The 65,000-nt window shown below is 40.4% G+C and overlaps 1 protein-coding gene across 1 annotated transcript; it reads right to left on the bottom strand.

Annotated features, from left to right (window-relative positions):
- Nucleotides 1-8,612: 8,612 nt before the first annotated feature.
- LOC138981339 (uncharacterized) lies at nt 8,613-55,773 on the bottom strand. The gene is made up of 9 exons (XM_070354226.1): nt 55,651-55,773; nt 37,370-37,431; nt 35,925-36,071; nt 34,895-35,098; nt 34,480-34,536; nt 32,420-32,525; nt 31,411-31,474; nt 29,117-29,170; nt 8,613-10,673 (listed from the first exon to the last, which is right to left on the bottom strand). Exons 2-9 carry the CDS (start codon nt 37,425-37,427, stop codon nt 10,653-10,655), a joined length of 711 nt encoding a protein of 236 aa, XP_070210327.1. The 5' UTR covers nt 37,428-37,431; nt 55,651-55,773; the 3' UTR covers nt 8,613-10,652.
- Nucleotides 55,774-65,000: the final 9,227 nt, after the last annotated feature.

Raw genomic sequence — 65,000 nt, 5'->3', positions numbered from 1 at the left:
TGGAATTTTTTTTTTTTACTTTATTCCAAGTCCCACGGGTATTTGATGGACATTTTTATCTATGCCTATACAATTTTGCCAGGAAAGACCCTTTTGTCAATCGTGGGATCTTTAACGTGCACACCCCAATGTAGTGTACACGAAGGGACCTCGGTTTTTCGTCTCATCCGAAAGACTAGCACTTGAACCCACCATCTAGGTTAGGAAAGGGGGGAGAAAATTGCGGCCTGACCCAGGCCTGAACACGCAACCTCTCGCTTCCGAGCGCAAGTGCGTTACCACTCGGCCACCCAGTCCCTTGGCGGAACCGGATGTGGAGTACCGGATACTGGGTTTGCCAAGACAGTGGAGAATCAACAGCGCTCTCTCGGATCCACGGAAACACGTGGAAAAAAACAACAAGAGAAAAAACGGCTTCGCGATGCGCTAAACAATGAATTGTTTACGGTATATAATATTTTATTTACGGTATATAATGTATTATTTACCAAATCATGAATTATATAGCGGAAACCTATTATATAGCTATATAAAGCATTATTTAGCGTAATAATACTATTTCAAGGCAAAAACAGTAAATAATAAATTATTTATCTAAATAATAAATTATTTATCTAAATAATAAATTATTTATCTAAATAATATTTTATTTAGATAAATAATATTTTATTTACATATAATATTTTATTTATCTAAATAATATTTTATTTATCTAAATAATATTTTATTTATCTAAATAATATTTTATTTATCTAAATAACACTTTATTTACATATAATATATTGTTTAGAGAAAACGCGTAATTATTTATAAATAATGAGTTATTTACAAACACAATCTCTTATTTATGCTAAACAATGCATTATTTAGTGCTTTGGGCTCTCTTTTTTCTGTATCTGTAAATAATGCATTGTTTAATTTAAACAATGCATTATTTAGCTAAATAATGCATGATATAGCTAAATAAAGCATTGTTTAGCTAAATAACGCGTTATTTAGCTAAATAATGTGTTATTTAGACATCAAGAGCTAAAAGGGACATTTGCACCATTCGGATTGCCATACACGAAGTCACCGCAGATCTAGTTGGTTTTGTATTTGCGTCACAGCAAAGAAACGAAGCAAATTGTATTGCACACTGAAAAATCGTTCATGAGGCCAATTTTCCGGAAATATATCATTGAGGTTTTAAATCAATGGTATTGTTGGTGTGTACTGCTTCAAACACACGCCAAAGGTTAGAAATGTATCCCATTTTAGCGCTTTTTACGGCGAAAATAGTGTGTCCTTTCCTACGGGTTTGTTGAACAATCACTTCGGGGGCAGTTCTTAAACATTATGCACTGTGCCAAATTATACATCGTTGAAAAGAGCATTGCCTGCTCTTTATTCTGACCGAGGGTATACTGCATTCATTTGATACGCTCTAATCTACACTTGAATGAACAAGGGCAATGTTTGAGTCTTTCTTGCATGTATATCCTTTTGTAACATTGTAATACCCCGAACAAGCTTACAGTCCATCCTCTTACCTTTCGTTCCATGCATTTTGTTTGTCTGTACGTATCGATTAAAGGGTGCCCCCGAAGTTATTTGTAAACACAACATGTGCAGGCTTCAAAACCGCTATTCAAAAGCTTAACCACGCGTTTTAGATCTATTTCCTTGGTTGACTAAAACTGTCAGATCTGCCCAAGGCCGCATCGCAGATAAAAAAATAATACCACTGACAGTCGGAAGGCTCAGGGATTGTTTTACAAGATATGTAGATTTTGTTCTTCTAATCCTAGTGGATTTGAAGAAATGGCGAGTTGGAAATGCCCATTTTTTCGCTAAAAACGCGATTGTTTTGATGTCGCAAAGAAAGAGTGGTCCTACCTACTTTCACATACGAGAAGAAACAAAAATGATTTTTCTATCCAGAACAGGTTGTTTTGTTTTGCTATCTTGTGTATTTCTTGTGTTATGTCATTTCTACTAATGCAGGTGTGGAGCGCATGAACAGTAGAAAACGAGATGATTTTGCGTCCATTTTGAGGGGTACCATGACAAAAAGCGCTGTAGTTCAGCAATTTTTGAATGAATTGCTTTGAAACTTTGAGGATCTCAAGTATGCATACGAGACTAACCTTGGATAGCATTTTGGATCACTGCAGGTTTGTACTCAGATGTTATGCAATCTTCCAGAAAATGTTTTTAAACCCGTCACAGATTTGATCATTTACATCCGAACAATTCATGACTTTGCATGCATTCAGACACATGATTGTTACAAGAACTGCCAAACTCTCATTGGAGTAAGACTACTGACGGATATTTGCTGGCCATGTAAACACAGGAGAAGAAATGGAACGTTCAGGTTGTTTGCTATTGACAGCGGTTATCGGCTGAGTGCCTCTCTGAACATGGTGCAGTCACGGATGACTGAACATCGCTCTCACACTGCAATGCTCTAAAAAAAAATTTGATCATGTTTACATGACCAGCAAACATAAACTGGTGATTTTGCTTAAATGAAACTTTGGCAGTATTTGTAATAATCATGTGTCTGTATTCATGCAAAGTCATTAATTTTTCTTTAAACCTATGGCACGTTTTAAAACATTTTCCGAAAGATTGCATATCGTCTTAACAAATAACTGTAACGATGCGAAATGTTACCACGGGTAAGTCCCATATACAATGTAAAGTCTTGCGATCCGCAAAGTTTCGAAGTAAAGGGCCTTTAATGGCATTTCAAGTTTGCATGAATTGACACGGGAATGAATGATTTAGTTGGGTACGACATTGGTTGCAATAATATTTTTGCTCAGTTTATATATTTTTGGAAGAGTATAATTTGTTTGAGTTGCATAGTAAAGCTAATACAATTTTGGGCGTCATTTGTTATGTTAAATTTCACGAACGAATTTTAAAGGTTAGAGGACAATAAATCAAAATAAATCTATTAAAAAAACAATGAAGAAAAACACAATCAAAAAAAATCACCAAGCATTGATTAGTTTTCATATTTCCAATCAAATACAACAAGACTATATGCACTACCCGTCATAACATAGTAAACAACAAAACAAATGCGTTTGAGTGCATATCTTTGTGATAGGGCCGTTTACTCTACAGCCATATATGTCTAACTGGAAGGGCAATTTATTCAACTAATATATACAGCAAACGCTTTCATATTACATAAGGTAAAGTCTATACAGTAGAACCTACAACACACACACCCAAAAGCCAAATTCAAAAAAGCAAAGTTTCCGTGGTCAACTTGTTTGTACTAGTTAAAAAAAGAAGGCCCTGCTCTGACGGTACCACAAAAGAAAAGCAACAACAACAGGGTCAAAGATACACGAAAATTAAGGGAGAGTCTCTCTGTTCAGATAATATGGCCCAAATTGAGCGTTTACCGTGCTCAAGACACTTCCTCCTTGACAAACGACAAAGTTAGACTTTTTCTTTTCTCTAACGCGTTACTCACATTCCTTTTCTGCATCGACATGGGTACACGACACTAGTAGACAGAGCCATGACATCAGCAAGAACATGTTGGGAAGAACACGCCAATTGTGTTGCTGACAAAATAGTTAACTGGTAGTTTCAGTGAAATTCAATTCACAGGCACATAATCCATGTGTTCCTCATATATAGATGAAGAACACTGTGTACTGAAACCGTCTCTTGTCGGTTGGTAAAGAGAATCTTCTTCCTACCGATCAACTTCTTTAGGGTTAACATGTGCAACTATGTTTCATCACGAAACACAGTCCACTAGTTGGCTTTTCTGTCGGTTTGAATGATTGACACACGCGCAGCTAGCTTTATGATTACCTTCCTGCCTCAACCAACACTGGGTCTTCATTCGCGACGAGCATTTTGTCTCTTGACTAGTTAATAATAATAATCAGAAGCCACAGTTACCAGCATTGGACTTTGTTAAGCGCTTGTATGACTTAACCGCTGTAAATGGAGTGTATATATAAATGTAAGATTCACTATGTTTTGTTCTGTTTTTGTTTGTTTGTGTGTTTGCTTAACGCACAGCCGACGACGAAGGGCCATATCAGGGCGGTGCTGCTTTGACATATAACGTGCTCCACACACAAGACAGAAGTCGCAGCACAGGCTTCGTGTCTCACCCAGTCACATTATTCTGACACCGGACCAACCAGTCCTAGCACTAACCCCATAATGCCAGACGCCAGGCGGAGCAGCCACTAGATTGCCAATTTTAAAGTCTTAGGTATGACCCGGCCAGTGTTTGAACCCACGACCTTCCGATCACGGGGCGGACGCCTTACCACTAGGCCAACCGTGCCGGTTTCTGTTTTTGTTCTTTTTACGAAACGAGGGTCGTGGTGTATGTGTGTGTGTGTGTGTGTGTGTGTGTGTGTGTGTGTGTCTGTGTCTGTGTCTGTGTGTGTGTGTATGTGTAGGGCGATTCAGACTAAACTGAGGGCCCCAAAGGGTTTAAAATCGTGATCGTGATTGGCGTTTGTTGACCTTTCTGTGACCGTGATTGCCGACATTTCCATTTCTGTGATCGTGATAGGACTTTGCCCGTGATCCGTGATGACAAAAAAATCAAGTCTCGTGATCGTGATCGTCATTTGTTTTCGTGATCGTGATGGGCATTATTGCAAAGCATTTTATTTTCAACGTACATTTTTCACAGCTGTATCACTCTATGATCCTCTATTCGTCAAGGTGTTTGTGATCGTGAAAACAAAAATCAAGGTAACTGTGATCGTGAAAGCTACAATTTCCCTTCCCGTGATCGTGATGATACCCCCCCCCCCCCCCCCCCGGCCCCCCCTTTGGGGCCCTCTAAACTACTAGACCGATCTTTATGAAATTTGACATGAGACTTCCAGAAAAAGATATCCCCGGGCGTTTTTTTCTCTCCATTTTTTTTAGATAAATGTCTTTGATGACGTCATATCCGGCTTTTTGTAAAAGTTGAGGCGGCACTGTCACACCCTCATTTTTTAATCAAATTGATTGACATTTTGGCCAAGCAATCTTCGACGAAGGCCGGACGTCGGTATTGCATTTCAGTTTAGTGGCTTAAAATTTAATTAATGACTTTGGTCATTAAAAATCTGAAAATTGTAAAAAAAATGTATAAAACGATCCAAATTTACGTTCATCTTATTCTTCATTATTTTCTGATTCCAAAAACATATAAATATGTTATATTTAGATTAAAAACAAGCTCTGAAAATTAAAAATATAAAAATTGTGATCAAAATTAAATTTCCGAAATCGTTTTTAAAACTATTTCATCTTATTCCTTGTCGGTTCCTGATTCCAAAAACATATACATATGATATGTTTGGATTAAAAACACGCTTAGAACGTTAAAACGAAGAGACGTAGGGTAAAGCGTGCTATGAAGCACAGCGCAACCGCTACCGCGCCAAACAGGCTCGTCACTTTCCCTGCCTTTTGCACTAGCGGCGGACTACGTTCAGTTTCATTCTGTGAGTTCCACAGCTTGACTAAATGTAGTAATTTCGCCTTACGCGACTTGTTTTCTTCTTGAGACAGTGTGTGTTTGTTAGTATGTGTGTGTGTGTGTGTCTGTGTATGTTCGTGTGTGTGCGCACGTGAGTGTGTGTGTGTGTGTGTGTGTGTGTGTGTGTGTGTGTGTGTGTGTGTGTGTGTGTGTGGCTGTGTGAGTTTGTCTGATGTCAATTGGTTTACGCATATTGATGAATTAATCGATTTTGTCTAGCGCGGTTTCGGAGGAACACTGACTGTCTCGATCCGTATAAAATGTCATATTTTGGTCAAAAATACAAATACATGTAATGTTTAAGGTTTCTAGTTTTCGTGCATGAGGGAATAGGATACGCCGAGAAACGCCAAGAACTCGCACACACACCCACTCTCTCTCTCTCTCTCTCTCTCTCTCTGTCTCTCTCTCTCTCGGTGCACCCTCTCTCTCTCTCTCTCTCTCTCTCTCTCTCTCTCTCTCTCTCTCTCTCTCTCTCTTCAGATACATACAGACCCAATGCAAAGAAAACAACACACAACTCTGTTTGCTAACAAAATCTGTTTACTGACAAAAGCTACTGCAACGAAATACGTCACGATTAAAAGAACAATCATCTATAAGTGTAAGTGCCCCTAAATAAGGTAGTAATGTCACAGAAACAGTTATTTTTATTTTATTTTCTGGTCTACGTTTCACAGGGTATTTGAACAGTATAGGTATAAAAGAAAGATTGAGAGAATGGTGGAAGTGTGTGTGTGGAAGGGCGGTGTGTGTGTTTTGGAAAATGAAAGTGAGAGAGAGAGAGTGTACGCAAAGTGAATGTGTGTGTGTGTGTGTGTGTGTGTGTGTGTGTGTGTGTGTGTGTGTGTGTGTGTGCATTCTGCTTTCCACACGATTGGCGACCTAAGGCCTATTTAGGTGGCCATCCACATGTGGATGGCAACTTAACTGGTGGATTGTGTCCTATCACAGTGGATGGTTCCTTCACTCCAGATCTGGATTGCTACCTTATTTGTGGATTGTTACCCACAATGGAATGTAACCTAAAGAATATTGTGGATTGTTACTCGCATTTGTGGAAATGTTACTTGCACTTGTGGAAATGTTACTAATGTTTTAGTGGGGTTTTTTTCTATTGAGAACAGAAAGTGTAAAGTAAAAGCTCCTGCTGAATTTATTTTCAAAACTTTACCAGAAATTGAGTAGACCTATCAAGCCCCCAAACCAAACGTTCGATGTAAGGACCAATGACACTGACAGATCCTCTATTTTTTTTTATATAAAGACAAGGGACTGGGTGGCCGAGTGGTAACGCACTTGCGCGGAAGCGAGAGGTTGCGAGTTCGACTCTGGGTCAGGGCGTTAGCAATTTTCTCCTGTTCAAGTGTTAGTCTTTCGGATGAGACGAAAAACCGAGGTCCCTTCGTGTACACTACATTGGGGTGTGCACGTTAAAGATCCCACGATTGACAAAAGGGTCTTTCCTGGCAAAATTGTATAGGCATAGATAAAAATGTCCACCAAAATACCCGTGTGACTTGGAATAATAGGCCGTGAAAAGTAGGATATGCGCCGAAATGGCTGCGATCTGCTGGCCGATGTGAATGCGTGATGTATTGTGTAAAAAAAATTCCATCTCACACGGCATAAATAAATCCATGCGCCTTGAATATGTGCGCGATATAAATTGCATAAAAAAAATTAATTAAAAAAAATAAAAACATAAATCCCTGCGCTTAGAACTGTACCCACGGAATACGCGCGATATAAGCCTCATATTGATTGATTGATTGATTGAAAAATGAACAAAATAAATACGGAAACACCCCACAAGACTAAACTACAGAAACTCATAAGTAAAAATGCTTTTGATCGTCAAACAGCGTGCTATGACATGTGTTTAAAAAAATAAGTTTCGTCTAGAGCTCGTACTGAGTCTTACTGTGGTATGGCATTCAGTGTCAGTGCCAGTAGGTGTGTGTCAGTGTCATTAGTCACTGTTTGTGTGTGTGTGTGTGTGTGTGCTTCGTTTGTTTGTTTGTTTGTTTGTTTTTAATGGTTGTTATTGTGGTGTTTTTCGTTTTTGTTGTCAAAATTAATCAGTTCATTTCAATGTCATATGATATGTTTTGTAAACTGACAATGAACCGCTAAATATGATTTCAAAGCATCAAATTCATTATTTAAAAAAAAAAAGTTTAAATATTTACCAATAAATTTGTTCAAGTGAAGAGTTCAAAGGTGCCTGCTGCCAAATTGTTCGCACAATTGCAGATTAACTGGAAATTATACGAGTGCATGGGAAGAAATATTTTCCAACATGATACCGGGCAGAACTGAAACCGTCACAGTCATCATTTTGCACAAGACAAGTCAGTTTCTGTCAAGCCCCAAGATATATCAAATCGGCAGACAAGGTTTAATGACCGAACAAATTGTAACTTCTAACCGACTTGGTCTTCGGGTCACAGCGGAGGACGACAATAGCTTAATGGTTTCATTTGTGCTGAATTACAGCTTTTTACTTTTTTACTTTAAAAAAACCCGTTTTTACAAATTTGTTTCTAAAATCATAATTAAATATTTTCCGGGCCATTCACGTCTATGTTTAACATTGCAACTGTCGGTAAAACCGTACTCTATGGATATTGTGTGCAGTTGGTATGAGGTCAAAGACTACAGACGAAAAAAACCCAGAAAAAACTGACATAAATATTGCTCAACTGTCGACGAGCAGTTTTACTGCCCGGTATTGTAATAGATAAGTGCATTGCGTAAACATGACATTTGAAGAAAAAAAAATCACCCTAACCCTAACCCTAACCCTAACCCTAATCCATGACAACGGCTACCTAGAGACGTAAAATATTTTCACAGTAAAAAAACCAAACGCACATCATCAAAAAAGATGATTGATATTTAATCTAAAATAGACTAGAATAAGAGTAAAAACAACATGGGTGGAAGTTGGTGGCCATTCAACGTGTTTTTGTAAAACATGAACTCGTGGTAGTAAAGTTGGTTGGATTTGGTTGCGTATGAAAACGACCAGTGGCATTACAGGAACAAATTGATTCCCATCACAAAAAAAGTCAATGGAGATCGCTTCATCATAGTTATCTCTAAACGTCCAAGGCATAATGGTTGGGTGAAAATGAAACATAAAAAAGTTGTTTCAGTATTTCTTAGGCAACCGTCCAGACTTACTACCACCGATTTTAGAGACAAAGAAAAATATCTTCAAAAATGCACTTTTTACGTGTTTTGGCAGAAATCTTTTTTGGGGATCTTAGAAAAGGTTCTAAAGAATGTTTTGACAAAGAAGCTTTCATCAATGTTTTACCAAAGAGTAGTTACAACAATTTTTCCAACGAATTTCATTCTTGCTTTTTTTAAGTGCAAGGCCAGAATACCCGGAGAGAAGGTTTTTAATTACCACCAAAATTCCGTGGTAATGAAACCAAATCTTTAAATTGGCAATATTCCTGACTTCTGACAAACATTTTGCGACCCATTTGCCCATCTTTTCTTTTTGTTAATTGGCCAAATCGATTGATTAAAGTTTGAATTTTAGGTAACCAAATTTGGAATAGTAGTGCTGTCGAGTGAGTTCACTAAAAGTTGATGAGTCTGGGTTTTTGTCGCCCATATGACTGTAGAAAACAGAGCATTTCTCCAAAAAACTGTTTTGATTAATAATCTTAGGTGGGTGGTAATGCCCCTTTTCTTAGGTAGCAAAATCCAAGAAATAGGTATGTGTGTGTGTGTGTGTGTGCGTGTGTGTTTGAAATGGGAAAGAATTAGCACATCGACAATAAGATAAAGATACATGAAAACGAGAGGGTTGAAACACATTTTAAATCAGACTAAATTGGCTTCCCGCATTACTCAACTGTATAACAGATCCGGCCGTACAATCCTGCATTCAAAAAGGTTTGTTGAGAAGAAGAAGAAAACAAACTCATCTGCTTAAATTCACAAAACCTTCGGTTCGCCCGAGGGGAGGACTGGAGCTTGGCTAAACTTGCACTGGCTGCTGCTAATGACAAAAAAACTTGCTGTTAGACTCCTTCTCAGGGACCATTCAAACTTTCCAGACGCTTTCCCTCTTCTCAACATTATATCCTCACCCTCTCACTCCCCTATTTCCCGCTACCGTTCTCACGGCACCCACTCCCACCTTCATAACATCTACCCGCACCCTCCCGCTGAATATCTGTATAAATAGAGTTGATGGACGCTCTAAACTTACACAACAATTGGAACTCTTTCTGGCATGTCGCATAACAGCGTTTCTTATATATATCTCAAATGACTTAAATTGTGTGTGTATTTTACGGCATGTGTTAGCACAAAGCTCCTTAAAAGAATGCAATGCGTGGAGGAGAATGCGTGGAGGAGTTTCTGATAGTCTTAGATATTCCGTTTTTTGTCTCATTCTACCAGCTTGAGTTTATTGTCTATCATCCAGTCCTTGACTGGCTCATGCAATGTTCGGTGTTGTGACGTACTTTCGGAAGATCACCGGGGGGAGCAGAATCCTCTATCAGGTTGTCGTCAGCACTACTTGTGGTGTTTACATCCATGCCGGCAAATGACGTCAGAGAGTCCCTGCTTGTAGAGTGTATACACACCTGGGCAATTTGGCAGTCAGACAGCAAACCACTTTAAGTATGACACAGGAGGCACTGTAAGCTGATAACCACACAGTCATAATGTTATCAGACCTGGGGACCCCTGTTTTGCACTCAGTTGCAGTATTCTCAAACAAACAATGAGCGTACTCCACACAGCATTTAAGCCATGCTTCAAACATGCTTCACACGCATCTGGTTGATTAAGTTTACCAATACATTTATTTAAAAAAAAAAGCTTCTTTCAATGTCAACTGACAAAAACTGTGTACATGTGTCAAAATACTGGATCGGCTTCTCTGGATGCGCTTGCGAAGAAAAGTAGTACAGGAATGTTTCTCGTCGTATTTTTTTTTCCACTGACCGTACTGATCGTATTCTAGACAATCATGCGTAGAAAATACGGCGAAACCGTATGGGTTCCCAGGTCTGTCAGTTAGATAGCGTTATAACTTATGAGTGTTTGGATTCTGATTGCCAGATTGTTCATCACCAGCAGGGTCAGGTCCAGTAATCCTGTATTATTTTCCGTTGGACGCCCTCTGAAACAAAAGAGTGTATTACATGACATTCAATAGCTGCAGTTTCTAAGAGAAAAAAACACAAACCTATCTATTAAACAGATTTCCAATTTACATCTAATCTAGTCAAACCTATTTATTTCACAGATTTCCAATTTGCATCTAATCTAGTATATATACAAGAATGGATGTGTATGTATGCATGTATGTATGTATGTGTGTATGTATGTGTGCGTGTGTGCGTGTATGTGTGTGTGTGTGTGTGTGTGTGTGTGTGTGTGTGTGTCACAGATGTGCACATGGGTTTAAGTATCTCGATTCATTGTTTCCTTTCACAAATAATAAACCACCTCATTATTGAATACAGCCACAAGTGAATGAAATATAAGTTATCATCCCTGTTCATTGGCTCTATCGACGCCTGTTTTTAACCGCTTGCTTCCCTTTATATAATACACCGTCCACAGATCGTCGTTCTCCCGAACTAACTCCTTAGTATGTCAAAGTAAGAGTAATACCTAATATACTGGACTCGCAACGAAATATACAAACAAATGACAATGAACAACGTTTCGACCTAAAGGTCTTCAACAGGTTAAAAAAAAAAAATGAAAACACAATACAAATATCAAAACGACTTATCAGAGATGATGTCCTCCAAGCGCAAAAGAAAGGGGAAAGGGAGATAAATCAAAAAGAAAAATGAGCAATGAAAAAGGAAACCAAAACGAAACAAATCAGAATAATAACGCTGGAAGGGCCTGAAGTTGAAAGAGAGAGAGAGAGAGAGAGAGAGAGAGAGAGAGAGAGAACTCAGAACTCAGAACTTTATTACATAAGGATAAAGGTTTTAGGCTTAGCCTAATCTTCCAACCTGTCCTTGGAACATATACAGAGAATAATTGTAAACGAAAGCAAAGACTGCGCACATACACACACACACATCCACGTATACACACACACATGCACACATAAACTCACACACACACACACATGCACACACACACACACACATGCACACACACACACATGCACACACACACACACACACATATACACACACACATGCTCGCGCGCGCGAGCGTGCGCTCGCATATCTACACACAAGCACATGCTATCATTTCATACCTAAAAGGAACAGTATCTAATCAAAGTATTAAACTAGTAAAACATCAAAATAATGGTCGAGTATAAACATAAAAAACAAAACACTTAAGAGCATTGCATACATTATCCGAGTACACAATGGAAACTAGACAGCAGGGGCAGTTTATAGTGTGCTCAAATGTGTGTGCAACTGCCTTTTAAAGGCCTTTAATGATGCGGATCGTTTGATTTCTATTGGCAAAGAATTCCACAGAGATGATCCTGAAAAAGCTAAGCTGGATTTATAAAGATCTATACGAGGAATTGGAGGAAGTAAATTTTGAGACCCATACCTCTTCGTAACATGTGTAAAATAGGATTGCACATAACTGGGCACATCACCATGAACTACTTTATACATAAAGACAGCCTTATTGTATGCAAGGTGGGTTTTTAGGGGAAGGAAATTAAGGATGTTTAACTTCATTTCTGTAGACATGTGCGATTCATACAGGATAAGTTTTGCAGCACGACGGTACAAAGAATTGAGTTTTAATAAGTGAACATCGCTGCAGCCATCCCACAATGTCGAAGCAAAATTAATATGAGGCATTATATGAGCATGAACGAACATTTTTAATGTTTCAGACTTCGCATAATGTTTGAGTTTTGACAGCAAATACAAATTCCTTGATAACACTTTGCAGAGGTTGCTTATGTGTGTTTGCCATTTCATTTCTTCATCAACAGTTACACAAGTCAAGTCAAGTCAAGTCAAGTTTTATTCCGATAAAACCCCGTGAGGGTACATGGAAAATTAAAAAACACAATAAAAACACATTTCATTCAACACCAAATAAAAGGAACTAAAACAAAAAGAAATCAGACTATGTACAGAAAAGGGAGTTGAGGGGTGAGGGAGAGCAAAAACAATACAAGAAACAATTCAACAATAATAATAATAATAAATAATAATAATAATAATAATAATAATAATAATAATAATTGTCAGTAAGTACTGGTGTCACATGACTGATGTGAACCAGTTGATTGGCTAATGGCGATGTGCTAAAACTGTTAGCGCACTCTTGGAGTGCGCTAACTTTTCCACAGAGCGTATTATTATGCCCTTTGCCTAAGCAAGACTGTGCTCTCATCCTCAGAATTAATTATTGACATGTAGCTTATATTCTCCACAATACCAAATGACCATAAATTCCCTGCTTCTCAATTAAAGCAGAAGTGGGGTTTTTTTCTGACAGATTGCATGTGCCTGTGCCAGTGCCAGTGATCTAAAAAATAGAAGCCGCTGTGTTTCATCTAATTTTCGCCGACTTGCATAGATTCTTCTCATATGCCGTGTTAGTGGCATGTAGCTTATCATCCACATTACCAAATGATGAGTTAGTATACAATTCCCAGCGGCGAACAGAAAACACAAGTGTTATTCCGATAACGCACCAGCTAGACAAGTTTGGAAGACTGACTCGATCGACTCTGTAGCAGACAACACAGAAATACGACTACATCAGTTCAGTAAATGAATAGTTTCAGAATTATTATTTCAAAGCAAGAACAATCGTAATCGAAAACGTGTAAGGTTCAGAACGTTCTTAACATATATAAGATTTATTAGCAGCCTGCCTCATGCGTACAGACTCAGTGCAGACTGCAGTCGTTCCATTGCCCAGGTTGGCAGGTAGCCTAGCAGACGACATTAACCCCGCTCAGCAAATTAACATGTTGGGCAAATGTGAACGAAAAAACGATGGGGATATAATACGTGTAGGGTTCAGAGCATTCTTACCGTTCATATTTAGTACCAGACTCCCCGATGATTGAAGATACAACACGAGAAATATGCCACATTTGTTTTGAAAATGTGCGAACAGTCGAGTCCCGCTTTGAGTCAATTCAAGGGGAGTCACTTCGCACAGTCAATCCGTCGAAGCTCGACTGGAGGTTTCGAATCGCAAATAATGAAGAGCCTTTCTCCGAGTTCAAATGAGGTCTCTCTGAAAGATCATCACTGTTCAGATTAACGCTACACTGGAATTTACCAACAGAAATTAAAATGCGTGTGACGAAAGCACGACACACTTGAGACACCCCACACAAAAGTAGATCTTTACTGTGCACGACCTGACCACACAGTTATGCCTATTCAAATGCGCGTTGCAAAATGTGCATTTGGAATCTTCTTTTTTCTATGGCGGTACTGACAATATCGTTATTGAAACAATCCCAGTGCACTAAGGGATTTATAGAGCAAATCTCGAAAATAATTATTGAACTCAGCGCTATGCGCTTCGTTCAATAATGAATTTTCTCGATTTGCTCTATAAATCCCTTAGTGCACTGGGATGTCTCAATAACTAATATAATAATAATAATAATAATAATAATAATAATAATAATAAAACACACAAAGTAATTACATACATTTCTTTACTATGGGAAATGGGGGGAAGGGGGAGGGGGGGGGGTGATGGGTGAGTTAACATAAGGACAAAGATACTATTACAAACAACACAAAACAGATAACGGAGTATAAAGCTAAAAGAGAATTAAATTTTACTCGCTTCTCAAACAGTCCATGACAAGTGTCATGAACTTTGCGAGTTTTAGCAATAAACTCTTTTTTGTAGTGGAAAAAAGCTCTCTGAATTTAACTGAATTGGGGCGGGCATAATAATAGCACCGTAACAACTGTTTTCTATAATTGGTAAAAAAAGGACATACAAAAATATAATGGAACTCGTCCCCAAGGTCACCTGATGAACATTTGTGACAGATTCTGTCTTGTCTGGGAATACTAAGAGTCCTACCTTTTTGTATAGGCAATTTATGATTCAGTGTTCTAAATTTTAAAACAGCGTTTGCTAAATTAACCGGCAGGATGGACAAGTACTTTTCAAACTCAAAATTCTCTTTATACATTCTATAATTATAATAAAACTCATTGTTATTTATTTCTGAATGCCAGGTTTGGACAAATTGGTCTTGTAGCCTATTTTTCATCAGTGCTTTGAAAGTATTAAAATAACCACCATCCGTTACATTATCGATAGTTTGATTGTGCCAAAAATCACTAAAGCCTAACTCATTTAGAACACCATGGACAGAAAGCAAAAATTTTGACTTGTATACACCAGATTCATACATTTTAAACAAAAAACGATATGTCACACAAGAAAGTTTGTCAGAACCATTTGAAAATGCAAGTTTGTACCAAAAATTCAACATACGACATTTCGCTTGAATACTTACAGGGAACTGACCTAATTCACCCAAAACCATGTTTGTTGGTGTTGATTTGCCAACTTTCAAAATCATCTTAAAAAATCGTATCTGTAATTTGTTAGCTAGATCAGACATGTAAGGGCACCATACTTCAGAACCGTAAAGTAAAATAGGGACCACAGTTTTTTTAAAGAGGTCAATTTGGACATCAAGAGGCAAAAACAGTTTTCTAGTTTTACGTAATAAAGCAAACATGGCCTTGGAGGCACGGTCATACAAATTCTTCTGTGCAACAGTAAATTTACCATTGTAGCTAAATTTAATACCCAGGTATTGAAAATCATACACAATATCAAGTTTCCGACCATTGAATGTATGCGGTGTTCTTTAACTTGCTGTATTTGAGTTGTACCTAAGGTCAGTTGTAATTTAAGAGGACTTAGCTGATGCTTTTGTCTTGTGGTAATAACAATGCTTTTAGTTTTTTCTGGGTGCAGTATCATGGCATTTGATGTGCACCATTTCGCAACTTCGTCCAAAGTGTTCTTCAGGGAAGAATTTACTGATTCCAACGAGGTGTTACTGGTATGGATAGACGAATCATCTGCAAAAAACTCGCATTTGACTTTATCATCCGATACATGTAAAGGCAAATCATTAACGTAAATACAAAAGAGAATAGGTCCTAATATAGACCCTTGAGGGACGCCATGTCTTACTAGTGCAGTAGACGAATTCTGGCATTGTAGAGTGACATACTGTGTCCGGTCAGCAAGATACGATTTAAAGAAGTCACAGACCGAATCGTTTCTCAAATAATAGTGTAATTTTTTCAGCAATATGGAATGATCGACTAAGTCAAATGCTTTCTTAAAGTCCAAAAACAATGCTCCTGTAACTTCAGACTTGTTCATTGCTGACAGCCAAGCTTCGCAGAGAGACGTAAGAGCTGTGTGGCAAGAATGCTTGGACCGAAAACCGGATTGAAACTGATGGAACAAATTTTGTTCTTCCATGTAAGCAAGAAGATGCTTGTGCACATGCCTTTCTAATGGTTTTGACAAAACAGGCAGTAAAGAAATGGGTCTAAAATTACTTGGGTCTGAGAGATCTTTACATTTGGGAAGGGGTATGACTTTGGCGCTTTTCAATTTAGACGGAAAAAAGTTCTGCTCAATACTAAGGTTATATACAAACGTGAGCGAATCCACAATATACGGTAGAGAAAGCTTCAATAACTTCACGGGTATTTTATCAGGACCCATGGACTTTTTATTCTCCAGGTTTTCAATAAATGTTCCGACCTCATGAACTGCAATCGGAGGAATGATAAACGCTTCATTGTTTATTCTGTTCTGCTGACAGAATTCGTCCAATTTTTCAAAACAGTCATCTCTGTCCTGAGAATTTGTTTCTGCCACAGAAGCCTTCAATTTATCAGCTAAAGATATAAAATGATTATTAAATTCTTCCGCAGATAGTTTTGTTAGATTAGCAGTTGACCTTTTCCTAGATTTATCAAGGATTTCATTTACTGCCCGCCAAATTGTTGCAGTATCTTTCTTATCGGAAATTAATTTATCAAAGTAACCAGTTTTGGATTGTCTCACACGGTTTAACACCTCATTCCTCTGCTGTTTATATTCGTCTGTCATCTTATTTTCCTTGAAATAATCTCTCAGAGCCATCGCCTCTATAATATCTGATGTTAACCAAGGCGGAAGTCTGGCATGTTTTACTCTATGCTGACGCAGGGGCACGTGTTTATCTATAATTGTGCTTAAAATGCTATACAATTGATCAAAAGCATCATCTGCAAGACTGAAATCAAAAACGCTCTGAAATGGAGCTTCACTAAGATCACGAAAAAATGCAGACTCATCAAAATGTCTAAAACTTCTGTATTCTATGGTCGTGTGGCCTTTTGGTCCTGATTTAGGCAAGCGCATAGAGACCGAACAAAAAATAGGCATATGATCGCTAATACTGGAATTGGACACATACACATTAGAAACAATCTTCTTATTATCAGTATATATGTGATCAATAAGAGTTGCAGTTGTGTCTGTTATTCTTGTTGGGTTCAGAACCAGTTGATGAAGACCTAATAAAGTTGTTGTTGAATTCCATACTGTTTGAGGCTTATTCAGATTAATATTAAAATCTCCAAGCAATACAATATCTTTATTGCGTGATTTGACTTTATCCATCATCTGAATGAAATATTCTGACCAAATCGGCAGGGTTACGATATATATATATAACCTATGAGCAGAGGTGAGGATTTACAGTTTTTTACTTCAATCCAAATGCACTCAATATTGTCGTCCTCTAAATCAGTTCTTCGTGTTGCAAATTCAGAAATTGATTCATGAATATAGACTGCAATGCCTGTCTGATTCTTCCTCGCAAAACAGAGTATTGGGGAATGTAAATCAAGTTATCGGCAATTCTCGAGTCGAGCCGTGTTTCGCTCATCCCCAAAACAAGAACTGGCTTTGAGCTTTGGTTTAGCAGCACGGAGAGAGAGAGAGAGAGAGAGAGAGAGAGAGAGAGAGAGAGAGAGAGAGAGAGAGAGAGAGAGAGAGAGAGAGAGAGAGAGAGATAGAAAGAGAGAGAGAACTTGAACTTTATTACAGGAAAGATAGCATTAGGTCCGTAGGACCTTTCTTACAGCTAGTCCTGATCTAAGCAAAATGGTTATAATCGAAATGGGAATACATAGGAACAAACTTTTTATGATGAAACGCAGACACACGCAATAATAGTAATATAAGAATAAGATCATTCTTTACAGACATGGGATATACAGATATCACAATACGGGCAATACAACCATACATTATCAGAACACACACCAAGTTGACGCAAGACACACATGCACATTTCAGGATAGAAGGCATACATACGTTTGAGCAACCAGGCACATCACATTAAAGTGATGTTTGAATGTATTTTTGCAGATGTGCTTTGAATGTTTTAAGGTTACTGATCGATTTTAAGCATGTAGGTAGGGAGTTCCAGACATAGGCTCCCGAGTATGAAAGACTAGTTTTAAATATGTCAATGCGTGGTTTCGGGCAGGCCAGATTATGCTTGAAGGTGGAATACCGAGAAGGAGTTGATTGAAACAAGTGAGTTAGATATTCGGGTGCTTGGTCACGTAGGATCTTGTGCATGAAAACTGATTTATTAAATAAAAGCTGTTGTTTAAGTTGAGGTATATTGAGGGCTGTCAGTTTTGCGTCAGTAGTTAGTGATGGGTCAGGCAGAATGAGTTTAGCTGACCTTCGATGACGAGAATTTATAGTTTTGAATAATGCATCACTACAGCCATCCCAGATGACAGAGGCATAATCAATGTGAGGTTTGATGTGGGCGTTGTAGAACATTTTTCGGGCGTCTAAAGTTATGACTGACTGAAGTTTTGAAAGTAGGAATAAATTTCTTGAAACGCGTTTACACAGATGTTCAATGTGGGAATGCCACCTAAGCTTATCATCGATAATCACGCCTAGCAGTTTGTGTTCGCTAACCTTTTCTATTGAGTTTCCGTTGATGGTGAGATCTAGTGAGAGGGGGGACAACTGATGCTTCTGGCGCGTTGTAATTACCATTGATTTAGATTTCAGAGGGTTTAGGACCATGTTGTTTTCAGAGCACCATTGTGAGATGTCTCTAAGGGTGTGCTGAAGAGATTGTTGAATATTTTCAAGGCGTCTATTTTGTGTCCGTAGTGTTGTGTCATCAGCGAGCATGTGGCTTTCTACTGAGTTGTCAGAGAAGTGAAGTGGAAGGTCATTAACGTAAATACAGAAAAGAATAGGACCTAAGACAGAGCCCTGGGGTACTCCATATAACACGGACTCCTCTCTTGAGTACGCACCATGTACATAGACTTGTTGCGATCGGTTTTCAAGGAAAGACTGAAAGAAAGACAGAGAGTCAGATCCATTGAGATATAGTGATAATTTGTTGAGGAGAATTTTATGATCAACAAGGTCAAAGGCCTTAGAAAAATCTAAGTATACGACCCCAGAGAGCTGGGAGGAATTTATGGCTGACAGACATTTGTCTGTCAAAAGCGAGAGCGCAGTAGAACATGAGTGGTTACTGCGGAAACCAGACTGCAAGGGGTGGAAAAGGGCCAAACGGTCCATGTATTTTGTGAGATTAATGTGAATATGTCTTTCAAGAAGCTTTGATAGTACTGAGAGTAAGGAAATAGGGCAGTAGTTGCTAACATCAGAAGTGTTTTTTGATTTGGGGAGAGGAATAAATAGGTAATAGGGTGTCATACCAACATTCCAATGCTTGATCAGGGACCGTGTGGTTGAAAACTTGGTCAAATCGTGCTACGTTTAGATCGAACAGGAAGGAATCACGATCAAAATTTTTAAAGGATCGAAAAGATATGACTGTGTGACCTGTATGATTTGATTTTGGCATTTTAGTGGTTTTAGTACAGAATATTGGAGAATGATCACTAATGCTAAGATCTGCGAGTAAAGCATTTAGTACTGAGGAGTGGTTGTTTGAGTAGATGTGATCAAGCAAAGTAGATGAAGTTTCTGTGACTCTAGTGGGTAAAGTTATAAGCTGCTTGAAACCTAGTGATGATACAATCCCATCCCATCGAGGCTGAGGTTTTAATAAGTCAATATTAAAGTCCCCGAGTAACAGGATGTCTGCGTGAGGTTTACATGTATACACTGTATCTATCATCTCGATAAGGTCATCGTACCAGTCACCAATGGCAGAAGGGTTTCTGTACAGAAAACAAACAAGAGTAGAAGGGGCTGTTTCCTTTAGTTTAAACTCTAACCACATGCATTCAATGTCTTTGTGTTCTAAGTCAGGTCTTCTACGCGTGTATTGAACAATGGAAGAGTGGATGTAAGCAGCGATGCCATTTTCACCCGTACGACGGGAATCACGACGTATGACGTCATAATCAGGGACTACGGATGCGGGTATCGGGGATGCTGTCGTGTAAGCGTGATTCGGTGATGCCGTATAAGTGGTACACGGGGGTTACGCTGTGTAGAAAATTGCATATGTCTTGTACTTTGGCATCTAGATGGTAAACATTTAAATGACCAACATGCAGCATTATCAAACACAAGAAGAAGGAATACACGAAAACTTCAAAAAAATGAATTAAAGCAAATAAGCAAGAACAACTCAAGAAATACGGCAGCAGCTAATTAAAATCACTAGCAATGGCTGTCGGTAAAAACATAATAAAACATTCAGCGTGCAAGTGTAACTAATAAAGGCACTTTGATCGCCATGGTCACACGGTCACACGGGTCCGACCAAGTCAATTAAAACACAATCGTTTATGGTCACACGAGTCCGACCAATTCATATGATGCACAAAGGTCACTCAAAGTCGGTGGGTCCGAGCAAGTCAAAATAAAACACAATGGTTTATGGTCACACGAGTCCGACCAAGTCATATGATGCACAAAGGTCACTCAAAGTCGGTGGGTCCGAGCAAGTCAAAATAAAACACAATGGTTTATGGTCACACGAGTCCGACCAATTCATATGATGCACAAAGGTCACTCAAAGTCGGTGGGTCCGATCAAGTCAAAATAAAACACAATGGTTACCATCAGTGTTCACGAGGAGAACTGAATTACCATGTAATATAGTCCATTGTGGAGTTCAAAATAGATACCGGTAAGCACATGAGGCAGACGAACAATATTCTTAAAATAAATTCACTCCAGAAATTAAACTTGCAATTTTCACGAAGGAAGACAATTTAGTCACCAGGAATTATGCACGGCCAAGGTACGAACAGACACACATTCATGATGAACTGCTCTTTCGTAAACACTCATACATAGACACACACAAACACACACACACCCACAATTAACATAACGCTTGTGCCCTCAGTAAGGACATCAGCATGGGAAGGAGAGCGGGACCATTGAATGACGGATGGGGAGGAGTGAGGTAATAATCTCTTCTGGGTGGAGACTGGGCAATGGGGTAACCAGCAGAGATCGGCCAATCAGGCTGATTGCGGTCGGACTGGAGACGGTCACGTGGATTGGAAGAGTCCCACTGTGGCGATGACTGGAGGCGGTTGACCTGATTGGGGCGAGAGGACCAGGTAGAGTGGTTACCGGGGAGGAGATGGTCACGTAGGTAGGGAGGGTTGACCTGAATGGGGCGAGAAGACCAGGCAGAGTGGTTGCTGGGGAGAAGATGGTCACGTGGGTTGGAAGGGTTGACCTGGTTGGGGTGAGAGGACCAGGCCGAGCGGTCTCTGGGAGGACCGGCTGACCGGCCAGGCAAGCCTGTACTGCCCAGCGGGAGACTTGTTGGGGTGGGGAGTAGAGGGTTACCACGCTTGGGACGGCTATCGTGTACTGCTTGAGCATAGGAAGGTCGGACTGGGGAGTTGTTGTTATGGAGACCGGAGGGCTGGCCAGACCTGTCATTACGGTCGGTGGTGTGAGGAGAAGGAATAGCAGCCTGGATGTTCATGGTCAACTTTGCCAGACCATGGGGAGTACTGGGGTGAAGATTGTCGTGGTACAACGCCTTTTTAGGTAGGTCCTTGGCAGTACGGAAGGTGGAGGTGTTGTCGATGAGATCAACGCCCTCACTCTCACACATCTCCGCAAGGTGCATGTTGGATTCGACCACTGTTTTGCACAGGGAATCACTCTTGCGGAGAGGGGGGAGAATGGAGGAAAAGGCTAGGCGGGCGTTGGGAAAAAGAGAGAGAGAGAGAGAGAGAGAGAGAGAGAGAGAGAGAGAGAGAGAGAGAGAGAGAGAGAGAGAGAGAGAGAGAGAGAGAGAGAGAGAGAGTGAGTGTGTTAGGTCGAAACGTCGTTCATTGTCATTTGTTTGTATGTTTCGTTGCGAGTCCAGTATATTAGGCATTACTCTTAGTTTATCATCTCGCATGCAGTCACTCCCTGTTTACTCCTTAGTATGTCATCGAGAATAGAGGATTTGGGGTATTTTTCATGCAATGACGTCAGCGCTTTTCGGCGATTTGTCAATGCATTTCGTACCAATAATGTCGGTCACGCTTGAAACTATTGCTACTTCATATTGCTTTCTAAACTTATACGAAGTGACCGGGAGTTATGAACTGAAATAGCCCCGAACAGTGAGATATAGAGAACAGTACACAAATACGAACGGAGCGATTCGGAAACTCGAGTCAGACGTCGCCACGCTCGAGAACTCAAGTTTAATACACTACATTGGGGTGTGCACGTTAAAGATCCCACGATTGACAAAAGGGTCTTTCCTGGCAAAATTGTATAGGCATAGATAAAAATGTCCACCAAAATACCCGTGTGACTTGGAATAATAGGCCGTGAAAAGTAGGATATGCGCCGAAATGGCTGCGATCTGCTGGCCGATGTGAATGCGTGATGTATTGTGTAAAAAATTCCATCTCACACAGCATAAATAAATCCCTGCGCCTTGAATCCGTATGTTGAAATATGCGCGCGATACCACGATAACAAGCTGCATAAAATAAAATAAATAAAATTTAAAAAAATATTTGAAGTTAAAATCTTCCTCGCCGACAGTGCGACAGAATAGCTCAGTTGGTACACGCTCGATCATGCTTTTGTGGTCCCGGGTTTGATTCGCTTCGACGGCAATTTTATTTTTATTTGTTTCTGAACTCGTAATTCTTGTGTTTTATTCATTTGCTTCATTCCAAGCGTTTTGGATAATGAAATGAATCGAAATAATAAAAAAAAAGTTACACGGATATAATATTTCCAGCGGGACAATATCCCCAGCCGCAGAATTACCCAATCATTTTTTTTGTTTAGTAACATCACGCTGTCGATCCAAATATTCTTAGTACACTCCCCATAGGCATAGCATCCTGTTTGCGGAAACGACGCAAGATAAAGGTGACTCTCATACTAAAACGCATAAAAAAGGATACTGTTTGTCAATTGTGTCACTTGATTTTGATAGCGCTGCTTGCTAGTGTACTAAACTAACTTCATGCTTTCATATGTCTACTTTGGATGACATTTTGAAGAGCACTTACACGATTTGCGCTGTAACAAGTATTTGTTTAGTCTATGTTTCCCGTAGCGCCAGTTTCTTTGAACGTCAACCGCCACCGCTCAGTTCGTGTGACTCGCAGCCGTTTGTTGCGTTTTAGATTTAGAGGTACACAATAATGTGCTATTGCAGATACAACGGGACGCATTGAAATCACAATCTGACGACTAAATTGTGAAAAAAAGGAAAGTGGATCACACGGGTTCACGATGGCTAAGAGGTCAGATAAACCACAAAACCTGGTGTGTAAATATTTTTTTTACAATTTTCAGATTTTTAAGGACCAAAGTCATTAATTAATTTTTAAGCCACCAAGCTGAAATGCAATACCGAAGTCCGGGCTTTGTCGAACATTACTTGACCAAAATTTCAACCAATTTGGTTGAAAAATGAGGGCGTGACAGTGCAGCCTCAACTTTTACGAAAAGCCGGATAAAGACATTTATCAAACAAATGAAAAAAAGGTCTGGGGATTTCATAGCCAGGAACTTTCATGTCAAATTTCATAAAGATCGGTCCAGTAGTTTAGTCTGAATCGCTCTACACACACACACAGACAGACACACACACACACACGCACGCACATACACCACGACCCTCGTCTCGATTCCCCCCTCTACGTTAAAACATTTAGTCAAAACTTGACTAAATGTAAAAAAGAAAAAAAAAGTTGATTTGAACATGATTTTAACCGAACATCTTCAATGTTTGGGTCCGACACACTACCAACCCGCCACGCCAGCCACATGAAAGGAAAGTGAAAAGAAATTATTCGGTTCGCAATCACTTACTAGTTGCATGGACACACAGGTCTTGTTTTTAGAACATGCGCGACCTCAAACTAAAGCATTTACATGTACAGGGTGACCCAAAAAAAAAGAGTACCCAAACAAAACGTCATAAATTGAACAAAAATAAAGCAATCTTCATAAAATTTATTTACACACACAAGTAGCCTCTGCATGATTTCAACAAAAAATGTTAGCGTTCTAGCTTGTCTTTCAGGAAAGTTATGCTCATTCTACAGAACATGCTCCAAATGGCCTCCCCCGGATTTAAATCCCCCAGATTTCTATCTTTGGGGGTTCCTGAAAGACAACGTCTACAGGAACAACCCACAGACAATCGCAGAACTCAAGTGAGCCATCACAACAACCATTCGCGGAATCTCGCAACAGGAGTGTGTGCGGATGATTGATAACTTTGCGCGGCGAGTTCAAGTTTGCCTGAATCGGCGCGGAGGTCATTTGGAGCATGTTCTGTAGAATGAGCATAACTTTCTTGAAAGACAAGCTAGAACGCTAAAATTTTGTTGAAATCATGCAGAGGCTTCTTGTGTGTGTAAATAAATTTTATGAAGATTGCTTTATTTTTGTTCAATTTATGACGTTTTGTTTGGGTACTCTTTTTTTTGGGTCACCCTGTAATATTTGTTGTTGTTTTCTCACGTTGTAGTGTGAAGCCATATAGATAAAAATAAAGGCGTTATGATGATGTCTGTCACAACCGATCATATACGACTTGTTTTTAAAACATGCGCGGCCTCAAACTAAAGCATTTACATGTCATATTTTTGTTGATCTGGTATTTGTCCTTGATTGTTGAGACACACATGAGTTTCTGGCTTGTAACTTGTGTGTTTTACATGTTCTGTTTGGCTAAAATGTTCTCTTTTGTGGTGGGGGTTTCCATTCATGATTGAATCACTGTGCTCAATGAATGAATGTTGTTAAAACACACTTGTCTTGTGCCTTTACTATCAAGTGGTGTTTTTGTGCATTCTGGTAAAAAATTTGTGAGGGGTGTAAATCACTAAATGTGTGTCTGGTTGGAAGTGTACTGTCTTTGTACAATTTAGGTTATTCTCGGTACAATAAATTTACATTTAACCATTCTTTACATTTCAAAATCACATAAAACAGTGCAGTTCAGTGTTGAGAAAAGTGTGTTTTTCTTATGTGTGAAATAAGGCTGATTTCTTGTTTGTGTGTGTGTGTGTGTGCATGTATTTAGTTCTTGTGGTGATTAATCTAACGACTTCTGCAATTTTGCACGTTGTCTTATGCTTTTTGGTGCAAACTTATGGTTTTGTTAGCAAAATCTTATGGTGAGAGTCCACAAGAGCTTGACAGGTATGCGAACATGACCCCGCTGTGACCCCAAGGGTCAACAAAATCTGGGTCACTTCTTCAGATCATCAAATCCTAATGTGTGCATAGTTTAGCATTCTCAAGGGTGTATAACAAGGTGAAGTTAAACCTTCTGCTCAATAATCTCTCACTTTCTCAATAAAGGGAGGCAACTCATACCATAAAAAACATTTTTAGCAGGAATTGGTTTTATGGTGACACACATTCGGTAGCACATACCTTCAAATGTATTTGAGGCCCTTTAATGTATGTATTTCAATATCCAAGAGTTGTTCTAATTTACAAATTAGCAAGGGTGTAACTCATCAGTGTTTTTTTTTCTTTTTTCTGTCATATTTTTATTTTCTTTGTTATTCTTCAGCGTTCCAGAATTTTCTGGTTACGTGTGAGCTCGTTTGCCCATTTAGGTTACCCAAACTATACTCGGAGAGCATAGTCAGCTTCACTCGGCTTTCGTTTAGTAGGCATGCTGGGTATTTTCGTGTTTCCATACTGACCCACCGAACTCCGACATGAATTACAGGATCTTTTTCGTGCGCACTTGGTCTTGTGCTTGCGTGTACATACGAAGTGACCTAAATCACTAGCAGGTCTGCACATAAGTTGACCTGGGAGATCGGAAAAATCTACACTCTTAACCCACCAGGCGGCAGCGACCGGGATTCAAACTCACGACCTCCCGATTATCCGGAAGGCCGACGTCTTACCACCACGCCACTGCGCCCGTCGATCTTTGTTATATATATCAGACAATTCTTGTCTGGTGGTTCTTGGAACTAGTTTCTTGTGCAAGAACAAGATGCGGCCTTGAAAGTTTAAATGCTATTACTTCAGACCTTATTCTCAAATGTGACAGAACCTAGGATTTGTCAATGTAATTCGTCCCATTAGATTTAATTAGATTTGAAAAAGTAAAATTTGACTCATTCTTTCACGTAAAATGCGAAACAAATGAGAAAATCTTAGATCCATCCACAAGCAAACCCTTCTGACAAAATTTAATTTGCTCTTTTGTTAATTCAAAACTGCAATCAGAATTGTTCTACATCCAGTAGTTACCAGTTTTAAGAGTTTAATCATGTCATATTTAGCGGCCATTTTGGAAGGTTTCCATGGCAACGACATATCCAATTTTCCTATCAGACATATTTCTGTGATCAGGAAGTCATACTCAGTATTATTGTGTACAAAAAAATCAACTTGCTTGAAAACAGTGGTAGGACGTCGGCCTCTTAATCGGAAGGTCGAGGGTTCGAATCCCGGCCACGGCCGCCTGGTGGGTTAAAGGGTTACGCGGCATCTGAGTCTACCTTTGATTTTTTTTTTATTGACACATCTGATTACTAAAAGTTTTACAGTAGTAAAAGCATTCTCTGTACCACAATCAAAAAAGAAATACTCATTCCCTAAAGACTGCTGAACACCATGCATTTTTCATGTAACCACCGTTTTGCCCAAAATTCGCACAAAATTGCTAAAATAAGGGCCTGAAAGCAACAAAAACAAACTAAAATGGTAACCCTATTCTTTTTTACATTAAATGAATGTGAATAGTGTCTATATCTTGCCCAGAAAATATTAGAGCACTCGCATATTCCTTATAATACCTATGATTTTTATTCCAAAAAGTAGGGGGTAGGGGTATAAAAGATGCTGCCACTCGAAAAAAAGCACGTTGACCTACAGTTTTCTTGTGTTTATTTTGAAGGTAAGATATCAAATATCCTGCTGCAAGAAAATCAGAGTGCTGTCATATTTTCTTTTGTCATTATGGTTGTTTGAACAACAAGATTCGCTGATTTTTGTAATTATTTCAACACAGGATGTCGTTATCGGTTTGAGTTTACTTTAATTTTTTGTGTCAATTGACATATTTTGTTACTAAAAAGCATATTCTAAACTACTCACAAAAAGTTAGGGAACACCCTTCACTTTTATGTGTTTTTGCAAATCGATGCTATTGTCAAAACTTTGCAAGCTACAACGCTGATCTTACACACACGCACAGAGTGGACTCCTGCCTTTGTTGTACAGGCTTGGTGTGCTGCACGTGCTACTCGGGCGTCAGTGGCTGAGCGTTGAAAATTGGTGAAAAGTTGGAAAATGTTACCGTTTTATGCTGACTCACCATTTTTTCTATAGCGTGTTTCTGACAAAATGATGCACTGCACGTGGAAGCTTGATGCTTTGACTGTGTAAACTGGTCACTGGTTACTCAATAAAAGCCAGGGCCTGGGCGGACCAGGGCACAACATCACGATGGTCGGACGATAGAAGTTAAGCCTGCTGGACAGAGGAAGAGCCATAGGGTGGTTCCAAGACAGTGTTGGCATACGGGAGATTGCCAGAAGGCTTCTGTGGTGTGGTGGCAATCTCCCGTACGCCAACACCGTCTTGGAACCACCCTATGGCTCTTCCTCTGTCCAGCAAGCTTAACTTCTGTCGTCCGACCATCGTGATGTGCCCTGGTCCGCCCAGGCCCTGGCTTTTATTGAGTAACCAGTGACCAGTGTTCACAGTCAAAGCATCAAGCTTCCACGTGCAGTGCATCATTTTGTCAGAAACACGCTATAGAAAAAATGGTGAGTCAGCATAAAACGGTAACATTTTCCAACTTTTCACCAATTTTCAACGCTCAGCCACTGACGCCCGAGTAGCACGTGCAGCACACCAAGCCTGTACAACAAAGGCAGGAGTCCACTCTGTGCGTGTGTGTAAGATCAGCGTTGTAGCTTGCAAAGTTTTGACAATAGCATCGATTTGCAAAAACACATGAAAATGAAGGGTGTTCCCTAACTTATTTTGAGTAGTTTACCTACCACAATACAAAAAAAGTACCCATTCACTAATGACTGCTGAACACCATGCATATCATATAACCACTGTTTTGGTCAAAATGTTCAGAAACTGCCGAAAAGAGGGCCTCATAGCAAAAAAACTAAAACGTTGACCCTACTTTTTTTTTACACTAAATTAATGTGGATGGTGTCTATATCTTGCCCAGAAAATATTAGAGCACTGTCATATTTTTGGTCAAATGCCGCGTATCCCTTTAAGTGTGGAGATTGGTTCGAATCCCGGCCGAGGCCGCCTGGTGGGTTATAGTGTGGAGATTTTTCCGATCTCCCAGGTCAACTTATGTGCAGACCTGCTATAGTGGCTTATCCCTCCTCGTGTGTACACGCAAGCACAAGACCAAGTGCGCACGGAAAAAGATCCTGTAATCCATGTCAGAGTTCGGTGGGTTATAGAAACAGGAAAATACCCAGCATGCTTCCTCCAAAAGCGGCGTATGGCTGCCTAAATGGCGGGGTAAAAACGGTCATACAGATAAATTCCACTCGTACAAAAACACGAATGTACGTGGGAGTTTCAGCCCACGACCGCAGAATAAGAAGAAGAAGCTTGAAAACAATCTTGTCCCCTTTAGACCCCCGTGTCTCCTCTTAATTATGCTGGGTCACAGAGTCCTCAAAATCATAAATAGTAATTCTTATCCAGCAAAACATTTCACGCGGTGATTTCATGAAAACAAGATTTGTGTCATATGTCTGAAAATATTCAAAACCATCAACTGTGTGAACTTTGGAGGCTTAGCTTTAAAACAATAAGACGTTCTTCTACGTTGAGTTTTTCTGGAGCAAACATGACCAAAAAATTGACGACGGTCGACCAAACTGTAGTTACGTCGGGAGATCAGTATACACTAGAGGTGTGCAAAGTGTCAAAGCTCTATCTTCAAAATCATCCAAGATAATCTTAATGTTAATTTTAAGATTTCTGTAAACGACCGGCCGCCCTAAATCTGCTCATTCCCAAAACTCTCTTGATTATACTCATGCAGGTGATTCAACAATCACACTTACTATAAGAGTATTAGTATGCTAGCTAAAAAGAGCATTTCTTCTGACATACCAGTGTCTCTCCATTTTTGGCTCCATGGACCTTTGTACTTTCAGTATCCTCAACCTGCAAAATTAAACTATTTGAAACACGAGTCAATTACAATTTATTCTAATTTTTAAGGAGATACAAATTCACACCAAAAATATAAAACATAGCCAAACTAGAAGTACCAGTACATTTTAACCATTTTTCTTTTGTGATAAAATAAACACAATACTGAACTGCAACGATGACGACAGTAAACAACATTCGTACTGTCTTGTTCAATCCTTTCATTTTTATTATATTTAGTCAAGTTTTGACTAAATATTTTAACATCGAGGGGGAATCGAAACGAGGGTCGTGGTATATGTGCGTGTGTGCGTGTGTGTGTGTGTGTGTGTAGAGCGATTCAGACTAAACTACTGGACCGATCTTTATGAAATTTGACATGAGAGTTCCTGGGTATGAAATCCCCGAACGTTTTTTTCATTTTTTTGATAAACGTCTTTGATGACGTCATATCCGGCTTTTCGTGAAAGTTGAGGCGGCACTGTCACGCCCTCATTTTTCAACCAAATTGGTTGAAATTTTGGTCAAGTAATCTTCGACGAAGCCCGGACTTCGGTATTGCATTTCAGCTTGGTGGCTTAAAAATTAATTAATGACTTTGGTCATTAAAAATCTGAAAATTGTAAACAAAAATAAAAATTTATAAAACGATCCAAATTTACGTTTATCTTATTCTCCATCATTTGCTGATTCCAAAAACATATAAATATGTTATATTCGGATTAAAAACAAGCTCTGAAAATTAAATATATAAAAATTATTATCAAAATTAAATTGTCCAAATCAATTTAAAAACACTTTCATCTTATTCCTTGTCGGTTCCTGATTCCAAAAACATATAGATATGATATGTTTGGATTAAAAACACGCTCAGAAAGTTAAAACAAAGAGAGGTACAGAAAAGCGTGCTATCCTTCTTAGCGCAACTACTACCCCGCTCTTCTTGTCAATTTCACTGCCTTTGCCATGAGCGGTGGACTGACGATGCTACGAGTATACGGTCTTGCTGAAAAATGGCATTGCGTTCAGTTTCATTCTGTGAGTTCGACAGCTACTTGACTAAATATTGTATTTTCGCCTTACGCGACTTGTTACATTTAGTCAAGTTTTGACTAAATGTTTTAACATAGACGGGGAATCGAGACAATGGTCGTGATGTGTGTGTGTGTGTGTGTGTGTGTGTGTGTGTGTGTGTGTGTGTGTGTGTGTGTGTAAAGTGATTCCGAGAATATTACTGGACCAATCTTCATGAAACTTCACATGACAGTTCCTGAGTATGATATCCCCGGACGTGTCTTTCTTTCTTCATTTTTTGGATAGATGTCTTTGATGACGTCATATCCGAATTTTGCGAAAGTTGAGGCGGCACTGTCACACCCACATTTTTCAACCAAATTTCAACATTTTGGTAAAGCATTCTTTGACGGAATCCGGACTATGGTATTGCATTTAAGCTCGAAATTTATTTAAAAAAAAAGAAGTTAATTAGTTTGCTCATTAAAGTTGTCATTAAAATCGAATTTTTAGTAACAGATTAAACAATGACTGCTGAATTCTCCTGAATTCAAAAATATATAGAAATGTCATGTTTACTCTTACCATGTGGTCAGAATTACAGAAAATATGTGAACAGTAAGTACTATACAGTCGCATGCTTCGCGGAGACGAGCTCGGCCCGTCTCGGTCTTTGGGTATTGATAGCCGAGACTTTTTTTGTTTGTTTGTTTGTTTGTTTGCTTGCTTAACGCCCAGCCGACCACGAAGGGCCATATCAGGGCGGTGCTGCTTCGACATATAACGTGCGCCACACACAAGACAGAAGTCGCAGCACAGGCTTCATGTCTCACCTGGGCAGTCACATTATTCTGACACCGGACCAACCAGTCCTAGCACTAACCCCATAATGCCAGACGCCAGGCGGAGCAGCCACTAGATTACCCCATAATGCCAGACGCCAGGCGGAGCAGCCACTAGATTGCCAATTTTAAAGTCTTAGGTATGACCCGGCCGGGGTTCGAACCCACGACCTCCCGATCACGGGGCGGACGCCTTACCACTAGGCCAACCGTGCCGGTTCAGCCGAGACTATCTTAATGTAGTCTTGGTGATGACTGGTTTATGGTGTTGATCTTTAAGTTTGATACCGACTGACGAAACGTTTTTATATCGCTTCAAGCGACTTGTTTGTTTTGATTTGCTTTACATTAAATACTAACAACATGCAAGATAATACGACCATTAGCCCGTCATACCAGAGCTGTTGATGCTTCCGTTGTTGCTAAATTATCCGGAGGGGCATTTGCAGCTTTCTTGTTCCTGCAAACAAAACTATTGTAAACAAGATTGTCATTCAGTCAAACGTATTCCTTGCTAATTATATATACAGGCCGTCGCGATATAACCTTGAATGGTTGAAAACGACGTTAAACACCAAATAAAGAAAGAAATATATACAGGCATAATTTCACACCAACAAATTCAACCAATCCATTCTAAGCAAAACACACAGAAATTGGGGGGGGGGGGGGGTCGATTCTAATGGCAGTCACTGGCAAAGTAGTTTTTGTCAATCAAGGAGGTAATACGTGTATCCAGAGCATTTCACTGTGAGAATGGTATCACACATTTTCCTTGTTTGACCCGCAAGACCATTGTAAGTGTCAGTTTTCTTTCCTGTGTAATCCTATTATTATATGCACAAAGACTATCATTATATTAACAATTGCTATTGCAGTCAGCAATGTTATAAGCAAGACTACTATTCAATATTGTTCAACTGTCATTATGTACATTAGTTTTGGCATGGTCGACTAAGGACATTAGATAGCGGCATGGGGCCTCCAAGCGCTACGTACAATATTGGCTAGAAACCCTCAAAACAATACATACGTTACTGTCACCTGGCTATAGGATAATCTAAATCATGCCACTTCTTCCTATTGTCAGGCATGGGAATTCCAAAATAGAAAAAACTCTGAAAACAGGCCGAGGTCCAGGGGCCGCCTAGGCCTCGAAACGCATTTTAGACCAATATTTTGATAGTTCTCGTGTTAGCAAATAATGGATAGAGAGACAATAGTATACATATAATTTAATTTACCTCTTTTTTTGCAGCAGACAATGTTTTATTTTCGCTGAAACATAATTTCCTTTTCGCAGAAATCTGCGATTTCGCGGACAATTCCCATGCCTGCATTGTATTACCAACACATACAACAGACTACGTAAATACTAAATCGCAGAAATAAACATGTAACTTACCTTCTCCTGCATACCAGAAGTAAAGCTGCAATCACACCACCAACAAGAACTGACACAGAAACTGCAATGGCTGCCACATAGACGGCAGGGAGGGAGTCAGCGTTCCCTGGACAAAAATAGCAAGAACTCCATTCCATTTAAAGGGTGCTGACGTAAGATACGAGCATCCTCACAAAGACACGTACAATACAATCCAAAACATCACAATTTGGCTACTTCATGTGAAAAGTCGGATTTAGCCGTGCTGAAATTAATTGAGTTACTATAAAACACACACACACACACACGTGCGCGCGCATAAGTGCCATTGTGGTGACACGGGGGTGGGATATTTATGGCTTCCGTCTCTGGGTCTTCACATAAAGTTGACCCTATAAGTCCGGCCCGGCCCGAACTCGAACCTGCGACCTTCCGATCACAAGTCCAGTGCTCTACCAACTGAGCTATCCCCCCCCCCCCCCCCCCCCCCCGATTTCTGGTACAGCTATCACGTGACCGCCGCCGAAGTAAGGGTACCCCTAAAATCGACCTGACAAAAACGTAAGGTACCAATTAAAAAACCGACAAAAAATCAGAATAGGCTTATCTTAGCATTGTTTAAAACGAGAAGAAAGCCAAAACAGTTATCTATTCAGAACATGTTGTTTTGTTTTGCTATTTTGCGTATCTCTTGTGTTATGTCATTTCTTTCTGAAGATGGAGGTGTGGTGCGCATGAGCAGTAGAAAACGAGAGGTTTTTGCATCCATTTTGAGAGGTAATGTACCATTGACAAAAGGCGCTATATTTCAGAAACGACTGAATGGATTGATTCGAAACTTTCAGGATCTCAAGTCTATATACGCGACGTACGTCGGGTGAAATGACTACAAGCGCATCAGCCTCGGACTTGTATGTGTCTGTATTTTGTATGATGGGTAGTATAGAAGTCTTTGTTGTTTTCTTGTTTTACATCAGCATTTGTTTCTTATTGGTTTAAACAGAATTTTATTCAAAATACATATAACATGAAATAATTCATAAACAAGTCGCGTTCGGCGAAAATACAACATTTAGTCAAGTAGCTGTCAAACTCACAGAATGAAACTGAACGCAATGCAATTTTTCAGCAAGACCGTATACTCGTAGCATCGTCACTCCACCGCTTGTGGCAAATGCAGTGAAATTGACAAGAAGAGCGGGGTAGTAGTTGCGCTAAGAAGGATAGCACGCTTTTCTGTACCTCTCTTCGTTTTAACTTTCTGAGCGTGTTTTTAATCCAAACATATCATATCTATATGTTTTTGGAATCAGGAACTGACAAGGAATAAGATGAAAGTGTTTTTAAATTGATTTGGAGAATTTAATTTTGATAATAGTTTTTATATTTTTAATTTTCAGAGCTTGTTTTTAATCCAAATATAACATATTTATATGTTTTTGGAATCAGAATATGATGGAGAATAAGATGAACGTAAATTTGGATCGTTTTATAAAAAAAAATGTTTTTTACAATTTTCAGATTTTTAATGACCAAAGTCATTAATTAATTTTTAAGCCACCAAGCTGAAATGCAATACCGAAGTCCGGCCTTCGTCGAAGATTGCTTCGCCAAAATTTCAATCAATTTGATTGAAAAATGAGGGTGTGACAGTGCCGCCTCAACTTTTACAAAAAGCCGGATATGACGTCATCAAAGGTATTTATCGAAAAAAAGAAAAAAACGTTCGGGAATATCATTCCCAGGAACTCGCATGTAAAATGTCATAAAGATCGATCCAGTAGTTTGGTCTCAGAATCGCTCTACACACACACACGCACACGCACACGCACACACACACACACACACACACACACCACGACCCTCGTTTCGATTCCCCCTCTATGTTAAAACATTTAGTCAAAACTTGACTAAATGTAAAAAGCAACTAAGGCACGAACTCAAACAAAAGCTTATTTTACGTGACCCATTAGTTTCTGACTAGTAATCTATTTGAAGTTCATAGGGTAGCACGTACAGTATGCTTAGGTGTTATAATCACAATTTACGGCACAAAGGGCATTGTCTCTAGATATACCAACCGTTTGCTGTGGTGCCATTCGGGAAGGTGTTTGCTGACGTTGAAACGACAGGAGTGTCTGACAATGAGAGCACTCATGAATTAGTTACTGTTGTAAACTTGTCATACATGAACTTTACTAAACTCCATTTAAACGAGTGTGTGATCGAGTTTGATAGATACAGGACAACATTTAAACGACGATCATACATTTGACTGAATAGCATTTTGGGAACAAGAGACTAAATGTATTCCAACGAGATGGGCTAGTATATATGCCATTTCTACTTAAAAATAAAAGATTTGTAAAACCCCACTAAAGTTTATCTTTTTCACAACCAACTACTTCACAAGTGGAATGATGTTTTGCCATAAAGCCGTTGAACCATTTAAATTAGAAAAAGTGATTCCCCAAAAACAGGATAGGTTTTGCTTACCTAATAAAGTCAGTCTGCATCCACGAGACTCAGATGGTTTAGATGGTGATTTCTGACAAATGTAGTCGCCTTGTGCGTCCTCATCCACCTGTTCGATTGTTAGCCTAAGTTTGTGAGAGACCTCCCACTTAAGAAGAAGTCCTTTTTGGTGCTGACATTTGTAGTCAATATCTTCTTTGCTCCAAAAACAGTTTGCGATTTTGTCTGTTAAAAAAGAGACTTCATTGTAATGTCTGTGCACCAACTCTGAAATAGACGATTTTCGGAAATAACTGTCGGGGTTTGCTCGGATAAACATTGACATAAGCTTCCTGTATACGTGTTTGAGACAGACCTCTTCGTTGGTGACTGGCCTATAATGTCACGTGTGTCAGGTGGGAAACTTTCCCACGTGACATTACAGGCCAGTTAGAAGCGAGAAGGTGTGTCTCAAACACGTGTACAGGAACCACATGTCAATATTTGTTCGAGCAGAAGCAAGGCTACTCACTATTTCACAACCCATACAAACCCGACAGAGTTATTTCCGGAATTCGTCTATTACAGTTCGGTTGCTAAAGCATGTAGGAGCACTTCAAGGTAGACGCAATAATCAAGTTATAGCTAATACAATAAGACACAGAAGAAGAAGAAGAACCGACAAGCAATCCCCCGAAAATGCGAACTAAGCTGTGAGGGTTGGGTTCTTGTCATCGCGTTAGTCATGTGTACATCGTTGCTTACAATGCTCAATGAGTCATATATATATATATGTGTACATCCGAAAAGTATAAAGTTTTTGAAAAGTGCAATTTAGGATGAGAAAAAACCCATTCACATCTAAAAAAAACGTTGATAGGGATATTTTGTACTAAACATAACAATACTACCACAGGTGTGTGTGTGTGTGGGGGGGGGGGGGGGGGGGGGGATATACTTCCAAAACGAAATTTCAACAGCTAGACCTACAATTATTAACGTGAAATATCGAACATGAATTTAGGGATGTCACACATTTTTTATATGCGACTGTTTTTCGTCAGGTGCCTACCTTTCTCAGTTGAGTTGATCTTTGTGTGGTAAGCAACAATTGGTAGTTTATCCATTTGCATATCATCCTCAAAAGAGCAGATCACGACGGCGGGACCTCCAATTACCACAGGATCAACGGTGCAGGTTGTAAAGGGCGTTGACATCGCTGGGGGAAAAAATGAAAGCAAAATAAAATGAAAGTTTAGTTTTATCACAGTGCTTATATCATTGTTTTGTTTTGTTTTAACAACAACCGTCTTTTACGCCAGCTTTGTTCAATATCATGAGAAGATAAATGTTAAAAGGCAATTGTTTCGCAAGATTTGCAAAGAACTTGTGGTCAAATTGTTCTTTTGCATCCCATCAAAGAAAAAAATAATCTGGTCCCCAGTTCCCACACAATTGCATCAGTGCAGTTTGCACAGAAGTGTGTGTGTGTGTGTGTGTGTGTGTGTGTGTGTGTGTGTGTGTGTGTGTGTGTGTGTGTGTGTGTGTGTATGGTGCGTGCATGCATGCGTGCGTGTGTGTGTGCGTGCGTGCGTGCGTGTGTGTGAAATAATCACAATGCTAAGCATTGTGTAAACAACACCAGGCAGAGTAAGCGCCCCGGACACCCAGGCATTGGATTAATCAAAACTTGACTAAATGTAAAAACCAGCTGATGGTGATATAATCTGAAAGTTTTGAATACAAATTTCTTACCGTCAACCCCACCTCTACCACCACCACTATTACCATCCTCGTTTCGATTCCGTCTATTGTCTACTTGCATGTCCATTTAGTTAAAACATGACAAAATGAAAGAAATGATACAAATTAGACTTTACATGAAAACTATCATATGTGTATTTGCAGGCTCCAGCCTTTACATCCCTAAAAGATGCTGCTCTACTCAGTTGAAGCAATGCTTTCTTTCTCTTTGTGTCGCAGATAAGGACAGCCAAAACATCGGCACAACTATCCCACAAATTACTTCACATACCTTTAGTGTTGCCAGCTAAACGAAAAAGTATGCGGTTTGTCCGTTCGCACCTCCTGCCAAACTGCAGTCAACATAATCCCGTCTGGGGCTAAAGACTGTGTGGGGTATGCCAAAATGGACCAAATACCATGTGTTATCATTTTCTTACGTTATCAAACACAATATCTTAACCTATGACACTTGGTAATGTCAAATGGATATGCCTGAGGCATGGGTGACAGCGCTTGTCAGGGAGGCTCTAGGGCTTTCACCCATGCCTCAGGCATCTATCCATTTGACATTACTCTAGAGCCTCCTTGACAAGCACTGTGCACTGCAGTAACTTTAAGAACTGAATCAGTGTTTCTTCAGTGAGAATTGTCAAATTAATTAAATGGAAACAGACCGCTTAAAAACAACAACAAACTTTCAGTGCATAGCATATAAATTATCTGGCTCTCATGAGAAATTGGCAGTGTGCACGGTGTGTAAACTGTACCTACCATTGACGAGTGTGAATAGCGACAAGATCAAAAGAGACATCCAAGGATTCCACTCCATGATTCTGAAACACAGTTGCAGTGATGGATGTTTAATTGGGTGTGGTAAATTATTTATACTGATTCAATCTTCAACATTATTTTGCTGTCATTCAAACAAGTATCACATACTCCAGTTTGTGTGTTTGTGTGTGTGTGTGTGTGTGTGTCTGTGTGTGTGTGTGTGTGTGCAGTGTGAGTGTGTTTGTGTGTGTGTGTTTGTGTGTGTGTGTGTGCAATGTGAGTGTGTCTGTGTGTGTGTGCAGTGTGTGTGTGTGTGTGTGTGTGTGTGTGTGCAGTGTGTGTGTGTGTGTGCAGTGTGAGTGTGTGTGTGTGTGTGTGTGAGAGAGAGAAAGAGATTTAAGTGATTTGACAGGTCAAACATTAACCAGGGCTCCAAAAAGAGCGCGTCCCTGTGAGCGTCCTATATATACGCACTACAAGCAAAACACCGCGTACTGGAAAATAGTGAAGGGGGTCCCGCGATGCACTAAACCTAATAGGAGCGGGTCCCTGGACGCATTTAACATCAGGGGCAGATCCAGGGGAGATTTCCGGGGTTTCCGGACCCCCCCCCCCCCCCCAGCCTAAAAAAAGAAAAGAAAAAAAAAGCATAAAAAAAAAATATACATTTGGAAATAAAGAGAAACTGAAGGCTCAGATTTCACCAGATTGCTCCATTTTCCTTGATTGTTATCAACATTTTCCAGGGGGGGGGGGGAGGGGCATACCCCCGGACCCCCCATAGAAGCTGGCCTTTGTCTTCTAAAAGACGGTTTTGGAAGGATTCAGTCAGAAACACTAACTATTTCACCAAGGTACGTGCAGTTCCCTTGAACATCCAACAACCGTGAAAGTAATACCGTAAAATCCCTAGCAAACGCCCAGTATCTAGCAAACGCCCACCCCCCACTTTTGGCCAAAAGTTGGGCAGAGGGGTCACTACCTAGTAAACGCCCACCCCGGTTTTTTTGTTTTTTAAATTAGTTTTAAGACGGTCGACCTCCTTTATCTACGATATGTGCACATTCATAATTATTGTGTGCGTACATATGTGCGTGCGTGCATGTGTGTGTGTGTGTGTGTGTGTAAAAGTGAACAAGTTTACGTCTCATTAACAAAGAAAACATGTATTCTTACACAAACTGTTACGCTAAAAACCACACATCTCCACACTTTTTGGGCACCGTTTTGTGAGAAAAGCTCGTATCAACATTCATTGAAGCGTGACGGCTTCATCTGACCACGAATTCTCAATTTCTTACCAGGAACCCACTTCTGGCATCACAAAGATTCATAAAATATTGGAATTTGATTTTGTGATTTTTTAATTCAGTTCTTTTCTTTTTTCTCAAAACAACAAAAATGACGATACGAGGTTTGGTTTGAACACCGACGTAACGTTCAACCATGCCGAAGCACACATCCTATACAGTGACATACAAACTGAAAGCCCTGAGATATCTTGAAAACGAAGCTGCAGGCTATGTTTCGGTATGTGCCCGCGAGTTTTCTGTTGACAAAAAAAGAATGAGAGAGTGGAGGGAACACAGAGACATAACAAAACAGCAATACGGGAAAGAAAAGGAAAAACGAAAGTTGTCTGAAGGACCGCCAGTTAGATCTCAAGAAGTTGACCAAGGTGTGATGAAATACTTGGAAGAGGATTTCTAAACAAGAGAAGAAACTGAATTGTGCTGAACTTATTCTAAGAATGAGAAGAATCAAGGTCACGTGTGTTCTTCTTTTTTATTTTTATTTTTTATATCAGAGAATGTTGATCTTTATTTGTTTAAACAAGCGGTGTGTTTATTTTTCATTAGAATTGCATAAATCACATGGTTGTATCTTTTTTTTTCTCTCGTGAAAATGTGATGACACTTTATCTTGCAAAGGGGTGTATACCTAGCAAACGCCCACCCCCTACTTTTACCCGAAATCTGTGCGGAGGGGGGGGGGGGGGGCGTTTGCTCTCTCTCTCTCTCTCTCTCTCTCTCTCTCTCTCTCTCTCTCTCTCTCTCTCTCTCTCTCTCTCTCTCTCTCTCCCCCCCTCTCGTCGGGAGAGACAGAGACTCATAGAAAGAGATAGATGGGAGATGGGGAAACACAGAAAGGAGAAGAGGGTGCACAGCATGTAAAGCAATTTAAGAGAGAAGGTGGCTGAGTTTTGTCAGAAGTATTCATTAAGAGTTAGCACAGGGCGCCCAGTATAGAGGGATACTTCAAGTCTAGGTCGACATAACGGCAGTGTTAGCTTGACACCTTTGCAGATACAAAAATAGGTTCTGTGACGACGCTGTTACTATGATTGTCTCCACAAACATGTCAAGCTCATAACTGCGGTGGTTTTTTTTCTGGGCCATACACGATCTATAAAGGGGTGTATATACGCTGATCGGAACAACTGCATTCGATTTAGTTTTGCCCCTCAAAAGGGACTTACAAAAAGAGAAAACAAGAGGCGAAACCTTCAAGGCTTTCGTAAAAAAATCGTCAAACAGTAACACACACTCACTTCGTCATTCACACACACACACACACACACACACACACACACACACACACACATACACACACACATATACACACATACACACACACACACACACACACACACACACACACACTCTCTCTCTCTCTCTCTCTCTCTCTCTCTCTCTCTCTCTCTCTCTCTCTCAGAGTTGAAATGGCAAACTCATTTGAGTAATATTTGCAAACTAGTATCAACAAATGTGTACCTGTTATCAAAATTAAGGCATTACGCAGATTCTGCAGTCCTCAAAATGTTCTATTACGCCCACATAATGCCTCATAATTATAAACTTCGCATCGACACTTTGGGATAACTGCAGTGATGTTCATTTGAAAAGATTTTGATCAATTCCCTGCATCGCCGAGCTGCAAAACTTATTCTGCATGATTTGAATAGGTCCACGGATGATAAACAAAAGCTCCTGAATTTCCTCCCCTTGAAAGATCAGTTGACGTTAAACAAGGCTGTGTTCATGTATAAAATTATAAATGACGACTGTTCTAAATATTTGCAATCACATTTCAAACATGCCACAAAAAGATATGGGTCCCAAAAAATCATCCCTCCTGTACCTCGCATAGACCTCTACAAATCGAGCTCAGCCTTCTCGGGAGCGTTTCTCTGGAACTCCTTCCCCCAACAGATAAGAAATGCAACTTGACAGTCACGTTCACACATCATTCGTGAATGAAATGTCTTGTTCGATTGCTATTTTGTTAAACATTTTGTACTAGTGTTAACGGATGTGTAGCTGATCGGAGCAACTTTATTCCCAAATGAAAGGTATAACTATGTCAATGTAATTTTGTAATTTTTGAGTTTCTCCTTATGTAATTCCTTAAATGCACATTGTGTTGCATTCCATACAATGTATTTCTGTATTTTATATGATTGAATTTATATTTTTAATGTGCGTCTGTCTTTATGTGTTGTATAAAGGACAGGTTGGAAGAATAGGCTTTGCCTAAAACCTTTATCCTTTTGTAATAAAGTTCTGAGTCTCTCTCTCTCTCTCTCTCTCTCTCTCTCTCTCTCTCTCTCTCTCTCTCTCTCTCTCTCTCTCTCTCTCTCTCTCTCTCTCTCTCTCTCTCTCTCTCGCTCGCTCTCTCTCTCGCTCTCTTAAGTCACAGTCGACTGTGCAGGTAACTGGGGAAACGTGTGAATCTATGGTTGTGATACGGTTTGAGTATGATATACATAGATCTGCCTATATTCATGGAGGTAATATAAAGCCATGGCAAGGGTGCTGTTTAGTGAGGGTGGAGTGATTGTAAACTTCTCTCACAAATATAATGCATGTGATCAGCTCAGACACACACACAAGTAACCCTTAACATATATATGTGTTCAGTGTTCCCTAAAAATCATAAAATTAGTTTGGTATTGTGTTTACAGGCTCTCCAATGGAGTCCAACAGTGGTACATGTATACAAAATGCAATTACCACTGCACATGCGCACCAACCACTCACTGAAAATGTTAATACATTCTTCTGCAGTTGCAAGCATTGTTTTAACCTATTAATAGCTTTATGTGTATGCATGCCTGTATGTGTATCTTTCACTTTTAGAAAGAAATAGGGAAGACATTTGTCAAACAGAAATTTAACAAATATACTGTTGGTAATCAATGTACAATGTTAGTGAATCAGAATGGTACTGAAAAACATCTGCATGAATATATGGACAACAAGAAGGGCAAAGCCCATACGACTCACATGCTTGACCTTGACCTTTACATGACCTTGACCTTCAGGGTCAAGGTCAAATAACTAAACCTAGCAATGACATCATACACTAAGAACTGCTTTACACATTTTTCCTACCAAAATACATGTGACCTTGACCCAAGACCCAAGGTCAAGGTCATCCAAGGTCATGCAACACAAAGCTGTTAATTCAAGACATAGGAAGTACAATGGTGCTTATTGGCTCTTTCTACCATGAGATCATCTTGAACACACGGCCAGTACCGTGTAACTGGCCTTGATACGGAACGATCCAAGGGGGGCAATCTCAGTCATCTGAAAGAGGGAAATCCAAACGCAATCCGCTTTGTTCGATTTTATGGGCTTGGACGATACAGAAAAATAAGAAAAGCAAAAGCTGGAGTCCAGTCTGGATGAAACTGCTATCAAGAACGCAGAATTGATTTTTTCTGAGTTTTTTTTTTGTTGTTGCCGTAAGCGCCGTGTCGAGCTAAAACTGAAGTTGCGGCACAATTTCGCTTCTCGCACATCTGATGCTTGTTGACATGCATCAACGAAGGGGCCTCACTCTGGAAGAGTTTCCTGCTCCGATAAACATGGCGCTTACGGCCACAACAAAAAAACTCAGAAAAAATCAATTCTACGTTCTTGATAGCAGTTTCGTCCAGACTGGACTCCAGCTTTTGCTTCCCTTATTTTTCTCTATCGTTGTAACAAAATAGGACTTTACTAGTCTTGGTCATGTTCCGGAAGGTTTGAGTGAACCGAGATGCCGAGAGGATCGACGTCATTTGATGACGTAACTCGTTGCACTGTGACGTATTTATTGACTACCACGACTTGATGCGCGGTTGGATCAACATGGAGTTGATGACATGGGTTGTTGTGCGTGCTTTGGAAAGCGTCGAAACGTAAACAATTATTGTTGCAACATCGGTCCAGGTAAGCCAATCGATGATTCATTTTCCCGTCCACCCGTTTGACAAGAGAAGGCATTGTGTAGATTGTTTTTGGGTAAATGAATGGTGAAGGGCAGTATTGTGATAACCGTCTAACCGATAACAGTATATGGAATAGTCAAGTGCAATGTTAGGTGTTCGTTTGTTTGTCCTGTTACGTGTGATTTCACAGTAGATTAGGAAAATGTTTTGCAAATGATGTTTAGTGAGATGCGCTGTGTACGAGCATATGCTACCGTTGATGTTACAGCGGCATGCTGATCCAATCCAAGGTGGAAGAAGGATGAAGTTCTTATGCCTACTTATGACGTTCCTGAGAACTGCAGTCCCGATTGCCGGTATTACCAGCCTCACGTCGTAACCTGTTGATGGATGTACGACGTCCCGCACGGTCCTCAGTCAATGCAAACAAGCTCGAGTTGCGACAGCGTATTCACGCATTCGAGAGATTGTTCAACTCTAATGGCTTCGCATGAACGAGGACAGAACGATAAGTGATACATGTGATCTGATAATGAAACGGAGATAAAAGGAAAACAAGTAGTCGATGAATTGACTACGAACGAACATACGTAAAAAGAACGAGCCAATATTTGTAATCATCAATAAAAGATCTTAAAATAATCGAGAAGCGATTCGTGAAGTGGGTAGGGTGAGAATGTTTTAGACAGGTTTGTTTAATATCACACCCTACGCTACAAGTTTGGGGGCATTACGTCAGGGATATAAGCTGCATAATCCAGCTTATTCAAAATTTCCAAAATTCTATTCCAAATTGTTTGAATAGCATTTTTTTTATCTCCTGTGAAATTATCTTATTGTTTGTCTGTTCGTTCATAAAGTGATTTATAAAGAACTTCATCTATCTTTTGACGTGTGTTAGGAAGCTTCACACGTCAGTAAAGAACATAAAAAAACTAGTCTGTGTGTTGGCGTCGCACAGCCAAATAAATCTGTAAACGCTAATGCGGAAACCGGAGTTCTTCGCTGCATTATAAAAAAAAAAAAGAAGAAAAGTATTATTCTTTCACATAATACTTGTTTAACCACTGTTTCACATTGATTCACGTTTCACTGTGAGTGGTTGGCAAGAGTAGGACGTATTACGTAAGGGTAATTGTCTTCTCTTGAGAAAGAAAAAACCGTTGGACGGGCAGGTAAAATCAGCGGACGGTTTGCCTGATCATACTCTGGTTGATAGCTTCAGTTCCTATGTCAATGACAGATCATGATGATTTCAATGTTGAGTGGCTGGTTGATTAATTCAACTACAACGTTGATAGGATAATAAGCCGAGATTCGAACCATAGAGAGTAGAACGAATTACGGGCAGGTAAAATCGGCGGACGGTTTACCTGAACATACTCTGTTTGATAGCTTCAGTTCCTATGTCAATGACAGATCACGATGATTTCAATGTTGAGTGGCTGGTTGGTTAATTCAACTACAACGTTGATAGGATAATAAGCCGAGATTCGAACCATAGAGAGTATAACGAGTTATTCTATATAAAACGCGATTTATATTTAGAGAATACACTCGTGGGAGTAAAGTGTTGAGACATTTTACTGTAGAATCAGTGACTCATTGTGTTAGTTATCGAGTAGGCGATAAATGAGTAGATTCTAAGGTGCCAACTTATTCAGATCGAAATGCAAACTAATTGATTCTTTGCTATCTAATACAAATAGCGTGACTTGTATTGATTTAGTAAAAGACAGATTAGGAACTCTCCTTTTCTTCGGGAGAGTATATTCATTTCGTGGTTCAGTGACAAGTTGACAATCGTGACGTTTAAATGCAAACATCACGCACGCACAATCTTCGCAGCATGAGTGCTGTGGGAGATCCGAGTGAGCTCGATACAGAGCCAAATCAAAATGATATGGTTGAAGAAACCAGATCATCCAGTTCGCGCAGGAATGCGCAGAATGTTGCAATAAGCAACATACTCCCTCCAAAATCTTCAACTTCTCTTTTGAAGGAGTTAATTGAAGTTGGGAAAGAAATGGGTTTGGAAGGAAAAGAGCTGCAACGTTTCGCAAGAGAAGAGAGAGAGAAAGAGAGAAAGAGAAGAGAGAGAAAGAGATCGTCAATTCGAACTTGAGCAGTTACGCATTCAGACAGAGGGTCAAATTAATGCTAACAACAATAGCCACTCAAGAGACAGACGAAGAGACGATGACGACTTCATACCTAAGATTCCTTTCCTCGACGACAAAGATGACATAGAGTCTTGGTTCCAGCAGTTTGAACACTACGCCAGTGATCGTCAGTTGTCGGAAGAGAAGAAGGCATCAAGGTTAGTATACTTTCTAAAAGGAAAGGCCAGAATTATTTATTCCAAACTTTCCGATGAAGATATGCGCGATTACGAGGTCATGAAGAACGCGTTGTTTGAAGGTTTTCAACTCAATGCGGAAGAGTATCGGAAGAAGTTCCGAAACTCCAAACGCGATGCTACTGAAACGTACAAAGAGCACATCGCACGGTTAGATAGATATCTGACAAAATGGATCGAACTAGACCACTGTGACGACAGTGTACAAAATGTCAAAGATCTGTTTCTCAGAGAGCAGGTGTTCAATACACTTTCTCCTGAACTCGCGATCCACATCAAAGATCGTAAGCCAAAGTCAGCCAAAGAGATGGGTGTAGTTGCCATGGAATATGAACTCAACAGAAGTAATTCCAAACCCGCGGTGCGACAGGGAAATAGTTCCCATTCCAATGGAAATGGTTACCAAACCCGTCGTCATGAACACAAGCAAGGCGCGCAAGATAAGGAAAAACAAGGTAATTCAGGGGAGCAGAAAACCCACGGCAAAACACTCAGTGACGCTGAGAAAGCAAAGTTAAAAGCCGCCGGGGTTTGCTTTATCTGCAAATCTCCGTCTCATTTCGCGATGCAGTGCTCAAAAAGGAAGGCAAAACCCGGAAATACCTTGGCAGTTCAAGAAGAAGACGAGGAAAGCGAAGTTTCAAAGAAACTAGACAAGTTGTGCTCGACGTGCGAAAATAAGAATTTCTCGGAAGAAGTTTGGATCAAACTTGACGGTCAGATCGTCAAAGCGTTTAGAGATTCTGGATGCACTGGCATCATGGTGAGTTCCAAACTAGTCCCAGAAAGTAGCTACACGACCAAATGTAAAGAAACCATGTTGGCCGAGAAAGGCACAAAGAGAACGTGCAAAGTAGCAATCATGCACATTGACTCTCCGTATTTTGAATGTCGATCGGAAGTCACTGTCCTTGAAGATCCGGTTTATCCTGTACTCATTGGGAAATGGTACGGGATGGGTAAAAAGAAGAAGAAGACTCCTTTGTACCCAGTGCGAGACCCAGAGTGGTACGCAAAAGAAGTAGCGGCAGCGGTCAGTACCCGCCAAACAACCAAAGAAGAAGCGAGAGAACAGTCTCAGCCTCTCCCGAGTACTTCTTCTGGATGTGAGCAAAACGTCCCATTACTCACACCTGAAGATCTCCGCAAAGCACAGCGTGAAGATGTGACTTTGACCAGTGCACGGAAATTTGCGGAAACCGGCGAAATATCCGGTGGGGCGAAATTCCTGTACAAAAATGGCATTTTGTACAGATCCAGTCTAGACAGATTGGCAGTGGAGAAAAATAGGGTAGTTGTTCCAAAGTCCTTCAGAGCAAAAGTGCTCTCATTCAGTCACGACCACCCTATGGCAGGTCATTTGGGCCAGAAGAAAACCAGTGACAGAATTAAAATTGAATTCTGGTGGCCCGGTCTTTCCAACGACGTCAAGCGTCACTGCCTTTCGTGTGACATTTGTCAGAGAGCTGCACCAAAAAGCTGTGCAAAGAAAGTTCCTCTGGGGTACATGTCATCAGTCGGCCCAGTATTCAAAAGAGTAGCGGTCGACATTGTTGGTCCCATCATTCCCATGTCCGAGACCAAGAGTCAATATATCTTGGTCATGATGGACTATGCCACGCGTTACCCTGAAGCTACTCCGCTGAAAAACATCAGAGCCGAAACAGTAGCTAATGCGTTGTGGGAGATGTGGACGAGACTTGGCATCCCAGACGAAATTATCACCGATCAAGGAACACAGTTCACAAGTGACTTGATGAAAGAGGTGAATAAATTTCTGATGATCAAGCACAAAATGACTGCGCCATTTCACCCACAAGCCAACGGTTTGGTGGAGCGTTTCAACGGCACCCTCAAAAGCATGCTGAAGAAACTAGCGATCGAACAACCTCGACTTTGGGATACATTTATTCCGGCGTTGTTGTTCGCTTATCGCGAAGCTCCCCAAGAGAGCATGGGTTTCTCGCCATTCGAGCTCCTTTATGGCCGCACCATTAAAGGACCCATGCAAATCCTTCGTCAAACATGGACAGAGGAGAACCTCTCAGAGGAGGTGAAGACCACAGCAGAGCATGTAGTCAATTTGAGGAACAAAATCGAAGAGACATGCAATATAGCCAAAGCCAATCTCGGGAAAGCATCCCGAAGGCAAGCACAGTACTTCAACAAAAAGGCCGTCCCTCGCGAGGTTGAAGTTGGAAAGAAAGTACTCTTGTTGTGTCCTTTGAAACTCAACAAGCTAGAACTCGCTTGGAGGGGACCTTACGAGGTCATCGAGAAGATCAACCGCTGTGATTACAGGATCCAGATTGGATCAAAAAGGAAAGTGTATCACATCAACCTAATGAAAGAGTACGTCGAACGTGAACATGAGAATCACATTGACGCTACAGCCTCAAGCGAGGACGATCCTGAAGTTGATCCTGTTGAAGACGAACATGTGGCAGTGGTTATCGAAGAAGATAACACCATGGATGATGACATTTTTCAGGCAGACGCCCAGCGAACACTTCCTCTGCTGGAAACCGTTCGATCTGAAAATGTCGACCATGTGCAGTTCTCAGAAAAGCTATCCGAGCAAAAAAAGAAAGAGGTGTCCGAGATCTGTCAGGAGTTTGAGGGAAATTTCACTGATGTCCCTCTTACAACCAATCTGGAGCGAGCACAAATAAGGGTCTCAGAGACAAAACCAGTGTTTGTTAGACCTCGTCCAATTCCCCATGCCATGGTGAAAACTGTTGAAGAGGAAATCGATGAGATGCTCAAACTCGGTGTCATCGAGCCCGCAAATTCACCATACAACTCGCCCATCGTTCTCGTGAAGAAGAAAGGCGGAAAATACCGTTTTTGCTGCGATCTACGCGGATTGAACAACATAGTAGTGTTCGACGCCGAACCCATCACTGACGTAGAACATCTATTTCAGAGTTTGGGCAAGGCAAAGTTCTTCACAAAACTGGATCTAACGAAAGGCTACTGGGCAATTCCTTTAGAGGAAGAAGACAGAAACAAGACGGCATTCACCACGTCAAAAGGACAATTCCGATGGGTGAATCTTCCATTCGGTTTGAAAACCGCAACCGGGATTTTCAATCGAATGATGCGCAAACTACTAGGTCCCATCAGACGACAGGATGTTCACCACTTCATGGATGATATCCTGATCGCAACGGAAACATGGGAAGAGCACTTGGTTGCGCTGAGAGCAGTTCTGCAGCGGCTGAAAGAGGCAAACTTAGCTGCGAAACCATCCAAATGTTACGTGGGGTTTGACCAACTCCCGTACCTCGGTCATGAAATTGGCAATGGGAAAAGATGGCCAGAGAGCGACAAAGTCGAAAAGATTCGACAGGCCGCCCCTCCTACCACAAAGAAGGAACTGCGTTCTTTTTTGGGATTGACAGGTTTCTACAGACAGTACATAGAATCCTACTCTTCCATCGCAATCCCTCTAACTGACATGACGAAAAAAGACCACCCAGAGAAACTGAGGTGGAATGACTCCAGCAAAGACAGTTTTGAGAAACTGAAAAACAAGATTTGTGAATCCCCAATCTTGTGCATGCCCGACAACACGAAAGAATTCGTGGTCAGGACGGATGCATCTGATCGTGGCATCGGCGCAGTCCTCATGCAGGAAAAAGACGGACGGTTACGTCCAATTTCCTACCAAAGTCTGAAGTTGAAGGGCGCAGAATCCAGATACGCCACTGTGGAGAAAGAATGCCTCGCAACAGTGTGGGGGATCGACAAGTTCGAGAGGTTTCTCTATGGCAAGCGTTTTACTCTGGAAACCGATCATCAGCCCTTGAAGTGTTTGCAGAAGCAACCCACGAACCCAAGGTTGATGAGGTGGGCTCTCCAGTTGCAACCATACAACTTCTCTGTGAGAGTCATCCCAGGCAAAGATAATCATGGTGCCGACTATCTGAGTCGAGCCACATATGATTCAGACTAGAAACATGTCTAGCTATCCAAATCCAGCGATTACATCTTGTTTTGTTTTTGCAACTTAAAAGCCCTGTAAAACAGGTTATTGTGTTCGGCAATTTAAAGGCATGATAACACAGTTTGTGTGTGTTTATCAGAAATTCCTATTGTGTTTTATTTTAGATTAAATTGGGAATTTTATCTTATTCCATGGGGTTCTGTAACAAAATAGGACTTTACTAGTCTTGGTCATGTTCCGGAAGGTTTGAGTGAACCGAGATGCCGAGAGGATCGACGTCATTTGATGACGTAACTCGTTGCACTGTGACGTATTTATTGACTACCACGACTTGATGCGCGGTTGGATCAACATGGAGTTGATGACATGGGTTGTTGTGCGTGCTTTGGAAAGCGTCGAAACGTAAACAATTATTGTTGCAACATCGGTCCAGGTAAGCCAATCGATGATTCATTTTCCCGTCCACCCGTTTGACAAGAGAAGGCATTGTGTAGATTGTTTTTGGGTAAATGAATGGTGAAGGGCAGTATTGTGATAACCGTCTAACCGATAACAGTATATGGAATAGTCAAGTGCAATGTTAGGGGTTCGTTTGTTTGTCCTGTTACGTGTGATTTCACAGTAGATTAGGAAAATGTTTTGCAAATGATGTTTAGTGAGATGCGCTGTGTACGAGCATATGCTACCGTTGATGTTACAGCGGCATGCTGATCCAATCCAAGGTGGAAGAAGGATGAAGTTCTTATGCCTACTTATGACGTTCCTGAGAACTGCAGTCCCGATTGCCGGTATTACCAGCCTCACGTCGTAACCTGTTGATGGATGTACGACGTCCCGCACGGTCCTCAGTCAATGCAAACAAGCTCGAGTTGCGACAGCGTATTCACGCATTCGAGAGATTGTTCAACTCTAATGGCTTCGCGTGAACGAGGACAGAACGATAAGTGATACATGTGATCTGATAATGAAACGGAGATAAAAGGAAAACAAGTAGTCGATGAATTGACTACGAACGAACATACGTAAAAAGAACGAGCCAATATTTGTAATCATCAATAAAAGATCTTAAAATAATCGAGAAGCGATTCGTGAAGTGGGTAGGGTGAGAATGTTTTAGACAAGTTTGTTTAATATCACACCCTACGCTACAATCGTCCAAGCCCATAAAATCGAACAAAGCGGATTGCGTTTGGATTTCCCTCTTTCAGATGACTGAGATTGCCCCCCTTGGATCGTTCCGTATCAAGGCCAGTTACACGGTACTGGCCGTGTGTTCAAGATGCCATGAGATATGGTCACTTTTAGTGGTTCACTACCTTATTTTGGTCACATTTCATAAGGGTCAAAGTGACCATGACCTTGATCATATGTGACCAAATGTGTCTCATGATGAAAGCATAACATGTGCCCCACATAATTTTTAAGTTTGAAACAGTTATCTTCCATAGTTTAGGGTCAAGGTCACTTCAAAATATGTATACAATCCAACTTTGAAGACCTCCTGTGACCTTGACCTTGAAGCAAGGTAAACCAAACTGGTATCAAAAGATGGGGCTTACTTTGCCCCATATATATAAAAAAAGGTGAGGTATTGAATCTCAAAAACTTCAGAGAAAATGGGAACAAGAAGGGCAAAGCCCACACGACTCACATGCTGAACAGACCTTGATCTTTCTTTCAGAATAACTTTACAATAAAACTGAGAAAAACAATATTTTACACATTTTTCCTACCAAAATACATGTGACCTTGACCCAAGGTCAAGGTCATCCAAGGTCATGCAACACAAAGCTGTTAATTCAAGACATAGGAAGTACAATGGTGCTTATTGGCTCTTTCTACCATGAGATATGGTCACTTTTAGTGGTTCACTACCTTATTTTGGTCACATTTCATAAGGGTCAAAGTGACCTTGACCTTGATCATATGTGACCAAATGTGTCTCATGATGAAAGCATAACATGTGCCCCACATAATTTTTAAGTTTGAAACAGTTATCTTCTATAGTTCAGGGTCAAGGTCACTTCAAAATATGTATACAATCCAACTTTGAAGAGCTCCTGTGACCTTGACCTTGAAGCAAGGTAAACCAAACTGGTATCGAAAGATGGGGCTTACTTTGCCCTATATATCATATATAGGTGAGGTATTGAATCTCAAAAACTTCAGAGAAAATGGGAAAAATGGGAAAAATAGCTGTTTTTTAGACAACATTTATGGCCCCTGCGACCTTGACCTTGAAGCAAGGTCAAGATGCTATGTATGTTTTTGGGGCCTTGTCATCATACACCATCTTGCCAAATTTGGTACTGATAGACTGAATAGTGTCCAAGAAATATCCAACGTTAAAGTTTTCCGGACGGACGGACGACTCGGGTGAGTACATAGACTCACTTTTGCTTCGCATGTGAGTCAAAAATGTGAAAAATAGCTGTTTTTTAGGCAACATTTATGGCCCCTGCGACCTTGACCTTGAAGCAAGGTCAAGATGCTATGCATTTTTTGGGGGGCCTTGTCATCATACACCATCTTGCCAAATTTGGTACTGATAGACTGAATAATCCAAAAAAAACTAACTCTCTTCCAAAAGCAGTAACACTCGGTGCTGTTAGCATTGATTTTGCAGATAAAGTCCGCGATCTTGGAGTCATTATTGACCGCGATCTGACTATGAAACAGCATGTCACCAAAACCTGCCAGGCCGCATACATTGAGTTGAAAAGGATTAGTTCAGTCCGCTCTTGTCTGACTGAAGAGGCCACCAAAACACTAATTTCTTCGTGTGTGCTATCTAGAATAGACTTTTGTAATTCAGTACTAATCGGTAGCCCCCAGACTATCATCCAACCACTGCAAAGGGTTCAACATTCAGCTGCAAGATTAATTTGTAAATCCTCCAAGAAGCAACCTTGTACTCCCCTTTTGAAATATCTGCACTGGCTTCCGGTCAATCAAAGAATTAAGTACAAAAGCTCGTGTCTCTGTTTTAAAATCATCACTGGTTCTGCACCTTTATATCTGTCTGAACTCGTAAACCTGTACGTCCCTTCCAGATCGCTGCGCTCTGCCGCTGACACTCGAATGTTCCGAATTCCAACAAAAAAAAGAAAAGTACATGGACAACGCGCATTTTCATTTGCTGCTGTTAAAACATGGAACTCCCTTCCTTATTCTGTCAGACATAGTCCATCCTATTCTTCTTTTAGATCAAATCTGAAAACGCACCTGTTCACACAGCATTTTCTAGACTAACCAGTAACTCCCAAACTGTCTGGTGACCCCTGCAGCAGCCAGTGATCTGGAAATCGTGTGCTGCTACTTTTTTCTCTTTTCCTTGTGCAAACTACAAATCGGTTTATCTAGTCAGATAAATGGATGTGCATAAGCACGAGCTTGGTTTTGTGATTATATCTGCGGCTTTTTTGTGTGTACGCCATGTATGCAGATTGTGTAGGTATATTAGTATTCATGTGTGAGTGCATGTGTATGTGTTGTATGTATGTGTGTGCGCCTGTCTGTATGCGTGTGTGTGTGTTTGTGTGCGTGTGTGTGTGTGTGTGTGAACGTGTGTCTGTGTGTCTGTGTGTATCTGTGAATGTGTGTGGTCATAGCATGTGTGTGTGTATGCGCACGCGTATGTGCGTGCGCACGCGTGTGTTTGTTTGCGACTGCATGGATTTAAACGATGAATTTGCTTTTGTACTCCTGTTCTTTTTGTGTATTAATGCTGTATTTTGGTTTTGTACATGTGTATAGCAATGTCATTGTAAAGCGCTTAGAGCTTCTAGGTAAGCGCTCTATAAGTTTCCATTATTATTATTATTATTATTATTAGTGTCCAAGAAATATCCAACGTTAAAGTTTTCCGGACGGACGTCCGGACGGACGGACGTCCGCACGGACGGACGACTCGGGTGAGTACATAGACTCACTTTTGCTTCGCATATGAGTCAAAAATGAATATTTTCTATTTTAACATCATTTGTTTGTATGAATAATCAATCACCCATACATTTTTACTCGCCGTTCGATTCGTTGCCGCTTCGCCAACGATTTGCTGTTCAAGGGAAAGAACTGTTCATGCTGACTTCCTTTTTTTTACAAGAGTAGTTTCCCTTATACCATACGAGTGGTGTACCCAGTGCCAGGGCGCCGCATAACTAAGTTTGTCGGGACATCATTGAGTGTCTTCAGCAATAACAAAGCAACAGTCTCATTGATTACAACATCAGCCATGATACAATTAAAGAACAGTGTATAAAACCATATCTGTCTATCTGTCTGTCTCTGTCTGTCTCAGTCTGTCTGTCTGTCACACACTGCCAAAGCACTTGGAGATAACATGGTGACTAGACTGCCTTTTAACCAGAGAGCTTCCAGTGACATGTATACCTGCTAAGTTTCATTGTGATCAGTACCTGACTTTACAACTGAGGTTATGGGGAGTTGAGCCGCAAGGTTAGGGGTCTGGGGTGCAAGGGTACCGCCTGCTGTTAATGTATTCACTTAAGTAAAGGAATGTTCTCAGTGGTTAGAATAACATTACAAATTGTGTTTGTTTTCCAGCTCTCCTATGGTAACCACAAACAATGGTCTAGCTTACACCGCAAGTTCTCACTGTGAATATAACTGCTAGGTTTATACAGTGAAACCCTCCTTTTAAGACCCCGACATTTAAGACTCCCTCCTTAAGATACCCTGTTTACTCAAAATGATCTCCTGTTTCTAACATCTGTTCATGAAGTTTATCCCCGTTTTAAGACTTCGCCCTTTTTTAGACCTGATTTTCATAGATTTTTTGAGGTTTTCAAATGTGGGGTTTCATTGTACTTAGATAAGTTATGTACATAAAGTACACCAGTGATCAGATAACAAAGCACACAGAGATCTTTAAAAGTGAACAGTCAACACATGCTAATTGCCATGTACATCTATGAATATAAACTGATACCTTTGTAATAGCCTCTTGTATGTATAATATTAAGAGAAGAACAGAGTTCTCGCCACATACAGGGGGGAGCATGATTGCATTTACACCCCTATGTAAAAAACAGAGCAATGAGTCGGTGTACTAGCTGTGTGCGACTCGTACGACACCAGACCCCTGGGGAAAATTTAACAAATTTAACCGTGGCACTGCTCCTGTACACATCAATACTGTACAGGTATAGGCACATGAGGGAGGGGGAAAAGACATGCATGTGCATGAACTTAAACGGTTTGAAAACATGTCAGCACACTGCCTACAGGTAAATGGGGAACAATGGAGGTTAACCTGTTCAAAAATATACTATCAGGGTCCATATACCTGATAGGTGCCACGATCAGTGTGCGATCAATACCTGATTTTACAACTAGAGTATGGGGCAGGGATTTGGAGAGGGTAGGGGTATGAAGTGTGAGAGTAGTGCCAGCTATTAAGCAGTTAATGTATTCACTGTGTGTCCAGTTTATAATACAATTATAAAGACAGGTAGCTCTTCAATGTTTGTTGTCAAAGTCTCCAATGGCTACCACAATCAATACTTTTAGAGCTGTTGATATCACTGCACAGGTATGCATTACATACTCTTGCTGCCACAAGTATCATAGCCAGAGGTAGAGAGTCTTCACAATGGAAGAATCGACACGCACTGCATAGACCGATCAATTAATAATTTTATGTAGGGCAAAAGACTACTTTGTATCACTTCAAGAGAAGAACAATGTTAAACAACGTACACCAGCACGCAAAGTGCTGGTAGTACCGGTACAGTGCTACACACACACCAGCGGACTGTCGATGTGCCGAGTGCAAATATTCCTTCTCTATGCTGATACACTTTGTCTTTGCAACGATTGGTACCCACGGCTGAAAGAGATTTACGTACAGTCTTAATACACGATAGCAGACTGTCGACGTGCCGAGAACAACCAGCTTTGCTATGCCGGTATACTTTGGGACCATTGGTAGCGACGGCCGACAGAGATTTACGTAGACTGCTGTCCCGATACAAACGACAGCCCACTCGGTCGAAGTGTCGCGGGCAATCACCTTCGCATATCGGGCAAACCTTGCACTGATTGGTAGCGACGGCTGGCAGAGTTTTACCGCGAAGCATTTAAAGCGTGTTGTGTGTATTTCTGTGTGCACTGATTAACACGCGTTGTATAGTTTCAAACTGCTTCACTTATCTTATACCTTTGACTAGTACTTCTGAGTAAGAAAGCAGGCAGCCAAAGGTATACACTTAAACATATATAATCAGCAGACAGGAATGTTATCTGCACACTAGGCGGATTAATTGTAGCTGACAATAAGTTGATAGTGGATTCTGAGAGATGTAGTTGGCTGAATATTGCAGTTTTTTTTAACTCTTGTATTTAATACTGTGTGCAGTCTGAGACGTGTTGGTTCAACCTTGCCTACTGTACAGACCTTTAAAAATTTCCGCATGTCAAAACTCAAATAACATGGTGCTTTAGCAATAATCATAACCGTCTGAGCTGTAATAATATAAGGTAGACTATTCTAAGCCACAAAACAAGCATGAAAAACAGCACACTGGTATTTGGACTAATTAACCCATTAACTGTAAATTGTATGCACAAAATACAACAAAAATGTGAACATATCAACGTCATCAACAAGGAAGAGGACAAACTCTTGCCCGGGAATGGATGTTTCAGCTCTGGGCTCTGTCTGATAGAAAAGATACACTGTAAACTCATCTTTTTGATCAACGAAAGAAAAAAAAAAGAAGAGAAAAACTCACTTTGTGATGGTCTATGGTCGTTTTCAATTGTTTTTTGTTGTTGTTTTTCTGGTTGTTGTTTTTGTTGTGGTTGTTGTTGAAGGATGCGATTTAGGTCTCAAACCTGTTACGGGGTCGGTCGAGGGGAATCCCCTTAAAAACCGAAACCGGAAACGACCTTTGGGGACATAAATTATATTTTCTCGAATGTATTACACCTGTAAGTATTGGAAATCTCATCATGTCTGTTAATGCATATGTTTATTAATTTTCTACGGTCAGATTTAAAGTAAAACTAAATATTAGCCGTCAACTTTTGCTGATCGAGCCATTTTTTCAACCAGAGTTTATTGTCCTTGAAAGAAGGCTGTGGCTATATCCACGGGTCCGTGTCTCCAATCTCAGCTCTATCAACGAAATGCTTTGGAGAAAAGAAGAGTAAAAGCAAAATAAAAGAAAGGAAAGTTAAGAGGGGGGAAAAATAAGTGAACACATTTATTTCAACAAAAATTTAAAAAAAAACAGGCCAGGCTCGAACCGGAGGCAAATCACTATCGTCTGAGCTACGGAGTGCGGGTTGTGTAATTATATATTCGTTCTCTCACCGTCTTGCGTGTGCATGCGTGCCGCTCAACACGGTATGCAGGCCGCCGCGCTTGTGTATGTTTGTGTCACTATTGATGTGTTTATTCATTTTTATCTTGTTTTATTTATCTTGTTAAAACTATCTAATGAGCCAGTGGATATTTAGCCTGTATTCTCATCCCTGCAATTCATCATGCTGTGCCGGCGGGTATCCTTTAACGTGTTTGTTGCTATGCAATTTAACTGAGCCTAGTCCCCCCCCCCCCTCTCCCCCTTCTGTTGTTGCATCTGTTCATTAATTTTCTGCGGTCAGATTTAAGGTAAAACTAAATATTAGTCAGTGGTTATTTAACCTGTATTCTCATTTCTGCAATTGATAATTCTGTGGTATCCTTTAACGTGTTTGTTGCTATGCAATTCTAACTGAGCCTCCCGGCCCCTCACTCCAAACGCCCCCCCCCCCCCTCCCCCAGTGGGTGTCTTCTTAAATTTACTTTTTTGAAGGTGTAGTTAGGGAAAGTTTAATGGCTCAGACTTGCCCTCAACAAAACGCTTCGCGTCGTCGAATTGTCTCTAAAAGAAACTTGGAAACCCCCCCCCCCCCCCCCTTAAAAATGATGTGGTTGCCCCTGGCCAGTATGGGTTGTGAAAGAGGGAATATCCTTGGCTATCAGTAGGACACATAAATCCACACGTGCTTCTTGTCCACGTGTTTCCAACACTGACTTGCGAATGGATCACTCTTTCACACACACACACACACCGCACACACTGACACACAGACACAATGACCGGCACGCACACACACACACACACACACACACACACACACACTCACTCTCCCCATCTCTCTCGCTCTCTCTCTGTCTCTGTCGGTCTCTCTGCCTCTCATACTGTCTGTCTGTCTGTCTGTGTGTGTCTCTCTGTCTCTGTCTCTCTGTCTCTCTCTCTCTCTCTCTCTCTCTCTCTCTCTCTCTCTCTCGCCGGGAGAGACAGAGACTCATACTGAAAGACATGGGGAAACACAAAAAGGAGAAGAGGGTGCACAGCATGTAAAGCAATTTAAGAGAGAAGGTGGCTGGGTTTTGTCTGAAGAATTAATTAAGAGTTAGCACAAGGCGACCGGTTTTGAGGGATATTTATCTAGGTCGACATAACGGCAGCGTTAGCTCGACACCTTTGCAGATACAAAAAATTTTAATAGGTTATGTGACACCGCTGTCACTAAGATTGTCTCCACAAGCATGTCAAGCTTATAACTGCGGTGGTTTTTTTTCTGGGCCATACACGATCTATAAAGGGGTGTATATACGCTGATCGGAACAACTGCATTCGATTTAGTTTTGCCCCTCAAAAGGGACTTACAAAAAGAGAAAACAAGAGGCGAAACCTTCAAGGCTTTCGTAAAAAAATCGTCAAACAGTAACATGCACTTACTCCGTCATTCACACACACACACACACACACACACACACATACACACACACACACACACACACACACACACACACACACACACACCGGCACACACACACCGTGACACACACACACACACACACACACACTATAAAAACTACAGGTATCATTTTCAAAAACAGGAACACATATAAAATGACAGCTGGTTGGTTATTATTGCGTATCGTCTATTAAATGCTATTCGAGACCGTAAATGACTGGTGTATTTGCCGCAGTTGGTGCAGTTGACACCGAAGGAAATCTTAGAACTTTTTGGAACTTATCCTACGATTAACCTTTGCCGTGCTTCCTGGGTTCACCTGTACCCAGAGACACACTAAAATCATTGTAACTCTGGAACCATTAAAGGTATCGTTTTGAAATTTTAAGTATCTCTCACACACCTAATTTGCTCTCTGTCTGCAAATTTTTAGTGTGTACATGACAAAACATTAAAATTAATTGATTATGATAATTTACATAAACACTACCGATGGCGCGGGTTCACACAAACCCATACTTTTAAAGAGTAGTAGTGATTGTAACTATCCCTCTGCCGACGGCGCGGGTTCTGCTACACCCATAATTACCAAAGCGGCGGAACAGTGTCTGTCTGCCTGTTTGTCTCCAAGAGACTGTCTGTCTCTCTGTCTGTCTGTCCGTATCTCTCTGTCTGTATGTCTGTTGTCAGTTGCTCTGTCTGTCTGTCTGTCTATCTGTCTATCCGTCTATCTGTCTATCCGTCTATCTGACTGTCTGTCTATCTGACTGTCTGTCTCTGTCTCTCTCTCTCTCTGTCTCTCTCTCTTAGTCTCTCTCTCTGTCTCTCTTTCTTAGTCTCTCTCTCTCTTTCTTAGTCTCTTTCTTAGTCTCTCTTTCTTAGTCTCTCTTTCTTTGTCTCTCTCTCTTTCTTAGTCTCTCTCTCTTTCTCTCTCTTTCTTAGTCTCTCTCTCTTTCTTAGCTTTATCACCCGTCTCAATCTGGGTTTCGTCCAAAACATTCTTGCCATACTGCTCTTATTAAGATGTGTGATTCTTGGCTGTCAGCCATAAACCGGTCTGAAATAGTGGGCACTGTCTTCCTCGACTTCAAGAAAGCTTTCGACACAGTGGACCATACTACATTACTTTCAAAGCTATCCGCGTATCTCCCTAAGTCTCCATTTCTAGCCTTCTTTCGTTCTTATTTAAATGATCGAAAGCAATATGTCCTTCTTAATGGGAAACTGTCTACTACAGGTCGTGTCACAAGTGGGGTTCCTCAAGGTTCCGTTCTTGGTCCACTTTTGTTTTGTATATTCATTAATGACTTGCCACTCCATATTTCTGATCCTTGTGTTATCAATGACCTTTTTGCTGACGACTCATCTGTGTACACTTTCTCAAAAAATCTGAACGTGTTAGAGTCATCACTTCAAAGAAGCCTCGATGAAATGTTTACTTGGTGTAACACTAATACTATGATAGTTCATCCTGCAAAAACCAAAAGTATGGTAATCACTTCTAGACAGAAACATCAGCTGGCCCCACTTGTTCTAAAGCTTAACCTTGGATCATCACCGATTGAGCAAGTCCGTGAACATCGGGTTCTAGGAGTCACAATAGATTCTGAGCTAAACTGGAAATGTCATTTAAACAATATAAACAAAACGCTGTCGAGAAACATGTTCTTATTCTCGCAGCTACGATATTATGTCGACACTTCAGTTCTTAAATTATTTTACCATGCACACATTCTTTCGCATTTAAGTTATGCTTCTACGTTATGGGACAACTGCAGTGATGTTCACATGATCAAACTGAATTCTCTCCATCGTCGTGCAGCTAAACTTATGATACCTAACTCATCGGTCACTACTGACGAAAAACTGAAACTGCTCGGCCTCCTTCCGTTGAACCAGCAGCTTAAACTGAATAAATCATTATTCATGTTTAGAGTCATGAACAAGGAAGTCCCAGAGTACATTCTGTCGCTGTTTCAAAAAGCAACCAACAGGTATGGTTCTAGTAAATTCATTCCACCTCGCCCCCGACTAGATTTGTACAAGTCTAGTCTTGCATTTTCAGGGTCATCAGTGTGGAATTCACTTCCAACAGCATTAAAATATATTCCATCAGTCAAAGCCTTTAAAAAGCAAATACACAGACATTTGTTTCAAATCTGATTCCAAGTGGAGCATTCCACCGTTATCGTAACCTAGTGGTGATTCAAAATGGGTTTACTCCGATGTATTAAACCGTCCTAATGTTATCATACATACCGGTTATCTTATAGCAGTCTCTTTTCAGGGTTACTGTTTCTGTTGTTACTGTTGTGTTGGTATATCCTTTGTTGTAGTTCTTTTCTTCCTTTTGCTATGTTGTCGGTATTTTTTGTAAAATACAAATGACTTACTGTTTGTTATTTTGCTTGCTTGCCGTTGTTGTTTCATTTGGACCATATGTTTCTTGTGCTCGGGATTTTTTTATATTTTTTTTTATTTTATTTTTTTAATTTTTTTTTATATATTTTTTATTGTTATTATCGTTATGACATCATCATCCTTACCATTATTTCTATTTTCATATTTCTATTGCTGTTATTGTATTTAATAGTATCAAATACTATAACTTTTTCTTTGCCTTTAAATGCCATTTATTATAATGTTTTCATGTCTGTTTTGTATTCATGTTAGTTAGCAAGGACAGATTGTAAGACTAGGCAACGCCTAAAATCTCCATCCTTCTGTAATAAAGTTTAGTCTCTCTATCTCTTTCTTAGTTTCTCTCTCTCTCTCTTTCTTAGTCTCTCTCTCTCTCTTTCTTAGTCTCTCTCTCTCTCTTTCTTAGTCTCTCTCTCTCTCTTTCTTAGTCTCTCTCTCTCTCTCTCTTTCGAATTCTTAGTCTCTCTCTCTCTCTCTCTCTCTCTCTCTCTCTTTCTTAGTCTCTCTCTCTTTCTTAGTCTCTCTGTGACCAGCTGGCCAACAGAAATAGAAGAGGCAGAAGGGGAGATAGGCGGAGGGTGGTGGACTCAAACTCCCATCTTCTTATTCTTCTTTTATTTTACAGCCTGTAATCATAATACACAATAATGAGTAAAATGACCACAAAACAATACATTGATTATATTGAGTACATTGATTATATTCTTCTGCAGATGTAATACATACAAAGTCAAATCAAAACAGTTAGTTGTTCAACAACAAAATCAGAGTATCAACAGTAGTGATACTGTAGCAAATAATAAGGCATTTAACAAAGGAATGCCTCAAAATAAACATAGATAAAGTAGACAATAGCAGAATGCACTGCAGGCCTTCCCATAGGAATATATACATGAATCAAATGAATCATACGGTGACAACAATTAAAGTCCAATACGATATAGGCATAACATAATATAATACAATAATAACATGTGAGGAATAAGAACAAAATCCAGTGTAAACGTAATTAAAAATGGGATAACCTCACACACCTCAGGACAATTTCCTGTCGGTCACGGTCGACATCTCCTGTGTGAACAGCTCGCTCAGGCTACACCATGCTGACTGTAAACAAATACCTTGTCTACTCAGTGACTCATTCCACAAATACAAGTACAATGTCTAATCAGAGAGGAAAAGGGTATTTATTATCATCCTCGCCTGTGTGTATACCTAAACATTTTAATCGGTTCCGCCTCCTAATTGAGCGTGATAAGGAGAAGGGGAAAGGAATGAAGGACAAGGGAAGAGGAAGGAAGGGAAGGGGGGATACTCTTGAACCAATCAGCTACAGCGCGGTACATTCCGAGGTACCTGTCAAGACTCTGGCGCACGCGCACTGTGCGTTTACTGCCCGACCCTAGCAGACACAGGGGAAGGGAAAGGGGGAAAAGGAAAATAGGGCCACGCTGTGGGCGCTGTTCTCACTTATTCATTAAAAACAGAATTGTATTCGTAATAGGGAAAACTCATCTAATGCAACTGATTTGGACCTTAGTGTAACTTCCATACAATTCATACAACTCGCTATCATATAATTCGACACACGTTTTTATCTAACAATCACAAGCAATAAAATAGCTATCCGTAACCTATCAGACCACTTTTCATAATAAAGCAATTCTAAACAATATCTTTACACAATCAAACTAGAAAAATGCAAAATATCCGTGAACAACTATCAAATATACATTTCTTAAATCCTGATTACGTTTAATAAAGAGACTCAATAATTCTTTCAACACAAAATTCAATATTTCACAATTATAAAACTAAGAATGCATCCAGAATACATACTTTTAAACTAACAACAAAACATCTATACAATCTCAAATAAAATGTAAACGTACCTTCTTGTGCAGGACACAAGTTACAAATTCACCTCTGGGAACAGAGTTGGCAAAAAAACGTCTTATGGTTTCGGAGTCAGGAAAACAAAGAAAGATATTCGCGCCACAACCGAGGATATCAGGAACCAATTACCTATCCAGTTACTACGCCTAAAACATAGTCCCTTCATTCCACAGAGAAATCCCAATTTCTCTTCAAAAACAAACTATAAAAATATATGTATCAAAACATTACATGACTTATGCAGCCTATTATTCTCTTCAACCCTTATGAACAATGTGAATTTAAACAATACAATAATCATTATCAATACGCCATGCATATTCATGAGAATTTGGCCTTTTTGCTGATTCTACAAATAATGATGCCAAAGAAACCAACGACCTCTGCACGGGAAACACCCCGGCATCTACGATATCTCACGTGCCAGAACTAACTAGCGTTGACAGCGATAAGCACCGTGCGTGAGAAAAAGGATGCGAAACCCAGTACAAGAATTAGAGAGGGAGAGAGAGGGAGAGAGAGAGAGAGAGACAGACAGACAGACAGACAGACACATAATCTCATCCTGTTACAATCTCATTATTCTACTTTCAACTAATTAAAAGCTGGAGCTAAAATGATAAAAAAAACCAACAACATCCAAGTTAGCTTCCTACGCATGTCTTTGTCGCTGAGGTGACAAGGTGCTGATATAACCAAGTCAGGCTCCCTGATAGCAGCAGGCTAGGGACTTATAGTCCAGTCAGTGCATAGAAACATAGAGTAAGGGAAATAATTCGTCTGCTACAGGGAAGGGAATAAGGACACATACTCATAGCAGTACATGTACAATACAATATAAAAACGTTATAATACTAAAATGCTAGAACTACTATGCATGCAATGACAGAACAATTATATGCAGTAATAATAAATGAGTAATAAATGACACACAAATAATAATAATTATCTTTGTCATAACAAAAATGAAAAGATTATTTGTGGGGTCACATCTCTCTCTTTCTTAGTCTCTCTCTCTCTCTCTTTCTTAGTCTATCTCTCTCTTTCTTAGTCTCTCTCTCTCTTTCTTAGTCTCTCTCGCTCTCTCTTTCTTAGTCTCTCTCTCTCTTTCTTAGTCTCTCTCTCTTTCTTAGTCTCTCTCTCTCTCTCTTTCTTAGTCTCTCTCTCTCTCTCTTTCTTAGTCTCTCTCTCTCTCTTCCTTAGTCTCTCTCTCTCTCTCTCTTTCTTAGTCTCTCTCTCTCTTTCTTAGTCTCTCTCTCTCTTTCTTAGTCTCTCTCTCTCTCTCTTTCTTAGTCTCTCTCTCTCTCTTTCTTAGTCTCTCTCTCTCTCTTTCTTAGTCTCTCTCTCTCTCTTTCTTAGTCTCTCTCTCTCTCTCTCTTTCTTTCTTAGTCTCTCTCTCTCTTTCTGAGTTTGTCTCTCTCTCTTTCTTAGTCTCTCTCTCTCTCTCTTTCTTAGCCTCTCAGTCTCTCTCAGTCTCTCTCAGTGGCAGTCTCTCCCTCCCCCTCTCCCTCCCCCTCTCCCTCCCCTGCAAGAAGTCGGTGAAGGGAGAAACTCGATGCACCCACTGAAGTAGCGCTGTGGGTTTCCCTGAACCCACCCCGTCGTTAGAGAAATAAACGGTAAAAACCCTCTTTTAAATGTATGGGTTCAGACATACCCGCATCGTCGGGCGTGTGTAGTCAAAAGCGGCATCCGGCAAAGGTAGCTAAAATATGGATTGGGCGTCACCATGATCACGGCACTTAGACAGCTTTTCATTTTGTTATTTTCCCTGGTGCTCACACTTCGAAGTCTATGCCATGTATCCAGTTACATGTTTTTTCGATGGCCACCAGCTCCGCGTGCTGGGGCATGAACGGTCACCAAGAATAGCATTGACCGTTATCTCTCATTTACTGGCTGTGTGTGTGCAAGGTACAGCACAATCCAGTCCGCCTGTCCCAGTCACGGTCAAATCTCGGGATGTTCCGGAGGTAGGCATAACCTCTTCTTGAGAGTACACTATCAACTATGTTTTGGTGTAAAAGAGTTGTAATGTTTATTTGTAAGGACGTCCTTTCCTAAAAAAAAAAAAAAGGAAGACGTTGGATCCCCCTTTCTTTTAAACACACGCTGCAGTGTCCTCTGCCCTGGATTGTACCCTGCTTGCCCGTGGTAAATCAGCAATAGATCTGAGGGTACTGGGCTCATTTGGAAATCTACCATCAGCTTTTCTGTCTTTTGCCCTGTAAACACTTAGCAATAGGTAGTTGCCACAAAGCCCTTTCTTCCACTGCTCTCCTCAATCCTTTACTTTTCGTCATTACTTGTCACCATGCCGAGTAGGTTTAAATTCTTCCCGTAGCAGAGTCATATCATTATGTGACAGACCGGCTTCTTGCACCTTGCCATCTTATTCTCCTATCTGAAACAAATGGCAACATTGGGTTAGTTGTGATGACTACACAAACATACACAGTGTTTTAAAACTGAGTGTTATCAGGCTATACAAGCCACTCTACCTGTTCAGCACCGGAACTCTAACATGTGGGAACATGGCAACTGACTTAATTTCATGGCAAGCAACTGTTGACGACCGGCACGGTTGGCCTAGTGGTAAGGCGTCCGCCCCGTGATCGGGAGGTCGTGGGTTCGAACCCCGGCCGGGTCATACCTAAGACTTTAAAATTGGCAATCTAGTGGCTGCTCCGCCTGGTTTTCTGGCATTATGGGGTTAGTGCTAGGACTGGTTGGTCCGGTGTCAGAATAATGTGACTGGGTGAGACATGAAGCCTGTGCTGCGACTTCTGTCTTGTGTGTGGCGCACGTTATATGTCAAAGCAGCACCGCCCTGATATGGCCCTTCGTGGTCGACTGGGCGTTAAGCAAACAAACAAACAAACAAACAAACTGTTGACGCACACTGAGCATTAACAAAAAGTGTAGTGCAACAGCATGATTCTTAAAATAAATCTGACGATAAACACACTTTACACAATATTCACAGTCCATTTTGGGGAGCAACTGATGTACT

Source organism: Littorina saxatilis, linkage group LG12, assembly GCF_037325665.1.
Source record: "Littorina saxatilis isolate snail1 linkage group LG12, US_GU_Lsax_2.0, whole genome shotgun sequence".
Taxonomy (NCBI): domain Eukaryota; kingdom Metazoa; phylum Mollusca; class Gastropoda; order Littorinimorpha; family Littorinidae; genus Littorina; species Littorina saxatilis.
The sequence above is the reverse complement of the archived record's forward strand: the minus strand, read 5'-3'. Positions and strand labels throughout refer to the sequence as shown.

What these genes read in the sequence shown, in the direction of transcription:
- LOC138981339 (XM_070354226.1), bottom strand. Translation starts at nt 37,427, where the DNA reads ATGGAGTGGAATCCTTGGATGTCTCTTTTGATCTTGTCGCTATTCACA. An exon ending in GCTATTCACACTCGTCAATG is followed by an intron (nt 36,072 to 37,369) that starts GTAGGTACAGTT and finishes TTTTTCCCCCAG; the next exon opens with CGATGTCAACGCCCTTTACA. An exon ending in CGGAAGCATCAACAGCTCTG is followed by an intron (nt 29,171 to 31,410) that starts GTATGACGGGCT and finishes TTAATTTTGCAG; the next exon opens with GTTGAGGATACTGAAAGTAC.